At 28.8% G+C, this 60,948-nt stretch overlaps 1 protein-coding gene and 3 long non-coding RNA genes across 5 annotated transcripts; 2 read left to right on the top strand and 2 right to left on the bottom strand.

Moving 5' to 3' along the window:
- The first annotated feature begins 9,119 nt into the window (after positions 1-9,119).
- On the top strand, positions 9,120-51,974 carry LOC139425462 (uncharacterized). The gene is made up of 2 exons (XM_087152332.1): positions 9,120-12,161; positions 50,725-51,974. Exons 1-2 carry the CDS (start codon positions 10,745-10,747, stop codon positions 51,357-51,359), a joined length of 2,052 nt encoding a protein of 683 aa, XP_087008458.1. The 5' UTR covers positions 9,120-10,744; the 3' UTR covers positions 51,360-51,974.
- LOC147816372 (uncharacterized) lies at positions 16,903-17,763 on the bottom strand. The gene is made up of 2 exons (XR_015433171.1): positions 17,195-17,763; positions 16,903-17,114 (listed from the first exon to the last, which is right to left on the bottom strand). It is a non-coding gene; the product is annotated as an uncharacterized LOC147816372 (long non-coding RNA).
- On the bottom strand, positions 31,940-38,961 carry LOC147816371 (uncharacterized). 2 transcript variants are annotated; one of them, XR_015433168.1, is made up of 3 exons: positions 38,857-38,961; positions 37,800-37,944; positions 31,940-34,097 (listed from the first exon to the last, which is right to left on the bottom strand). It is a non-coding gene; the product is annotated as an uncharacterized LOC147816371 (long non-coding RNA). The 2 variants fall into 2 exon arrangements; XR_015433169.1 differs by having other exon boundaries at positions 31,940-33,642.
- On the top strand, positions 39,083-42,656 carry LOC147816370 (uncharacterized). Its single transcript, XR_015433170.1, has 4 exons — positions 39,083-39,221; positions 39,946-40,184; positions 40,326-40,338; positions 42,343-42,656. It is a non-coding gene; the product is annotated as an uncharacterized LOC147816370 (long non-coding RNA).
- Positions 51,975-60,948: the final 8,974 nt, after the last annotated feature.

Below are 60,948 nucleotides of genomic sequence, written 5' to 3'. Positions count from 1 at the left end.
CGTGGTAACGAAATGTGTGGTTTTTCAAATTTTAATTTTAACTTTATAATTACGACACTAATGCTACAGCTTTCTTAATTTATTAAGGACAATATAAATCCTGTTAAAATATTAAGATACAGACTACTACAAGCATAAAAACTTAATTTTCCTAAATGAAATTTCAAATTTAAGAAAATAAATAAAAAGAGTTTAAATTCTTTGAAAAAATTAAAATTCGCCAAAAATTGACGTCTACGTCCTGAAGGTTCTAGTAAATTGCAGAGTAAATTTTACTTAGAGTTTTTCGTTAAATTTTGCCGTTGTAGATTATTTAGAGATTTGCAAGTTTTTATTGGAGTTTTACTAATTTTAATTGAATTTAATTTTAGTAGAGAAAATAATGTTCCACTGCTCATACATTCTAAAAGAAAAAATAGTGGCACTATATATAAAAATGGAAAATCCATCACAGAAATTAGTTGGGTATTGAATATGTCGTATTATACAGCTAGAACATGGCATTTGAGGAAAATAAATTGTATTTTTAAGTTGAAAATTCGTAATTTAAAGGTATATATTTCGAAATAAATTCCTTATTACTTAAGTGTATTAAATTGTATTCAGCATCAGATTTTATTTTTAAATTTTTCATGTATTGTTGTAGAAAAAAATTAGTTTCTCAAAACTATTTGCATTATTAACTCTTTAAACGAACCCTCTATTTTTTTGTAAATTTATGTTAAACTACATTTCAGATTTTTTTGTAAAATAAAAGTTCATGGAGCCTATCATTTTTTATAGTTTGCCTAAAAGTAATTTGGTTTTTAAGACCTTTGATGAGTTGTAAAATTTTACCTATAGTAAAGTATTGACCATTCAGTACTTATAAAAAAACCGGATTAAAATTATGAATAATTTATAAACAAACGGATAAATATCCAAATATGCAAAAAAAAAATTTTTTTACTCAGAGAAAGTACGTTTCTGTGTCCGATTTCGAAACTTAATAGTTAGCACTAAATAATTTTCATATATGAAGTCACCCTCAGGAACCATTAAGATTGACACTTAGTATGTGAAAATCAAATCATTAGAACGAAAGTTATTGAGGATGGTTATGAGGGAAAGTTATTATTATTATAATTATTATTATTATTTTTTTGGTCCACTGTACAATGCTAACATGAATTCGCAGATATACAATTGTTAATAGTTTTAGTAGTTCCTGTACTTAAGTGAAAAAAGAAATATTTCTTAAAAATGTGTTTTCTTTCTCACAAAAGAGAGAATAAAATTGTCTAAATATAGAAAATCGTTAGAGCCGTTTTTAAGGATGGGCCCAGTGGGCCCTGGCCCAGGGCCCCGAGTTCTAATGGGGCCCCCGAAATGTCTAAAATCTAATTGCAGGAATTATTTTTTTTAATTCTAACTCATTTGTTACTTAGCTTAAGAGGGCCCCCAAACCCCACTTTTTTCTTCTTTTTTTAAAGTTTTACTCAGAGCTGAGGCCCTTTGAAGCCCATAATATATATATTATTTTTCTTTCTTACAATGTCGGATGCTTTTCAAATTCTAATCGAAGTGTTTGCAAATATAAAATAACTGTTACTCTTCACTTTTCTAACCAAAAGAGCAATAAAACGCTCTTTCCACAGATGAAAATATCCCCACTTTCGTAGCTACCACCCACAGAGTTGTCAAATAGCCTACTCACCTTACACTATGAGAAAACGTTTTTAGCTTCTTTATATTGCCTTGGGGCTCTTTTTTCCGAACTTCGGAAATATTAGATATCCACAGAAACATCCTTTTGTCTGATTTCCGGTCATAAATTTCTAGGAAGAAAAAATTTATAGGTCTGTAAATAGGGGGAGGGTCGTGTTAGAATTCCTTTGGGTCACTCTGTCTTGAGATTTCCATAGTGCCCGTTTAATTGGACCTCATTCAATTCTAAATTTTCTTTCTTAGAAAATTTAGACATTTTTTCTAATTTTTTATAAAAGCTTTTTTTTCCTTTAATCATCCTAAATGTTTCAACTAGCCTAATTGTTTAATTTACTTAATTTTTGTAGTTGATTAAATTTTGTTATTTTTCAAATTAATCGTAAGAGAATCCGTGAAGTGGATTTCTAAATCAAATTTTCGTAGGATATAAGACATAAATCTTTCACGTTGGAGGTAAGCAAATGTTTTTATTATATCAATTTTGGTTGTGGTTAGGGAAAATGTGAAAGGTTTGCGCAGTTTTTTACATATTCATTGTGATTTTTGATTTATTTATTTATTTAAATGGCGGGTCGCTCTTCAATTCCCTCTTTGACTGGCCTGTCTGCCAAAACTCTTGATTTGATCTGTTCTGGATGAAATCTAGATAGCAAATGTAATTTTATTTTAATTTTACTTACTGCTGGTAGACAGAAACAACATATGATTTTGCTTAATAGAGCATTGAAATCAAATGATCACCAGCTAAACAAATGTTTAAACATGAGAAAAAAGATTTTTATAACTCCTGTATGACCAAATTTTCCATATTTCCTCTAAATATGAAATATGTTTAATTTGTTATATCATATTTCGTACACAAAATTAATTTATTTAGTTAGCTTAAGATTTTATTGTTTATCGATTTTATTATTTCTATTTTTAACTCCTTAATTTTTGTTGTTATTTTGAGTTTAAAGTTAATGAGGTTTCTCAATTTTTTAAATAATAAGGCTTTTAAATTTCCAAATCAAAGTCGAAACAATTTCTTAAAATTTAAATTGAAAATATATATGAAATTTTGACAGCTTTGTTTTTATTTTAAACGGGTGCATTTAATTCAGTAAAATAAAAATGAAAAATAAAAATAAGTGACTGAATAAAATAAAAAAACTTCGTTATCATATCATCTTTTAAACAATTTAAGTATTAATAAATTATTTAAAAATAAGCAAATTTTTAGTTTAAAAGGTTAAAAAAAATTGATTTATTTAAAAGGTAATATGCTCCATCATTCGATCATGAGACTATTTAATATCTATTCCTAAGGATCAGAATTCATTTTTATTTTACTTTATTGTAAAAATGATATATTTAATACTTTCATGTGATATGCTGCAGTTTTAAATACCTAAAAGATGACTGAAATTGTCAATTCAAAAAACAATTAATACTTTCGAACATGAATTTAAATAACTCCATACGTTTTGTTTGGCTATCTCATTTTATATTATTGCAGTATTTAGAGCAGACAGTTGCTTGTTGGTATGGATGATATAGGTAAAAGAAGCATACAAAAAAAATATACATAAATTTCAGTTAATGCCCTTAATATTATATTTTTAAACTTCTCGCAAAAATGTAGTAAAAAAATAATTGTCGCAAACAAATTAATATTAAGTAAGAACGAAACAAAAATGATATCAAAATATGCTGAATCACTAGCGAGACAGGTGGGATGAAATCCATCGAAACCAATTTGACTGAACAGTAAAACTAGAAGGTGTTTCTAAAATCCGGAAATCAATCAGGTTTCAGTTTTTTTTGTCACAAAATTTATCAGGGGCTATTCGTCAGATTTCAATGTGGGTTATGTTCTTTCTTTGATTGAATATTAAGCATTAACAAATATTTGTCTTTTAAAACCTTTCTTTCTATAATGAAAATAATTATTCTATAATTATAATTTTAAAACTAATTGCTAATTGATATAAAGCTTTAGTGTGTTCCATTGATATATTAAATGTCTTCTATCGGCGGAACCCCGACATTACGATTAAAGTTTATTAAGTTAATTACGAACATTATAACCTAAGAACAGACTATTTTTAAAATATTTAATTAGAGGAATGTAGATTTTTCATCGTTTTATCATTATCAATCTGAAATAAGGTTTTGTATCCGACAGTTAAATTTGCAGTCCTTGTGTTATATCCAGTCTAGTTTTGAATTTATTTTTGGTGTATATACATAAGCTGAAAATGAAGGCCGAATTATGGTTTACTTCTAAATGAACTGAAGATACTTGTTATAAATGTTAAAAATGGTAATTTGGAAAGCATTTTTCAAGAATGTCAAGTATCCAAATGACTTCATTTATTAAATTTGAAAAAAAAATTCAAAAAATATCCGCAAGGCAGGTGTGTATATTTGGGGCTGATGATTATGAAATCTAACACAAAACTGTGAGATCGTGGGTTCTATTCCAGCTGATGACAGTCTTTAATTATTATTTATTAATAATGAAAAATGTTTTTCTTGTTTTTTTTTTAAGTATGCATGTTAAAAACTAATAATTTAGCAATTATTTAAAAAACTAGAAGGCTCCACTTCCTGTTCATTTTGCTCACTAACCCTCGTAGTTGCTTCTGCATTCATTGCAGATTAAGAAGAAAAACGGTTTCCATTTTTTTTTCTACAAAAATTATGATTGAATTACCATTTACATTTTGAAGATGACTAAATTTAGGCAAATCAATAGAATTGGTACCAATCAATAAAATTGGAAAATTGGCACCTGCCACAGAGTTATTACTCAATGAAGATGGACTCAAGGGATAGAGCATTCTCTTCTGAATGAGGTGCACCGAGTTCAAATCCCAGTGATGGCTGGTCGATATGAAATTCACACCCGGCTTTTACCGACCACAGTTCTGACGTGAAATATCTTCGGTGGTAGGCGGATCATGGGTTAGAGTCCCTTTGCCAGGCTAACCGTGGGAGGTACTCGTGTTCTTCTTCTCTATGCAACGCAAATGCGGGTTAGTTCCAACAAAACGTCCTCCATGAAGGCAAGCATTTCTTCCAATACTTGATCCAGGAGTTCTCTTGTATGATGGTTTGGGCTTAAAATTACAAGGCTACGGAGTTGAACATTAGTAGTCGTAAACTCGAAATTGGGTGGGCTGTTCAATGACTGTTATAAAATAAACTAATAATTTGGTCACAATAGCTTGGTTGGGTAGGACTATGGACCAATTTAGCCTGCCGAATAATACCCATGCATAAAATGGGGACTGGTGCATGTTAAATCTGTTGGGATCATAAACTCCTCCAAGTTCTCATAAAAATTCAATACCTCTGGGAATTGATCCAGGAGTTTCCTTGTCTTCTGGATTAGTTTTAAAATTTTTTGGCTACGTAGTTAAACATTGGCTCAAAATTAAGTCCGTTTTTCAACTATTATAAAAAATAAAAAAAAACAATATTTAAACTGTATTTTCTTGTATTCTTTCTAACTCCTTGCATATTTTCTACACACCTTCATAATTTGATGTTTCTAAGTCTTACAGATTTTGAGCTGCAAATCAGACTGTATGTCTTACAGGAAATTGATTTTGATGATGTGATAGAAAATTCGTCTCTCAAAAAGCGCGAAAAGTATTATTACCTTAAAATTTTCGATAAAAATAATGTATAGAAGCTTTTATAATTAATTTACATGTTTCTTACTCTTAAAATAAAATAATTTTTAAAAATTATTCAAAATTAAATTTTTTCTCTAAATTTACTCATAAAGGGCCCCCAGATTATGACAGGCCCAGGGCCCCTATAAACACAAAAACGGCTCTGGTTGTAGCAAAATACGAGGATTTTCTTTTGAGAAACAGTAGAGTATGATGGGAGTAGTGAGGTAAGAGATTTTTCTATATTCCTCTCACACATCGAATATGCTATCAAATTAAGAGTAATTGTCTCTAATACTGGAAGTAGATTAATATCGTACTTGAGAGCTATGAAGACTTCGTAGTTCATTTTGTTATTTAATTTGTTTCATGAAATTTCTTCAATATTTTTTTAGATAAATAATAATTTTTCTCCCTATTAATTTCAACAAAATTTTAAAATCACAAAAATTTCGGGACATCTATTGAAATGTTTAATAATTAAGAATACTTTCTTTATTTTATTTTTTTTAAAGGAAATTAAGGATTACTTTGAGCCCTGATTATGTACTACTATAAAGCAGTTACATGTTTTGGTGCATGAAATGTTCTGTTATAATTTAATTTTCATAGTGTATTTCAATTATGATTACTTTTATAAAACTTAATTTAATTAGTTATGAAGTTAAGCTTTTAAGTATATTTAGAAAATTCAATTTATGTTTAAAAGTAGTATTCCTCTTCATTTTATAAAATTTTTTTTTAGTAAACACAAAGAGAAAATAAAAGGAAGAGAGAGAGAGAGAGACTAAGTCAGTAGAAAAATTATTTATTTATTATAAAATGAAAACAATTTAGACATACATTTTGATCAAAAATACCACAGCTACCTACATTATAAGAAAAATCCAGTACATTTTACAAATTAAATAAATAAAATTCTTAGTCTATGAACAAAATGTAAAATTCTTCTTTTACAGGAGCTCTTTAAAAGCAGTTAAGATAAATAAAATACCAAAAGTAATACTTTTCGATGTGAGTGACAGTCATACATTTCATTCATAATTCTAAATATTTATTAGGCACCTATTTAACTTTTGAAAGTTTTAGATTACAAGATATAAATATGATAGGCATGCTACAAAAATTTGAAAACAAAATGACAAAAGTTTACAGTTTAGAACAATCATGTTTGAAATTACAAAAGTGCTGGTATTTCTTCTTAATGTTAAGACACTTTAGTAAATAAAATGAAACAAAACATTCTAAAATACTATTTATATTGCAATACCAGAGCCATTATAGGGGTAGAGGAAAACAGAGCCATATGACTAGATCTCAATGATTTTACACTGAGATCAGGGTTGTTCAATAATTATCAGGGTAAACCCGAAAAAAAAAATTTTTTTTTCATTGCTTTTTATAACAAATCAACTCTAGTTATTAAGTTTATAATAGAATAATATTTATATTTCCATCACTTCTATATTCTGCACTTTAAAATTTTTTAATTAACTTTTTTAAAAACATTTATTATTAGAAGAGAGAGATAATGTACTAAGGTGTTGAGTTAATCAATCACAATATAAAAAAAGGGATGATATAAAAAAATGCTACTATATACTTTATTAACTCAAATTTACCCAAGTACTATTAACTATATCATTAAAACAAATTAAAATGTTCAAAACATTATTTTAATCAACATCACTTTCAAGTAGTCAAAATGTATACTAATCCAATCACCTTTCTTCATAACATTCCTTTGGGTCACCTAGAAATATCTATTTCTGTACTGAGGGACCAAAACTGGATTTTCAACAAGACTGACCTGGCAGTCGTAACAATACTCAGGTCAGAACTGTGAAAAATTCAGTCAATGCAGGAGCCTTATTTCCACATGTAACTGATGATGATAACAACCTAGAACAAAACTAAAAGCATTGCAACTGAATATACAAAACACGAAGCACAATTTGTGTTGCCATACAACTTGTGCTTTTCAATATTATTCTAAATTTTAAAAATATCACTTATAGTAGTAATGTTATCATAGCAGCATCAAACAAATAATAAAATATGTAAACAGAGAACTTTAACACATGTAAACTAATTTTTAAAACCAACAATATAATAAAATGGGAATCAATATTTTTATTTTAATACCATTTAAGCATATTCATACAAAAAAAGTTGATAATTTTAATGGGTATTTTAAAATCACGGTGCAAAATATTATTAATTTAACCTTTTCCTCATACGAAATTTAAAAGTGGTTTCCTTCCAACCTTGTATTATTAAAGTTATAACTCATTTGTCACTCCTTTTTCCTTTCAAATAACATTCAAGAAAATTCAATACACAGAAGTAATTTAACAAATTACACATAACTCCCACTTCAGACATACAGGCACACTGAGGTTGTTGAAGGAGCTTTAAAATAATGCGTTTTATGAGTTGATGATAAGAAAGGCAACCTATAACAAAACAACACATCATTACATTACAATTGTTACATATTTGTGCTTCCTATCAACCATCAAAATTTTATTCTAGTCCTTTCGTATTATTCCAAACTATAATATCAATTTTCAAAATGTCACTTATAGTAATGTTTAATAAGCAGAATCTCACAAATAAAAAGAAATGTAAACTATATATAATATATTAACTCTAATTTACCCTAGTAACATTAACTACATCATTAAAACAAATTAAAATGTATACTAATCCAATCAGCTTTCATCATAACATTCATTTGGTTCACATATATTTCTATTTCTGTAGGTACTGAAGGATCAAAACTGGATTTTCAACAAGACTGACCTGGTAGTCGTGACAATACTCAGGTCAGAACTGTGAGAAATTCAGTAAATGCAGGAGCCTTATTTCCACATGTAACTGATGATGATAACAACCTAGAACTAAACTAGAAGCATTGCAACTGAATATACAAATCACGAAGCACAATTTGTGTTACAATACAACTTGTGCCTTTCAATATTATTCTAAATTTTAAAAAAATAATTTATAGTAGTAATGTAATCATAGAAGCATCAAACAAATAATAAAATATGTAAACAGAGAACTTTAACACATGTAAACTAATTTTTAAAACCAACAATGTAATAAAATGTGAATCAATATTTTTATTTTAATACCACTAAAGCATATTCATACAAGAAAAGTTGATAATTTTAATGCGTACCTTAAAATCACGGTGCAAAATATTATTAATTTAACCTTTTACTCATAAGAAACAAAAAAGTGGCTTCCATCCAACCTTGTTTTATTACAGTTATAACTTATTTGTCATTCATATTTCCATTCAAATAATATTCAATACACACACACACACAAAATTAATCTTTATAATTAACAACAAAAATTCTTGCTTTAAATAAAAACACAGATCCGACAATAATGCTAAGAAAAGTGATGAAAATGATACCTGAAATTTTACTTATTTCAAGTAGTGAGGTAGCTGCGATATGCAATGCTAGCCTGTAAAAATGTCGACACCAAGAGCTATTTTATATTAATTCAGCAAGCGCTGCAATACTAATGTCCAGTATCTAGAAATCACTTTGCATGAATAAAAATATTGTAGTAAAAAATATGTATTTCCTAGCGTATTCGTTACATCTTTCCAACTCAAACGCTTCCGCCATTTTCTCACGCTCAAAAGTCGGGCATCCAAGCTCTTGGCGATAGAATTCGTTTGGCAATCACCCATTTCATCTGATCGCCAAAGTTTAGGGTTATGAAAGGGCTGGCATTCAAGACAGTGCGTGTGGGGCTAGTTCTTATTTTCCCGGTTTGAAGTATTCACTTAACTGCAACTGTGTAAGTTAACTCTACCGCTTCAAGAAAACTGAATTTAAAGGCTCTTACGGATGTCTTAAAGTATTCTTTATGATATATAAATATGTAGAAAATTCTATTTTGCATACAAATATGTTCTAGTTTAAGGAGTGTTGACACAGAATATGATAAACGCACTTTCAATCATCGTCGAGAGAAAAGGATCTTCAATTTAGGCTCTCTCTCTCTCATTCACAATCAGAAGTGTGTTAAATGTAAACTGTGATAATGGTCCTTAAAGACACAAAAATAGTGCATGCTAGAAACTCATGTGTGTGAATTCTGAATTGCAAACGAGAATTCATTAGTGAAATACTTAACTCGCAAAAAATCTCCCAATCATTTTCTCAATGTCATCTTTGGAATTGCATTTGTGGTTTTCTACAATGCAATATAAATGCTCTCTTAAGAAAAGGATAAGCTGATGTTCTGTTGTAGCTTCCTCTACTTTTTAAAAACTGTCCTAAGATTCTGGACATCTGGTGTGTTGAAGTAGGCAACCGATAACATAACCAACTCTCACCGCAAATCTTATTTGTTGATAAATTCTTTGCTGAGGTAAACTATATTAAAACTTACCATCTTACTTATACCGAAGACGACTTTAATTTACCCTATTTGTGGGAAGAAAAGTTTTAAAAAATTGTTTTTGATTTATCCCTACTTGGTTTAAATTTATTAGCCAGTGTTTCCATATTCTTACAAATATAAAGTGAATTACCATTGTAGTAATGGAAAAAATATAGAAAGAGCTTTAAAAGGGTTAATATCATGCAGATCTGATTTATATATTATGTTCTTTATATTGGAAAAAAATTGATGTGAATGATAAAATATCTTGCTGACAGTAAATAAAATTCATATTAAGCTTGTATAAATCTTTTTTTTTTTTTAAAGATTGTGTTTTCTGTATGAGTTATATAATCAATAAACTAGTAATTAAGTGTGTGTAATTTCTTTCTGCCAGAAGGATTCATTATTATTAAAGGCAATCTCATTCTATTTTGTGATACTAACAGCAAATACTATCTGTGTAATGTGTGTCACAGTTGCAATGATGTTTTGACAGAAAAATATTTACACATATGGAAATTTAATGTAGTTTGTGTTGTAAATTCAATGTAGAATGTTTATAGTTTGTGTGTTTTAAAGTTTCCAGGTGTAGTTATTAATTATACTTTTTTATTGTAAAACATTTTACTTCTGTTCTAAAAAGTGTACATAAGGAAGTAGTTTCATTCAATTGTTTTGAGTTAATAATATGGAAATAATTTTGTTTAAGTAGCACTTAAAACGAGCTTTTCATGCAGTGCATTATTAAACAGTTATAAATAGATTCAAATTGCAGATTACTTATTGCAGATGCTGATAATTAAGCTGTCTGACACTTTCATAAAACACATATGATTTGATATTTATATAAAAGAAATTTAAATTGTGATTTACCTGTTCACACTGAGAAAATATTTTCTGTTTTCAGTTCAAAACACAATCGTGTTCATACTGGTGAGAAGCCTTATTCTTGTAGTATGTGTAATAATAGTTTTTCTCAAAGTGTGCATCTGAATAAACACTGTCTTGTTCATGCTCGGGAGAAACCTTATTCTTGTAGTATATGTAATAAAAGTTTTTCACTAAAATCTAGTCTGAAAAGACACAGTCGTGTTCATACTGGTGAGAAGCCTCATTCTTGTAGTATATGTAGTAAAACATTTTCACGAAAAAATCATCTCACTACACACAGACTTGTTCATACTGATGAGAAGCCTTATTCTTGTAGTATATGTAATAAAAGTTTTTCACTAAAATCTAGTCTGAAAAGACACAGTCGTGTTCATACTGGTGAGAAGCCTCATTCTTGTAGTATATGTAGTAAAACATTTTCACGAAAAAATCATCTCACTACACACAGACTTGTTCATACTGGTGAGAAGCCTTATTCTTGTAGTATATGTAATATAAGTTTTTCCCTAAAATATAGTCTGAAAATACACAGCCGTGTTCATACTGGTGAGAAGCCTTATTCTTGTAGTATATGTAATAAAAGTTTTTCACTAAAATGTAGACTTAAGAGACACAGCCGTGTTCATACTGGTGAGAAGCCTTATTCTTGTAGTATATGTAATAAGAGTTTTTCTCAAAGTGTGCATCTGAATAAGCACTGTCTTCTTCATACTGGGGAGAAACCTTATTCTTGTAGTATATGTAATAAAAGTTTTTCACTAAAATGTAGACTTAAGAGACACAGCCGTGTTCATACTGGTGAGAAGCCTTATTCTTGTAGTATATGTAATAAGAGTTTTTCTCAAAGTGTGCATCTGAATAAGCACTGTCTTGTTCATACTGGGGAGAAACCTTATTCTTGTAGTATATGTAATAAAAGTTTTTCACTAAAAGGTAGTCTGAAAATACACAGTTGTGTTCATACTGGTGAGAAGCCTCATTCTTGTAGTATATGTAATAAAACATTTTCACGAAAAAGTCATCTCAACACGCACAGACTTGTTCATACTGGTGAGAAGCCTTATTCTTGCTGTATATGTAATAAAAGTTTTTCACTAGAATGTAGTCTGAAAAGACACAGTTGTGTTCATACTGGTGAGAAGCCTCATTCTTGTAGTATATGTAATAAAACATTTTCACGAAAAAGTCATCTCACTACACACAGACTTGTTCATACTGGTGAGAAGCTTTATTCTTGTAGTATATGTAATAAAAGTTTTTCCCTAAAAGATAGTCTGGAAATACACAGTCGTGTTCATACTGGGGAGAAACCTTATTCTTGTAGTATATGTAATAAAAGTTTTTCACAAAAATGTAGTCTGAAAAGACACAGCCGTGTTCATACTGGTGAGGAGCCTTATTCTTGTAGTATATGTAATAAAAGTTTTTCACAAAAATGTAGTCTGATAAAACACAGTTGTATTCATACTGGTGAGAAGCCATAATCTTGTATTTTATGTAATTAGAGTTTTTCTCAAAGTGATTATCTGAATAAACACAATTGTATTCATTCTGGTGAGAAGCCTTATTCTTGTAGTACATGTAACAAGAGTTTTTCATTAAGAGGTAGTTTGACTCATAGCGGTGAGAAACCTTAGTTTCCTTGAGTAGTTTATGTAATAAAGCAGGGTTGGGGTTTTGGACAGGACACGTGGGTTTTACTGTCTTAAACTGGGTAAAACTGTCCTAAACTGGGTAAAACTGTCTTAAAGTGTCCAAAACCTTGAACTTTGGTAAAAGGTTAAAATTCTATAGGTGTAACCATTGTACACATAATAATTACATGCATCAATAAATATCTCATATTTTTTATACAATTTACTATAACTTATTAAAAGAAAATAATATAATATAATAGGAAAAGGTTTATAATTTTTGAAGCTCCACAATTCATTGAACAACAAAAGTGAATACCTAATCCTTTAAATATAAATATGCTTTTAATACTGATAAATAATATTTTTGCATACGGATAAATATGGCAATATTAAAAAATAATTTTTCTTAAAAAAAAATACTAAATTTTTTCAAAAATTACCTTTATTTTTTACCTTTATTTTAAACCTTTAATTTTTCACAATATTTTTTTAAAAGAATTTTATAATTTCTGCATTACAGTATGATAAAAAAAGACATCCATTTTTAATAAAAATTGTTTTTAAATATAAATATATTAGTTTAAATTGAAAATACAAAATAACTGAAAAATGTATTAACAGTTTTGAAGGGCATAACATCAGTTACTGACACTGGTGATGTATCACCACTATGCTAAACGAATTGAACATGAATGAAATAAAAGTATTCTTGAATAGTACTATAGATAAATAGATCTGTTTATGACGAACCAAGCACTTAGTCTCTTTTAACCTGTATGACAAGGCCAAACTTCAGTTATGTACTATTGAATGAAAGGACCCATTGAACTTGAATACTGATTAATCTTCCTTTGTTTAAATTGAAGAGTCAAACAATATTAATAAAACATTATACTTTTAAAAACAAATATTCTCTAGTATATTTAATTATCAATATGTTATTAGTTCTATGTTTATTTCATCTCTTACATATTGTTCAGATAAAATTTTAACATAATTTGAGAAAAAGGGTTTTGGACAGGACGGTTTAAACCGTGGATTAATCCATTCTGTCCTAAACCTTACCAACCCTGTAATAAAGGTTTTTCAAGAAAGAATTATCTAACTAATCACAGTCATGTTATGCTATTTAAAAGCCATATTCTTGTTTATGTTAAAAGTTTCCTTTTTTTTCACTTAAGCTCCATCTAATTTATTGTAGTGTGTCTAGTCTAATTTATTATAGTGACTGGTGACTAATTTATTATAGTGACATACTGGTGAAACACCCATTATTTTAATATATAAAAGAGTTTTTAATTTTTCAAAAGTTGACTTTACTGCAAAATTCTAGCAACTTTTAATTAGAATTATTTGTAACATCTTTTAAATAATAAATCTTTTCTAACACATGTACAGTTACTTTTATAACAATGGCTCTTGTAATTTTATTACTAAATGTTTTCTTTTTAAAAAAAAAAGACAAGTAGTGAAAAATCCAAATAAATATCTAAAATTACATTTGGTATTAATATTTGTAATGAAAATTTCACTTACTGAGAAAAAATAGAAGTTGTCTGTCTTTAGTTGTTAGGTAAATCTTAATAATGAATTGAAATTTATAATTTTTTAAAGTTTTCAATTTTTGCAGATTAGAAGAAGTGTTAATAAATATGATTTTTAAGTCAATTGGTATAGATACATAAAGTAACTTGCATACAGGAGTATAGAAAAGTTAGAAATTTCTCAAAGACAGTATATTATGTTAAGGAAAAGTAACAAAACTGCATTTTGTTTTTCCAAAAAAAAAATTTTTTTTCTTTCAATTTTCTATTTATTTTTATAGTTATTTTCATATAATCTTGTCATGCTGTTTAAAAGCTATATTCTTGTTTTTGTTAAAAGTTTTCTTTCTTTTTATTTTCACTTAAGGTCCATCTAATTTATTTTAGTTTTATACTGGAGGAAAACCTCATTCTTTTAATATATATATATATATATAAAGAGTTTTTAATTTTTCTAAAGCTGACTTTACTGTTTGTGTTTTCACTGGTGAGAAACCTTTCTGTTGTAGTATAATGGAATAAGAGTTTTTCTCAGAAATGTCATCTGACTATATACAGTATTGTTGATACTATTGACGCACCATATTTTTGATGTAGGTGATAAAATAGTTTTTTAAATAATAGGGATCTAAATGTTTGCACTCATGTTCATATTGGTTTTAATTTACCTTGATTACTGGATTATATTACTTTATTTACAACCAGTTATGTTTGACTAAAATATAAATTGTTATTTATTTTCTTAGCATTAGAATCCTGAATTTAAGTTAATGTTTTTTTCAATGAAAACAGAAAAGACTTCTAGCAAATTTTAATTAAAATTATTTGTAACATCTTTTATTTGATAAATCTTTTCTAACACATGTTGTACAATTACTTTTATAAAAGTAGCTCTTGTAATTTTATTACTTAATGTTTTCTTTTATTTTAAAAGGAGACAAATGTTGAAAAACCCAAATAAATATCTAATATTACTTTTGGTATTAATATTTGTAATGAAAATTTCCCTTATTGAGAAAAAGTGGAAGTTATATTAGGTAAATAAGATTCAGAAGTTGATAATCGGAAGTGGAAAATCAATTGAAATTTATAATTTTTTAAAGTTTTCAACTTTTGCAGATTAGAAGAAAGTAATTAATAAATATGATTTGTAAGTGTTTAGATACATAAAGTAACTTGTATACAGGAGTATAGAACAGTTAGAAATTTCTAAAAGACTATATTATGTTATGGAAAAGTAACAAAACTGCATTTTGTTTTTCCAAAAGAAAAAGTTTTTTTTCTTTAAATTTTATATTTACTTTTATAGTTATTTTCAATTTATTATCTAAAAAATAAAGTGGTCTAAGGTCTGTTTATTATTTGTAAAAACCAAAAGAACTGGTAGCAGCTTTGAGGAATCAACTATAATGTGGAAGTATATATTCATTAAATTCAGTTGGAGCTTTTTTGTTCTATTTATAATAGTATTCATTTGAAAATAAAGTGCTTTGAATCATGTTAAAGGATAATTTAGAGTTTTTTTTTCTTCCATAAAATTACTTCTCTTAAAGTTTATTTATACTGAAAGAGGGACAGTTTAACTTAATGTGCAAAAACAGCTATATGATGTGCACAAGATAAATTAAAACATACTCATGAATATCATTCTTAAGAGTAAGAGTTTGTTAATTGAACAATTTCACATTCAAATAACATATATCTCATATTTACTTTTGGCTAATGTTAAGATTTAATTCAGTGTAAGATTTAATCTCATTAAAAGTGTCATACGATAATGCATGCATTTTATTAAAATATTAATTGTGATTAGCTTCATTGCTTTTCTTTTTTTAAATGATTAGTCAAAGACACTACAACTAACAGCACCACATAGATAATTAAATCAATGTTATTTGCAATTTTGTTATTAAAAAATATTTCTTTTTATACATATAAAATGTGCTATAGGAAATGATTATTATGTCTAACAAAATAGTTACATATTTAATAAAGTCTTTCTACCTTAGAAGAAGCATCAGTAATTTTTAAAGTTAAAATATTGAAATTTCCAATTATATGAAATATGTTACATTTCATTTTTAAGACTATGCATTAACCAATATGAAACTAAAATAAATTGAACTCACAAAATAAGGTTTTTTTTAAATTTATTTTATAAATAAATGTTATTTCTTTCTCTTTTACTATCATCATTAAATTTGTTTATGAATATTTTTAAACACCTTAGAACTAAAATTGTATTAATTATGAAAATATATTTCATAGACATAACAAATGTTATTAGATAATTGTATGATTTTGTTTAAATCTTAATTGTTTTTTCTTTTGTTGGATCACATTGAAAAATTCCACAATTGCTATTGTTTTCGTAAATATTTTTCTAACTTATATTTTTATTTTATTATTCAAACAATAATTATATTTCCAAATAAATTTGAAACAATGAGTATAGCAAAGTGCGGCGAGTTACCTACCTTTTGTGGACCATCGTCCCCTTCTTGAGGTTGGTTGACACGCATCGCCCCTTTCTCTTTTTGCTCAAAAACCATTCATTGCTGCTTGTGAGCAACCAAACGCTAAGTTATATTTGATTTTAATTTAAATTGTAATGCAAATAAGGAGGCAATTTTATCCTGCCATTTTTATTACCGTCATTCGGGTCACTTTGTGCAGGATTTCGCAGTTTTTGGACTTCGACATGTAAAAAAACCATGTTAATTCAAACTTTAGTAAAATTTATCGATATTATATTCATAACTGGACTCAGACGAGTGAATTTGATCAATATTGGCATTATTTGTATGTAATATTTATGAATAATAAGTCAAAACATACCTTGCACAAAGTAGCCCCCAAATGGGGCTACTTTGTGCAGCAATAGCAATTCAGTTTAATAATCATGTTTTTAGTAAAATATTGATAGAAATTGTTAAAAAAGTTAATTGTTGATATTTTTGAAGACAAAAACATCAAGATATGTAAAGATATTAGTTTGAAAATAATTTTCAGCGTTAAAAAACCTTTTTTTTTTTTTAAGAATTTTTTCTTAAAAAGAATGTTTATTTCAAAACATTTGAGTTTGAACAAAAGGAAACCATATACTTTTTTTAATATTGAAATGGATGATATTTCAAAAATAATAATTATTACATAATCATTAACATTTATAATATTGATACATTTGAACATAACATGCTTGAATGAACATGTCAGAACTTGCTCTTCAGTTTCTGTCAAAATCACCTGATGTCCTATAAAATATATTTTTATGTGTTAAATTGTTTGATTAATTCATTAGAAAACTCTTTGTAGAAGAAAAATAATAGTTTACCAGCACGTTTCTTGTGAATTTTATTAGAGATAGTATTTCTGTGGATTTTGTACTTCCGAGAAGCTTCTGCAATCGACATACCACCAGCAACTGCTTGCAAACATTGTTGCAGCTTTTCTTAAGTGTAATCACGGTAGTTTCTCGTTCCAGGTATTTTTTTTATAACGTCTGACCATTTTTCTGTCGAAAAAAAAAAACGAATGAAACTTTGCACAAAGTAGCCCCAAAGTGCATTTTTTTTTTCATTTCCCGTTTATTTGTTATTAATTTTCAAATTTTTTTAACGCTAACATGATATAATTGTTTATTAATATATAAATAAAAAATTTTGCACTTATGACAATTGTTTTATCAACGTCTTTGCATTTCACAGCTAAAGTTTCCACGCACACTTTTCGACATCCGTCGTCCTCGGAAAGTTGTTGACATTGGATGAACGAAACACACTCTGAGATTGTTTTAAAATTCGAAAAAATGTTTGTAGTAATAGAAGAGACTTCTATCTTCAAATTCCACACATTTTTAATATGAACTAAACATAATACTGAATAGCAGCACTTGAAAAATGCCAAATTCGAATTTGCGCAAAGTAGCCCCGAATGACGGTAATTTAAAAAAAAAATTTTTTTTTGCACCTTTTTTTTCCAAAAAGAAGTGATGTTTTGATTATTCCGTTTTAAATATAAGTACATTTTTTAAAATTCATATTCTAATGTAATCAAGAAAAAGTTAAAACGTTGGCAACTAAAATTTGAGAAAAAAATGAAGAGTGAGAAAGTACATTTTTACCTCTTCATTGACTGCCCTGTGCTTGGTGTATTTCAGTTAAAGCTTGAATGCCAGGTTTTATGTTCGTCAGACTTAAACTCAGGTCTCCTTTTAAGCAAATGTCCAACCTATTTCTTTGCTTTGTGAGGAGCTGGACGACAAAACTGAATCCTCTATCCACTAAATATGTTGACGGTAACAAGATGAGGAGCGGCTCAGTTTGCTTCCGCAATTGTGGATAAATGTTCATAAGCTTTACTCTAGCTAACTCGTAACCGTATTTTCTAAAGACGACTTTAGCATACTTCAAGTCTAAAAACTCAGTCTGCAAAGAGGAAGTGAGCTTATCCACAACTTCAAAAGAGAAAGGATCGAAAATCCAATCCGGAATTTCTAATTTCATCAAATCTTAAAATCTTGATTCCATATCAGTTTTTAACTGATCAAGGTGATCAGTAAAAATTAAGATTTTTTTCGAGAATCTCGATATCTGCCATTGAACTCTTTCTAAGAGTTGGAAATTGCATTAGCTCTTTGCGGCTGATATTTGACTTGTAGATATCAAACTTGGCGATGAATGAAGATATTATTCCCTTAGCCTTGATAATGTTCACTTTATTTTCTTGAAGTTTTACGCTGATTTTGTACATTTTTTCAAAAATATCCGTGAGGTACGCAGTTTCCAACTTGCGTTGCTTCAAACTCTCACTTAAAACAGGATCAGTGGTGTCGAGAAACTCAGTAACCGAATCAAACAATTCGAAAAAACGATGCAAACAGTTTCCTTTTGAAAGCCATCTCACATCTATATGTAGGAGCAAGCATTCAAAATCTTTTTCTTTTTTTCACGGCAAAGTTCTCGGAACAAACAGTCATTGAGAGAATTAGCTTTGATTTTATTGATGGCAGAAATAACAAATTGTAAAGTGTCATGCAGGGCACCACTCAACTTTTTTGCAGCCAAATGTTGACAATGAATGACACAATCAATGGTGATGACCTGTGGTACTTCTTTTTTAAGGTGCGCCAGAAGCCCAGTATGACGACCAGACAAGGCAGGAGCACCATCTGTTGCACAAGCACTTACATTTGTAAGGGGAATTTCTTTTTCCGCAAAATAGTCTTTGACCAATTTAAAAATTTGCGATCATTTTGTATCAGTGATCAAAGTTCTTGTAAACAACATTTCCTCGTTCATCCAATCTCCTTACTCTCATTTATGAATCTCATGTAAGCTAATACAATAGCTTTGTTATCTATCACAGTTGAGTCATCAATCTGCAACGCAAATTTACCTTCTCTCATAAATTTGATGAGTTTTGATTCAACGTCTGCGGCCATCTCATCAATAAGTCTGGAAACAGTATTACTTCTCAGAGGTTTTATCTTATTGCTCGATCCCTCATCCAACATGATTTCAACAGTTTTTTTAGTAGCTGGTAAAATAAGAGTTTACCAATTGTGGGAGGTTTAGAGTTCCATAAATGTTTCGTCTATCAATCCGTTTCTCTTATTACATGCCTTTTAAAATCGGAGGGATGGGAATGAGACGAGAAAGGAACATTTGAGGAGAGGAAGGTATATAAAAGACCATGACTTTCAATAAAAGAGAATTCTTGAAGGTCAGATTTCCGCCAGCGATACCAAAACGTATGACGAAAACGATCCTGAACTTGAAATGTTTTAATTTTTAACTATCGTAATTCTTAGTTTACACCAAAACCATAAGCTTCATATATGTTTTCAATTTCGATCTCAAATAACTTTTGTCATTAATATTATTAGCATATTAGCAATTTTTATCTTTTGAATACTCGTCGCCCCCCTAAGGAATATCGCCAAGATGAGGAGCTCTGGGGCGATTGCCCCCAGGTTGGGAACCACTGATTTAGCCTATCAAGATTTATATGAGTTCTGAGACTCTTTTTCAAATTCAACATGCTTCCACTGAGTCCAACAGGAAAAAGCATTTGAAACATCGATGATTTGAAGTAAACGGAAAAATGATCATCGCTCTCTTAAATAAGCTTTTTTACGCGATATGTGCTTGTAGCTTTCTTTTCTTGTTTATTCACTGTGCAAGAAAGTCTGATTGGATAAAAATATTTTGATGTCATTGCTGATTGTTGGGAGAAACAATCAGCAATGTTTCAGCAATCCCCGCAAGTTCTTGAATCCGAGAAATTCCTCGATCGCAATCAGAGGTGTGTTCAATGTAAACTGTGAAAATGGTCCTTAAAGACACAAAAATAGCGCATGTTAAAAACTCCTGTGTGTGAATTCTGAGTTCCAAACGAGACTTCATTAGTGAAATACTTTACTCGCAAAAAATATCCCAATCATTTTCTCAATGGCATATTTGGAATCGCATTTGCGGATTTGACAATGCAGTATGAATGCTCTCTTAAGAAAAGGATAAGCTGATATTGGGTCTCTATCTTTTAAGGAATTGGTAACTAATTTTAAACCATAGTTTCTACTACAGAATGGCAACAAGGAAATGATAACGTCGGATCAATGGGCTTTTCGCATTGTGATTGGCTGTTGACTATCACTCATGGTTGCAAGAATTTGGGAAGTTATCGCGTTTATTGTGAATTAAAATAAAAATTTCAATAATTTTGTGCACGCCTGTCTGTGTTCTCGCGTAATCTCGTATTTGGTGTGATGAAACAATTGGTTCATTGATGGATTGTGTTTACATTTATTTCGTAAACAGACACTGGAAAAGAGGAGATTTGTGTTTAAAAAAGATATTAGGCGAAAATGTTTTCGAATTTTTAGATATTTATAAATGTAACAATAAAAATGAATGTTTTCTTTGCTATGTTTATTATTTGTTTTTAAATAAAAGTATGTCATTTTGATATTAAGAGTATGTTCTTAATACTTTGCTCTTAATACTTTTAAATTAAGTATTCTCTTATAAAAGCTTAGCTGCAATATTTATATAATTTTCTTACATTCTGATGTAAGGAAAAGAAAATTCGGATCTAAATTAAAAGAATAATTATGCCATGTAATGTCTAATCATCCTATGCATATTTCCTAACATTTGTACTTAATTATTAAGCATTATAATTGTAACATAAAAAATAATTCTGGAGTAAAGTTCAAATTGATGTTTAAGTGTTTATATATTATGTTTATTCGACATTAAAAGTGTTTCTACTTCTAACATTTTATAAATGAATTTGTAACCCGCAGTTTTAATAAAATAAAATTATCGCTAGTTAATAAAACTATGGCAAGAGAAAAATTATCGGTAAAATTTTTATGTGGTTATCAATTATTATATATTTATTTGGAAGTAATGAAAAGTAATAATATATTTGTGAATCTAAGCACATCATGATAAGCAATAATATTGAAATGATAAAAATTCTGTGGAAATAACAATAATATTGGAAATGAAAAAAATTCATGTTACATGAAATATATTTTCGAATAGTTGACTACTTACTTTCATGATGATAGATTAGATTTTTGATTACATATTATTTACTGCTGTGTATTAAGAGTTAGGTCAAATGTGCATCAAGTGGCAGTATAAAAATGTTGCTTTTTTTAAACTTACCACTGCTTTATTAGAAAAACAATTTTGTAACAATCAAATAATAAATATATAAAAATCTATATTTGAAGCATATAAGAGTAAAATTTTTTATTTTTTGATTTAGAAACTATCAATCAAAAAGATCCTTTAAAATTTGAATTATATTTATATAATAAGTAGAAAGAAATATTAGCAAAGGAAAAATTTCATAATGAGTCATTGAACAATATATCAATCACTTTTGAACTGACCCCCCTACTATTTTAATGAAATTTGGTGGAACATGCACACATGATAAAGTAAACAATTCGAACAGTTTTTAATTTGAAATTTGTCCAAGTTATAAACACTTGAAAAAATACCATTTTCACTGAAAAAACCACTAACTTGCATACATATAAATAACTGTATTTTTTTTTTTTACTTAAAAAAAGTTACTTTAAGAACTTTTATTTTATAAGTTACTTTTTTTTTACTTTAGAAGAAAGTAAATGGTGTTTAAAAAAAGATTTGAAACACCATTGCAATAAACCTTTCATTTGATACCTTATATGACTTTCTGAGGCTAGGTCAACTTTCAAAGCAACCTGATTTGACCTGTGATATGTGGTCTCAAAGAATTATGAAAGAAATATTTTTTTTTAACTACAACATTCTTCTATACCTTTCAAATTTGTAGCATAGAAATTAAAAAAAAAAAAAAAAAAACATTAATTATTGCAAACCAAAATTTTTATTAATTGAAAGTGGTATGCTGTACAACTTTTTTCCCCTTTAAGACATTTCATACAATATACATGGAAAACTGAGAAAAAAGCCTAAAATTCTTAAACCAATATATAAATCAATGATCATTCATACCAAAAGTAGTATTTATCCCATACTTTTGTCTCCTAAAATGTATCGAAAATAACATTACGAGTGTATTATATTTTTCTTATTAAAAAATGGTTTACCTTTTGATATGCAAAAAATATGTGAAATAGTTACAAGATATGAATAACATTTATTTCATAGAAAATATTTTTTTAAATTATGATTATTAACTCTGTTACAATATGTTATGAACAGAATTAGTAATTTTTTAAACATATAAGCATTATAAAATTTTATGAAATAGTTAGGAATGATGTAGTGCTATTTTTTAGTTAATTATTTTTATCTCATTAGACGGTATGAAAAAATCTTAACCAGTTGTTGTTAGTACTTCAACCTTCTAAATGATCTGTGATTTATTTACTTTCAATATCAAAGGCTTCTGTGGGTACGAGTATGACAGTGAGGGTCCATGAGGCTGTAGAAAACGTATCTTAACTTCTTCGTAGTTTATATTTACATCTAAAATACATCGTATCCACCATTGGCTGTACTGCAAAATTACAACATACCCTCTAATATCTTCTAAGAGCAGTTCTAAAGGATGTAACACCACTGACTGGATCTTACTTTCAGATGAATTTTAATACATTTTCGTTTTAATTGATGTGTGGCTTTCGTGTCTGTTTTCATATATTTTTTTGTGTACCGGAGATTGTGTGGCTTTTCAAAAAAGTGTCTCTATTTCTCACAATCATAATATGATTTTATAATACACAAAATTTGTTTATTGAACACAATATTAAAAAGTGTAAATAATTTACTCTAATTTTTATTTCATCAAAGTTTTTTTTAAAATTTTTTATAGGATTGTTTTGTGTTGAATGAATATCTAATTTAAATTGGTCTAAATGTTGCTAGCATATATATATATATATATATATATATATATATATATATATATATAGATTTTTTTTTTCTGAAAAAGTTATGTATGAATGCTGAAACATGAAGGAAGAAATTTTTTTTACAGTACAACTATCGTTTTATGTTAAAAGGGCATTTATTTTTTATGCTTTGTTTAGAAACATAAGGAGACCAAAGAACATCTTAAGGGATTGTGGATCTCATTTCAAATCAGCTTAAGTAAATAGAATTAGATTGTTTTTTATTATTTGAATTAACAGTATTTGTTTATGCTTACATGGTTACTGCTACTTTATAGCCTAAAATAATAATTTCTTGTTTTGTAATCAAATGGAGAAGTGTATTATTTCTTCTTAGTCTAAATCAACTACAGTTTAAATGGTCATAAAAAGTATATTTAATTCTTAATTTATTTACCATTTGTATCAATGTTAATGTACTCAAAGTTTGGTATGAAATAAAACCTAATATAAAAAAGAAGCTGCTTTTGTACATAGTCTTAAAAAAAGCTACAAGTAAAGTAAAGTTTCATTTTTTCATAACATGTTACACATATATAATTTTTTTTTTTTTTTTTTTCATTTTTTTATCATGGCTAAAATAAATTTTCATAAATTTAATACAGAAAATGAGATTTGTTAAATATTTAGTTAATTTTTTACTCATGAAAAAAATATATATATATAATTTTTATTTTATTTGCATGTATAGAATTGGCCTTTTATGTATAATCTGCACTAAGGCTCTTTCTCATACTGTTTAGCAGTTTTGGAATTTTGACATTTTTTTCAAAAAAATTATTGAATATAGCTTTTTTTATTTTATTTATTTTTGTCATTTCTTAGATGACCCTTTGACTATCCTTGGGCTGCAACCCGCAAACAGTAAGCCTATACTTATCCCCATGATTCATGCATAGAATAAAAAGGCATACCCCATTAATTTAACAGTACTTTTTATTATTTATTTTTAATTGTTTATTTGTAAAATCGCTGTTTGAACTCTAATGCACCATTGAAAAAGATTTTCCTTAGAGCATGAGTGGTGAGTTTTCATTGCTTATTACTAAGGAAAATAGTGAGGTTAACTGGTAATCAATAAATAATGTTTCAATTTTGATTTGCTACGTTTTATATATGGATTAATTGTATTTGAAGAGAAGTGTGCTTAGGATAAAGCTCAAACTGGACTGACTCTTTCTAGATGAAATTTCAGTTATAGTTTAATGACAGCATTACCAGAATCGACTACACTGTTCCAAACATCAATGATATTAAAGAAAGCTCATCAATATTTGCAACATGCCTGATAAACCTAGTATGAAACACAAGGATAAAAGCAGCAGAATTTTATTTATTTTTTTTTTTTTCCAGAGTGCCTTCGACATTCTAAATGCTCCTCAATATCGTTTGAACACTAAGTTGTTCTTTTTTTCGTAAAATCTATGCAACTTTTTACAATAGCTCATTCTAAAGAGCGGTCGAAAATATGAGCACAAATGCTATGGCAATTCGCATTTCCGTCGTATCTATGAAGTTAAATTCAAGAATTTAAAAATATTTTCACATTACAGTAAAATTTATTTGTCCAAAACTAATGTTGAAGTTCCTTTAAGAATTAAAGATTATTTGTATTTTATTCATTAATGATTATAAAAAGAAGTGTATTTTAAAAGGTATGAAACATTTTATATCATTCTTAACATCATAATTTTTCAACATAATTTTGAAGAGACGTAGTAATTACAAGAAGTTAAAAAATGATATTTTTAAATTTTAGGTATTAGAAAAGCTATTTATCTTATTAAAATTTAAATTTGATTGTGAAAATTACCTAATTAATAATCACGTAAAATACTGTATATCATACAGGGTGTTCTGTAATTACATCTAACACGTTGTGAAAGCTGCAAATTGATATTTCATAGAGGAGAAAAAATGACAACTTCATCGTATCAGTTAAATTAATTGGTAAATAGGCGGTATGAAAAATAGAAAACCAGTTTGAATGGCCGATGACACACGAACGTGTTAAGTTTTAATCGCCTTCTAAGTTTTGTTTTCTCTAGTAATCACAAGTTTTTAGTCAATCCCACCTTCATCAGTCGTGATTCATTAAATTTTGATTTTTTTTTCCTTACCTAAATATTAATTTATGACCCTTAATGTGTGTACTCGTTTTTTTACTTAAATTTCATCAAGGATTTTAAAAATATACATTAAGGTTGAACTTTATGAAATGCCCTGTTTAAGTTGAAACCTTTTATTGTTTTTAAATGAAATTATTACGACAACCAGTTTCGACAACAATGATTGTAATAGGATGATTTGAATGCAGTCATCCAACTCCATCCAAACTCAAATATGTTATGCAGTTTAAGTAATGATATTTAAAAGCTTTAAATCTGACTCTCAAAAAAAAAAAAAAAAAAAAAAAAAAATCGGGATATTACTGAAAAATATTGTGATTGGAGCGCGTGGTTTTTATTTTATTTCATAATCGTTGTTCAACAGCCGACCCAATTTTGGGTTTACTGTTACCAATGTTCAACAACGTCGCCTTGTAATTTTGTACCCAATCCAGAAGACAAGGGAACTCTTGGATCAAGTGTTGGGAAATTTTTTTATTGAAACTAACCCGCGTTTGCGTTACACGAAGAAAAAAACCACGAAATCCTATAATCCGTCTACCGTGGAGGATATTTTGCATCAGCACTGTAGTAGGTGCAAGCCGGGTGCGGAATTCGTATCGACCAGCCATTATTGGGATTCGAATCTGGTTCACCTCATTCGGAGGCGAATACTCTTTCCCTTGGTTCCATCTTCACTGAGTATTAACTCTACAGGATGTTCCAATTTTATTGATTGGTACCAATTTTATTGTTTTGTCTAAATTTAGTCATCTTCAAAATGTAAATAGCAATTCGATTGTAATTTAAGGAAATAAACGGTTTTTTTCTCTTAATCCGCAATGATTAATGAGAAGCAACCATGAGGGTTGATCAGCAACGTAAACAAGGGGCGGAACTTTCCAGTTTTTAATTATAAAATTACAAAACTACGGAGTTGAACATTACTGGTCGTAAACCCAAAAATTGGATCAGCTGTTCTACGACGGATATAAAATAAAATAAAATCTATCTATTATAGGCCTGGATAGTAGGGCACTGAACCCATGCCCAAGAGTTCGTGGGTTCATCCACAGCCGGCCGAAGACTGCCCGTGTAGTAAATGGTGACTGATGCAAGTTAAATCTATCGAGTTGCAAAGTCGTCCATGTTCCTATAACAAATCAATACCTCTGAGGGTACTGAAACAAAAATTTCCTTGTCTTCTGAATTTGTTCAAAATTACAAGGTTACAGAGTTGAACATTAGGAGTCGTAAACCTAAAATTGGGTCGGCTGTTCAACGATGGTTATAAAACAAAATCTATATTTTAAATAAGGCGAGTTAAAAAGTCTTTCTCACAGTTCAAATAAGGGGAAAAATCAAAACTGTTACTCGAGTAACCAAAAGTAGATTACAAGACAGGATGTGAATATTAAAGTGCAAGAGCGTTTAGTTTAGAATAGTAAATTAAGAAAAAGACTTCGACAAAGGAATAACATAAAAAGATTAGTTGAAGCGCTTTATGTTACACACACACATATATATATAGGGAGGGGGGAGGGACTCCCCCCACTCTATAGGTACTGCCGCGGTCATAATTTTACTTCTTATAATCTTAGCTTAACTAAATTACGCCGAAGGAAAAAAATGTAGCTTTAACTTAAACTAAACTCAGTGGCGCGACAGCCCCTAGGGGGCCAAGGCCTACTGGGCCCATCTCAGTTTTCTTGACATTGGGCTCTGGGGTACAGGAGCAGATGTTCCAGTTAGGAGGTCAGCCGAACGCGGAACCCCAAGTGTTTAGTTCCCAAGCATGCTTGGTACTCATTTGTCTCCCCACTTAAGGGATGAAAGGCTGAGTCAACCTTGCCCGGCCTGAGGATCGAACCCAGGACCGGTGGCACGGGAGCGCAAAGCACTACCACTCAGCCACCGGGCGTCTAGCTTTAACTTAAGATAATTTAAAATCTGTTCTCCTATTTATATCCAATTATGTTAGAGGCTATGTGTCCTTTTCGCTCGCACTCACTTGTTTTTTCCTATATTTTAAAAACATGAATGTAATTATAAATGGATGCAGAATTTAACAGAGTATTTATAGTTTGTCTAAGCTAAGAACTCCCCCCTCCACATGGTCTGAGGCCGTCTGCTGCTATGGATACAAGAATAGCGTATTCCAGGGAAGGTAGCTAGCCGACCGGCCTGTGGAGGGGTTAGGGAACTGCCTTTGCACCAGAAAGGTTCTGGGATCGAATCCCGGGCAAGGCATGGATGTTCTTTTCTTCTCTGTACTATCTGTCCTTACTGTGGGATCAACGTTGGCCCACCTAATATGGTGCCCTTGTAAGAGAGGCCAACAAATCTGCCCTGTTAATGTCCGAATTGACGAACAATGTTAACACAGGAGGGCATTGGGGGGGAGGGAAGGTAGCTTCTCTTCACTCTAGGGCTAACACAATAGACTGGAAAAAAAGTCCTCTTACTCTCGCTGAATCTTAGCCAAAATCTGTCCAAAGCAATGACCCCACATCCCTTGAAATAGTTAGACCTCGTTACCATAGTCACCGCCAAGGGTCTTGACAAATGGCTAGGCGAGTTTTTACTTTAGACAAACTATACATTAATTAGTTCATTAAACATTTTTTTAGAAAAAATTGCACGTTGAGACATAAAGGTTTGCCACCCCTGGACTAAACCATCCGACAGAGAGCAATGAAATTTGGCATACTAATAGTTCGTCGCACGAAGGTTACTGTTCACATTAAAACATTATATTACAAACCGTTCGAGCGAAAAACGGATTGGAACTTTCTTGCGTCATGTCCACTTAATTACATGTCGGATAATCGAATAACAAGCTTACACGAATGGAACCAAATCATTTTGTATGCAACTAATGTTAAACTTCCCCGTTTAAACTGACATTCTTTGTTTTTTGTCCCCGCCTAATTGCATGAAGAAGAGGTACTGAAATGAAAAAAATTTGTTTATTTTGGAGAAATGCTTCACTAACTAAAATGAAATTTTCGTTTTTCAGTTAAGATAAGGATACAATAGGTGGTCACTTCAAAAGGGTCCTGTTCATTAGTTGGTCTAAACAGGTGTTAGGGGTAAAATTGAAAAAAAAAAAAATCTAATCTTGCTGCTAGTTATACATTGAAGTGAGCGACGAGTGTTTTACCCCTCTTTGAATTATAGTTTGTTTACGGTAAGAACTCCCCCCGCCACTAAATCTGAGGCCGTCTGCTGCTAAGGAAACAAGAATAGCGAATTTCAGGGAGGGTAGCTTCTCTTTACTTTAGGGGAGTTTTTCCCAAACTTATGACTTTTGTGTACCCTTTCTAAATTTTTCGTAATGCTGTGTACCACTAATAAAAAAATGAGTGTATTTTTTACTATAAAAAAAATTGCACAAAAGTTAAAAATCACAACTGGCTGTTGACACCACTAATTATTAACTGCAAACTCCGCAAAAAATAGCAAATAGAAAAATACGTAATCTTAAATTTTCATGTCTAGCTTTGTTTTTAAATAAGTTTGTTTGAAATTTTCGTTTATTGCAAGATATTTCGCATAAGGACGCGTACCCTCGCTAAACTGTTCCCGTACCCCTGGGGGTACGCGTACCACACTTTGGGAAACACTGCTTTAGGGCAATATGAAGAAAAATGATTCCCTTTCTCTCCCCCACCCGAGACAAAATATATCCTAAATAGTGACCCACACCCCTATTTGAAATAGTTATACCTTGTTACCATAGTCACCCCCACAGGTCCAGACGAATAGGGGAGTTCTTACTTTAGACAAATTGTACTTACTTACACATCATTTAGAATTTTAAAAAGGTACAGAGTGATTTGTTTTGTAGTCAAGATTTGTGGTCCCCTCCTGGTGCGCTCTTAGCTTTCATAAGAAAAAATTTCAAAAACGTAACAAATCAGTATACAGTGTGTCTTTCTCTTAAGTAAGAATAATTATTGCTTAATCCAGAGAATAACTCTGAGAATGATTGCAAGTTCAGCAAGAAAAGGATGGATTTGAATTAATAGAGGGGGGGGGGGGGCAATGAATCTGGGAAACGATATATTAAAAAAAATTCCAAACTAAAACAGCTCATTAATTTGGAAATTCTCAAGACGAGGTTAGAAAAAAAAATTTAAAATAAATAATTTGACTATACGTTTGAGAGGAATACGCAATTATTCATGAAAGTCTTAATAGAAACTGAAAGGGAAAATCTAATTTTGATAAATTGACGAATTAAACGGGTATAAAAATAGTCTTCAATTATAGATTTTTTCGGAAGGGATCAAATAATATTTTAGTACCTAACCTATATATTATACTATTCACTAATATTGATTTATTTTTATATAACTTTAAATGACATTTATATTTTATGATACTAACACAGATACTATTAATCAAAATTGTTTATTGATCATAAAACTAAGTTTATTTAATCAAAACACTATAATTTGCATTAAATACCATTAAAAATAAAATTTCGCAGAAATTTAGGATAGAATATTGCACTATCCTTTTAATCGAATAACCCGCTCAATTGCATAGATTTGGCTGGAACTGATGATATTCCTTTAAGCGGGGTTGACTGGTTAAGCCTTAGCCGTTGTTTCCTCAAAAATCTTAAAGATAACATCATTGATACTTTATAGCTCTATTTAATAACAATAAAAAAGAGTTATTGCTTGTACTTTATTTAGTTTTTTTTTCTCGCTACGTCATAATTTCAATCAACAACAGTTCCGCAATTGACTGATTGTTGACACGTTCTCAGCAGATCACCGAAGTCGAGCATAACTGGCTGCTGTCAGCGTGCGGGTGAAAAACTACTTGGATCAATCTGTGAAGGGACCGAGGGTGTGAGGTATTGTTTCTCGTTAAAATGTTATACGTAAGTACTTGACTTCACGCGCATGTCGTCGGTCTATCGAAGCGAAGGGAGCCTCACCTCGGCAGAGTTCAAAATTGTGATGGCATGTCTTCAGATGATTGTCAGGAATGTTTACCAAACCGTTACCAATAGCCCATTGAGCAGCTTTAGTGCGACGTAAACAACAATGAAAAAAAAATTTACGTGGTAGCACTATGTCACCAAATTATCTCTGAAGTTATCTGAAATCACGTATTTAATTTGTCACGTCTGTCAAAATGTGTTTCGGTATAAGTAAATAATTTAAAAACAGCGGTAATTAAAATTAAAAAAAAATTCTTTTGCAATGAAAGGCAAAATTAATGGGAAAGTGGTACTAATTTGCTTAGGAAAAACGTAGAAAATTACTTCAGTTTTATTAACAGCTGTCCCTCTTTTCTTTTTCTCTGGCCTTTTAATTCCTAGTAAGAATATATATATTTTTTTGGTATTCTCTCTTTAAAAATAAAAAGTCAAACAGCTGATAAAAAATATTTGTTAGATTACGGAATTATATATTTTACTGAAATATAAAATTCAAAATAATTAGTTTGGAAAAATCTTTTTTTGATTCATATTCAAAAATGTATTAATGATTTCGTAAATTAAAGAAGTTTCAATTATAAATAACTGTTTCGCTAAGATTTAAATAACTGCATATTAGTTAAATTGTTTGGAAGTGAACCGCGTTTGAAATATTTGACTTTTTATGCAGGAAAAGACATGGTGTTTCACGTTATATTTCATCTCACCAAATATTATTAAACTTCTAAATTTATTTCTCACCTATCCTGACATGAATAAATACAAAGAAATAATGAAAAAAAATATATTTAATGAAAATTCTGAGTCAAAGTGTTAATGCTGACGCTCAGTTCATTTAAGTAATGTAATAGATGCATATTGAAATACTAAAAAGTAAGCCATTATGTTACAAAAAGCAACATTTATGGAGTTCAGGTACTTATTCGTATAGATTAATCGTAAACAAGCGCCATACTATTATTGTCGCCAATGATGCTTAATTAATATGGGTAATTCCTATTATATAAATTAAAAAAATTACTTATTTACAAAAATTCCAAGTTAATGGTTAATTTCGATATTATGCCTCGTAATGTTGAATACAGTTAATCTCAATTTTAATGGGCTGAACAACAAAAAACAGTTTTTGTTATGTTTTTGCTTATTAATTTTGTCAGTATATACCGTTCAGTTTTGTCCACGATTTCATTGGGTTGTTCAGTACCGAGTTATTGTTTTTTTGATTTTATTAATCCTGTTCGAAGAGTGGATATTTAGCTAGTTGAAAATAAAAAAAAGTTGAATTACAGTTCGTTAAAAATAAGTTAACTAACGCTTTTCGTCTCCCGAAACTCTTGTTTTTTTCTCAGGTCAAGAGCTAGCCCTTGTACAATACTTATCAATATTTTAGTCAAATAACTTCTAAACGTACTATTGGACGTATTTTCAAAATTTTAATTAAATATAGTAGCATTAAATTCTAACTTGAGATTCATTTAAACTGAAATAGTTGCAGTGTTATAGTAGTAGCACCTTGGATACATATGTACTATAAAATAGTATCTTTCTCTTGATATACATCTTCAAGAAAGAATAAATAAATGAGATAAATTTTCTTTTGAATATATTTATTTTTAGTGGTAAGAGTACAGCATATGTTAAAAGTATAAAAAAGGAAGAAAAAAAAATTATTCAAGTTGGATCTGAGAATTTGAAGCACGTATATTTGTTTTTGTTCTTACACAATAGACAGAGTATGGTAGCTAGCTTGACTCTATGAAGGTGCTTGCAGATGCAATCATATAAGGTCTATGACCACTATCAGTGGCATCATCCTGAGAAAAAGAGCAGCTAAGTCTTTCTTTATAACTATTGCATAGCTGCCAACCTTATGAATCAAAAATGAGGAACACTATATGCGACAAAATTATACGCACTAATTACGAGAGTAAGATAAAAATTTAATTATTAAATCATAACATTAATAGACATACATTTAAATATGTAAATTAGTAAAACAAAACTATAAACACTATCTTTTGTGGGAAACTTATAATATTAATGTTTTATAATTAGGAATACCGGTATAATATATTAAAAACAAACATTACCTATTAATATATAATTATTTATCTCCAAATTATAAAACACTGGTAAATAATAATCTACATCATAAACAAATATTTCTGATGCAAGTGTTTAAATACTACAAAAAAAAAATTTCCAAAAATAATAATTTAGTGAAATAATCAGCAACAGACAGCTATTGGAATAATATTTTCCAATAAAAAGCTACTAAAAATTACTTTAGCACAATAATCACAGGATGCATGCTTGTGGCGATCAGAAAAAAGGATTGGTTTAAAATCAAAAATTTTATGAAAATTCAGAATTTTTATAAAAATATCAGATTGGATTTAAAAATTAGGAACAAATCCGAAAAATTCTGAACAGTTGGCAGCTATGCTATTGTCTGCTTAGTCAGCTGTAAAATAAAAGCATTTTTCTAGATAAAAAAATAGAAATCATGTTACTTTAAAATTCTACAGTGGATCAGAATCCAATCAAAGACTTCAGTTATATTAATAACTGACAACCGTGCCCGAAAATAAAGAGCTTAATTATTTTTATGAATTTAAAAGATATACAATTATATTTAATACATATAGCAAAATCAATGACTGAAATGTTATCTTGTTACGGTACAGAGATATTCTTCAAACTAAATGAGACTCTGCATAAACCATTGTAGAAAATCAAGCCCTGGTAAATATATCTCACAGAAAAGCTTTAAGCAGACAATGCTGTGAGACCATTCCCCGGGACAAACATGAATCATCAGCAGAATCCAGGCAAAAGCTAGAAGAGAACAAGTTGCTTCAAATTAATATTGTAATCAAGATACCTTGTTAAGATTTCAACCAATGGTTAAGTATATAGATAAAAGCACAACTCTTCAAATTGTGAATCTAATAAAGGATTGCATACATTAGTTTGAATCAATTTGAATTACAGAGTGAAAGAACTTTTAGCACAGAAGTATAAGTTTTAAGTTATAAGCACAGAAATTTTTTTATTATTATTAAATCTGGCATATCCATCTTTTCCCACGCATATGGCATACTTGCGACACTTTCAGAGTGGTCTCACAACTCTTTTGGGAGGAAGCATCACTCAAACTCATACTCGGGGATTTGACACATCTGTCACTTTAAAATCAAGACATAAAAAAGGAGTGTAAATTATTGCAACATTAGCTTTGTTGCTCGATTTTTTCTTTTTGCAGATCCCCAATTTAGTCAGGTTACTTACATCTGAAAGAGAGGGAAAGTGTCTGATTAATATTATTTAATATTTCTATTGCAGCATCAATCAGGGTTTACATATAAAGACTAATGGCTTTAAGAACAAGACAATCACAGGACATTACATCACAGCATTTAATAGTTAGTCACAGCACAGATTTTATTATATTTTCTTTACACAACATAAATGACCCCACAGCCAATTGTTCAGTTGGTGTGTGCACTGTTGAGTCACCGTTTACCCTAGAGACAGCCACGTAGGCTTCTTAAAGGCACGAGTCCATGATGGATCATGGAATGTGCATGTTGTGTTATCCCCACGCTGACTTTTAATGATGAGCCAGTACATGTTGATGTGTTTGTCCATTGTTCAGGTTTGATTGCACTGTTCCCAGTTTTATAGTATCTAATCATCTAAATTCTGTCGACATCACCAGTTCCTTAATGAATATTATTTTCTAAACCTTTTACAAGAATAAAAAATAAAATCATAAATTAATTTTCTAAACTTATTAGTATCTAGATCAAACATTAAATTAGTTTTTATTTAGAATGCAATAAATGCCACTGATAAAAACAAAAGTAATAAATATTTTTGAAATAATCAAAGTAAAAGAATATATATTATTAATAAAAGAGGAATATACTAACTGGTAGGGCACTGTCTTTTCCTTAACCATGGTGTGATTAAAGACAAATACTGATAAACATTAAAAGATCATTTAATTCATTCTGACTTTAATTATTTTATTAATACTGTAATAATTTATAAACAGTGCTGTACTAACAGCAGGGTTGGGTTTTTGACGTCAAAAAGTGGTTTTTGACATGACAAGGGTATAATACTGGTTTAAACCGTCAAAAACCCGTCAAAAATGTCAAAAACTGAAGTTTGCCAAGAAAATATATAAACTTCAAAACTACCAACAGTTGCCATGCATTATATTGAAACTTAATTATACTATAGGTAATCAGCAGGTTTTAAAATATTTTTTAATTAAAATTAAGGTAAAATAACAGATTTAAAATCTCAGAAATTTATATTCAAATGCATGTGCAGAAAAATTTTGCACAAAAATTGTTTAAATATTTATATTTAAAAAAATTTTTTTTTTTCTTTTTGATACTTAAGAAAATTAAAAGTTTATTACTATGCATTTTTGACATATAAGGAACATATAACTAATATTTATAAGGAACTTACAAGTTATGTTGTATAAATAGAAACTTGATATAAGATACAAGTGTATAAAAAAAATTTTTTAATGTTATACCGAATATCTTTATTATCCAGTATGTTAATTTGAATTTAAAAGTAGTTATATTTATGAATAATGATAAATATAATTCATATTGTTTATTATATTTATTTATAATTATTACACTTATCATTTTAAAAAAATTTTTATCTCTTAATTTTTTTTTCTCCACTTGTATTAAGAATACAAATAATGCATATCTTGAAAGCAAGAAGTAATTATTCAACAGCTGAATATTTAGATATTCAACAAAACTATATCGTATTCAGCAAAATGAAATTCACAAGTATTTGGATAAACTAAATTTTCAGCATAGTAAATGAATAGGCTGAATATACTGTAAATCGACACTAACTACTCTGTGTATTTAACAGAAAGCACTTAAATTTGTATTGTCTTATGTTAAAAAGATTATTAAGAAGATTTAAAAGAATATTAAAAAGATTTTTCTTTAAAAGAAGATGTCTAATGTACAAAACTGCTAATGTTTATCTTTAAAAATGTCTAATTTTTAGTATAATCTATACTATACACTAAATTTGGTTATAAATAAATTTCTTAATAATATCACTGCAGATTTTCAATAACACATGAAAATGAATACATAATATTACAAAAGATGTGAGTTTTCAAAAGTACAAGATTTTGGTTACTATTTAAAATATAAGTGTTTCCTCAAAATTTTAAATTTATTTTTTCTAGAACATATTTAGAAACACTATCCTTTAAAAAATATATAAATTTTATGCATTAATTAAATTCATATGAATATAGGTTTTTGACATTTTCGACAGTGAGGTTTTTGACGTGACGGTTTAAACCATGGTTTAAACTGTCAAAAACTGTCACATGTCAAAAACCTGCCAACCCTGACTAACAGTAAACAATCCATACTATAACAATACAGTTGGGGAAAAAAAACTCACAACGATTAAGGTATAATGCCACTGTTAAAAATATACAATTCTCCGAATAATCAAAACATTATAGTAATAAAAGAGAAAGATACTAACTGAGACACTCATATTAGCTTCTGTTAAGTCTAGATCTCATTTAAGCTAACAAAGAATAGAATTAGATCAATCTCCGTGCAATCTAAAATTTTTTATAATCTCTTTTAGTGTTGAACATATACCCATTGCTATTTAGAAATAGCAATTGGCATTATTCATTAGCGTTATTAGCATTATTCATTTAGTATATTTTACCAAAGGCATTTAAAGTGGAAGAGTATTTATAATTCAGGTACAATGCTCTAAACAATCTTCCCTCTGTCCTTTAAGGGTAGAACCAGAATCATTGAGAGAGAGAACTAGTCATAAAATATTCTATTGCATCTAAAAAAATTTCTGCATTGTGTAAAGTAGCACAGATAAGAATATTAGAAAAAAACACTCTCTACTGAATATTTTTCTTTACAGCATCATAGTACTAAATCTGTTCAAGTACTGTCAGGGATCTGTCCAGACATTCTGTAAAAGGTCCGTATTTGTAAAATTGGAAAAAAATTACTTGTAATTTGTGAATATAAAATAAACGTTAAGTCACATTCTTTCAACCAGGGTCCTGCTTTTGTGAATTTGTGCAAATAGGGTCTGTTATTGCAAAAAAAAAAAAAAAAAAACTTTTTCAAGGAGTTTTTAAATTGTAAAGACTTACAAGATTATGTCCAACACTGTAAAATTATAATTAAAAAAATTAAAATTTAAAAAATAAACAGCAATTGCTGCTACTAAATTAGAGATGCAACATACAAATATTTGGTATTTTGCCTATACTGCTGAACGCAGAATATTCATTTCGGACGAATAAAGGAAGAAGTGTCTGCCGAAGACAAAATTTATTTAGATTACGTCTGTCGTTCTCCCCCCCCCCCGGGAAGGGCTTATTCGATTAACAAAACAATAATGAAGATAAACGAATTTGTGAAGGGTCTGAGTAAAGGATAAATTATTTTGTGAAATGTCCGTTTTTATGAAAAGATATTTTGTGAATAGTTCGTTAACGGACCCAAATCTCTTCTAAACAGATATCTGACTGTGACTACTCTTTCTTATTTGTATGGGATGAGTTCTGGTTATCTGGCTAAATGTCAAGACAAGATTACAATATTTTTATATTATTAGTATATAAAGTTGTGTATAAATACACTTCTTTTTTTAGCAACTTTGCTATGCATTCTTCAAAGATGTTTGCCAGTTGAATATGGCCCTGGCAGTTTAAATGCATGTGATCTTAACCAATACATTCATCCACAGATAAAGCTGATTCACAGAACATTAGCCCAAGTAAAATTCACAAAGTTTTAATTACTTCATTGAATCGCTTTATAGTGACGTTTTCAAGATTAACAAAATGTTGATGCATACGCTGATCTTTCAGCAAGAGAAATTTCTAAACAAACTCTTCGTTCGAGAAAAACAACTCAGAAATATTTCTGTATTGTGATCTGCCGTGCCAACTACAATCGCCAAGGTGCTAAACAGATTTTAAACTTGCAAATTTAATAACAAAAAAAAAAAAAAAAACACATGTAGATAGTTGTCCGGGGGTGGTTACGAGTTATACCGTCTGAGTTCCCTTCTCTTTTTATTAGTTCCTGGCGGCTGGCTACCCAGAATTATTCTTCCACAGATAACCAAACAAAATCTCCCCAATAACCCCACAAATTTTATTAACCACACAAGCCAGTTTTTTAAAGTTGGGCATTGTACCCAATTGCACATCATTAGTTCCTTTATTTTTAAGAAAAGCAAAATAAATTATTATTTTATAGCACAACCATAAGTAATATTAATAAAAAAATAAATATCTGAATTAGAATAGTTACACAAGATACTAACAATGCCAACAAATGGTTTAGATACATAATCATTAAATATGTAAATAAATTACATTTCAACTTACCAACATGAATTAAGACAAAAACAGAATCGTCCCTTCACAACTGCACACTTAATTTGTCCACACCGATTCCAGGGTGTGCAAACATCGATATCCCATTTTCATTCAGCATTTAAGTAATTAGCCAAATACTTCTCCAAGGAATCACCTAGTAAAAAAGTATTTTATGAAGAGAAAGAAGAAATATGAAAAGTTTGCTTTACATTGTCCACGCAAACTGTCAAAAATCTTAGGGTAATGAAAAAAATACAATTATAGATATAGTTTGAGAAGTTAAATAATTGAAAAAATTCAATTTCATATTAATATCCAATAAAGATAACTTAAATTTAAGATAACTTGCTAATCTGAATTATCTTCTAATTTATTATAGTATTTGTATTATGTATTTTAAATAAAACAAATTATTGAGTACAAATTGTTTTGCACATAATTGTGATACACCTATAGAATAAAAATTTTTTTTGAAAGTATGCATGCTCATAATTTATTTAATAGTTAAGACAACCTAAAAGAATAATAATGAATGCAGTAACTGTGAATGAAAATGATAAATATTATCTAAATTTGTTCCATTTCTCTCAGAATTTTTTTTTAGATTAGTTTACAATAAAATTGAAACAAATTATTTTAGACATGATCAAAACCCTCTTCACTATTTTTAAGAAAATTCAATATTAATCTTTCTATATATAATAAATTTTAATTAGCAATATATTTCATAGAAAAAAAAAAGATACCTCTATATTATGTCACTAAAATAAACATAAATCAAGTAATTCAACTAAATGAAATTTCATTACTAAACTGCTTCACACAATTTCGGCAGATCAAACAAAGGATTTCTAAGGAAGCAGAGAAAAACTTTGATAAATGAATTTTTATAACGATTTTCTTAAAATACATACATTTTACAAACTATTTACTTTAAAATCTAACGCGTGGTATTCACAGATATTTAATAAAATTCATTAATCTTTTTAAAAATTTCATGTAATTTTTTTATATACTGCTATGAAACGTACACTAATATTATAAATCTTTAATTAATAAGAATTACCTGTAATTAAAACTTTCATGATGATAAAATATGAAATCCCGCGCAGCCAAATACAGAAAATGGCTTCATCTAACAATAGCTTTTGTTTAAACAACGCCAATTGCTTTGGCGAAAAAGTTTGGTAGAAAGTTTGGCGAAAAAGTTTCATAGATAAGAGGAACCCGCAAGAGGAAGTGAAGGTCCTATCTTTCCGGTGGCAACAAAAAATGGGTTACTTTTTTCAATCAGTGTGGCGACTTTTTCTATCTGTTAAATCGCCACATCGCCAGTGTTCGTGTGCATGTTTGTTGTTAATTTCACGTGCCGAAATTTTACTGCATGGAGTAGAAATCTAATCTGTTGTGGAAAGTAAAAATTATTAATATGTTAGTTTTATACATTTATTTTTAACTAATTAAATTTTAAAACATTGCATGAATGTTAATATATTACGTTCTATAAAACGTAAACATCTTTCACGTGTTATTTTCCATTGAGAATGAATTTTATAATTCAACTTTACTAGAAATTTATTTTTATATGCATTAATTGATTGAGCGGTTATTGTTTAAAACATTTGTTGGATAATTTTTGCAGAGGAAAATTTTTGATAACCTAAAAATGTTTTCATATTGGAATATTTTTTCTGTTTAAAATATAAATGTTTTGATCATTAAGAATGTTTTAGTTAAATCAGCGGTAATATAGCAAAAATGAGCTTGCATAAATTTTTGGAAATTATATAGTCTGTTATTTATGTATAATAATAAATGAACTTATATAGAGAGAAATGCTTGTGTGTTGTACTGTTTGTCATTAAAATTAAGGTACGATGCTAAAATTTATATAATGTCTAGTTTATAATAAGGAATGTTGAAATATGAAGGTTGCATTTTTTAGGATAGCTGTATTAAGAAGATGTGGTGATTAAAGTTACAAGTATTTTAGATCTTCAAATTATCTTTATATATTTCAAAATTGATAGATGAGATTTATGTATTCAAAATAAATTAGTTAACTCTGTAAATTTTGTCTGTGTGAGAAATTTATCCCTTTTGACATTGTAATTCTTTAATGCATAGTATTTTTAATGATACTTTTTTTCTCTAGTGGTTCATGATTCATGTACAGGAAAGACTGGAAGCATCTCTATGTACCAAATACAGTTAGCTGATTGTGGAGAAGATAAACTTGGTGAAACAGTAGCAAGAGAACTGCCTATTTAGATAGTTTATTAAACTTTCTATATAGATGTTTTTAAAATGGTTATCTTTTTATTGTTTTTCCAAGCTCGGTATAACAACTAAAGCTTATTTGCAAACTTAACTAGATGTTAATTACTTTCTAGGGTAAGTCGTTCATTAGATTGTAATTCCAGATTTAAGATTGTTCTAAAAAAACTTATTATTACATTAGCTGTATTTTTTACCTCTTACTGCAATTAATTTTGCATTGATGACAACAAAAAAAGTTACGTGCCATTTTTACAGACTCCCGAAACTGGTAAGTTCCCTTTTTCGAGTAAAACATTGCAGTTTTATCAAAATATTTTTAGTTTAATTTTGATCTTTAAAGATATGAAAGTTTTCTGTAATGCATATAAAATCAGCTTATCTTCTAGAAATTTTATATTTATATTGTCAATTATTTATAATTTCACATTTATGTGGATATATTTGTAAGCATTTTTGGAGTTTTCATTATTCTCCTTTTGTTAGTTGTGTACATATAATCATATCATGAAATGTAATCCAAAGTTCTGATTTTTCGTAATTATACAAAATTTAATCGGCAGTTTGGGAGTAAGGTTATTGTTTCTAATTTATAAAAATTTAAGTATTGTTTTTGAAATTGCACATGATTAAATGATCAAGTCATTGATGATAATTTAAGTTCTTTATTGTAGGGTAAAAGTACAGTTTGTTAAAAGTAAAATTAATTTTGTGTATGAAATGAAAAAAGCAGGTATAATGTATCAAACATATGCATGATCTTATTGTCTGCTGTTTAAGTTATGTATTAATTTCACAGCCTGTGTATAAACTCTTATATAGCCTTTTTGTGTTATGGGATGAAAGTTATAACAATTGTGTTTTATGAATGTTTTTAATTGTGTAAAAGCTAGTTATTGGGACATCTATCAGAACAGATGTCAGTAAGCACATTTGCATAAGTATTAGTAATTCATAATGAAGCAAACCTCATTGTCAGAAATCGGGTCAAAACTTTTTTTTCTTCTAAAATGTTCAATTTATTCAGAATTTTCTTTTTAAATATATTATATTAGTAGAATCTTTTAAATATATTTGATTAATTAAATGCCTATTAATATTCAAAATTATGAGTAAACGTAACACATAAAATTTCAAGTATGACATCAATTTTAACTGGAAAATATTGCAATTTTTCTATTTTGATAACTAGAAAAATCTTTAAAATTCCCTTTTGTGTCAATTATTTAGTACATTCTGCAAATGAAATTTATATTATTTCGTGAAATCTACTGGATTTTTTTCCTATCCGTGTTGTCAGCTATGATTTCACAATTTTTCAGAGGAGAGTTTCGTCAATTTCAAATATAGTTATTAAGGTTCATACTTGCTTATGTCTGTGAAACTTTTTTTTTCATATGCTGGTAATTTATTTAAAGTTGAAAATCTATGCAATGAAATTCTATAAACCACATTAACTTTCACTGATGTAAACAATAAAAATTTCAGTTAAGAATTTCTGCAATAACGCAAGAGCAATGAACTATTTTCATAATTTGTCTAATTATTTAGGCAATTAAGTTCAGAACAATATTTAGGTAAATGTATTTCCTTAAATGTCTTTCTATTTTTAAGTCTACTCTACTTGATTAAGCAAACTAAAGTTGATAAATTTATTGTGTTATATTAGTTGTTATGCTTCTGGAAATTTAAGTTTTTTTTTTTTTCTTTCTGTAAATGCTTAACCATATATTTATGTGTCTAAATATTTGAATCTAAAAATTATATTAAGCATTTATAGCTTGTCTTTCTCAAACTAATATTACTGCCATGCTTAGTAGGTAAGTTTAAAGATAAATATGTCCAATGTTCTGTTTGAAACAAAATGCTAAGACACATGTTTCAAGTTTTTTTTTTTTTCAAATATATTGTTTTAATAAAGTTTGAAAAAATTACTATTAAACCTATAAGTAATATTTTAGAGTTGTGAATACCTAATTAAAATTATGAGTAGGCTTTAAATGAATGGCAAATATTATTCTGAATTTTTGTTTTATTTTCAATGGCACTTCATTTGTGAATTTTTTTTCTTTTGAAGACCCAAACGAAATTTAATATTTTTTTCTTCTAAACTAGTTTCTTTAAGCATGTAAAATATAACATTAAAAGTTAATAAAATAGATTTTCATATAGAATTATTGAGTGAATTATATTAAACTTCCATTTTTAAATTAGATGTTTCTTGTAAATGACAGTTTCTTGTATTGGGTAGATTTACATAATCAGTTTTTTCTAGCCTGACAAGAGTTTACCATTCCTGGTATGTATTTGAATATAATTCCCATGTTTGAAGAAGCTACCACTAATTAATAATTTTTAAAACCGTTCTATGAAGGAAAGAATCCTTTTGTGCAAAATTCTTATTTATATTTGTATCTAAAACTATTGTTTGTATGCTTATTAATACATTTATTTGAGATTATTAATTTAGGTGAAGTGTATTTAAGTTGAAGTCTTATCGAAAGTGTGATGTCTGTCTGCTGAAATTTCAGAAAAATGGAAAACTGTGACAACTATTTTATTAAATAAAGTTTAAAATTGTTCATATGACCAGTAGTAATTTTGACTTCTTTCATTCATTATAGCTTCATACTTAAAAAATTTTTTATTTAAGTGTGAAATTATTTATTAAGTAAAAATTCATACCCAATGCAGCTACAAGAAGTTGATTACAGTATCTTTGTACAATAAATAAATAAAATTAGTAAAGATATTTTTATAATGCTTAAAATATTTCATTAAAAAAATCTACTGGAATATGTTTTGAGTTATCAATTTGAAATATGAAAACAGTGTGTAAATATCAATTTGCGATATCTTCCTTCCTTCCTCACTGACTCGACAGCCCAGGATGGGCCTTGGCCTTCTCCAGTAGTTTTTTCCAAGCTGTCCTTCTTTTGGCAATGGACTTCCAATTCTTTATTTTTAATATAGATAAATCTTTCTCCAGGGTATCTAGCCATCTGAGATTTGGCCTGCCCCTTCTACGTGTTCCTGTCGGCCGGGCGTCAAAAATCTTTTTCACAATACGGTCTTCTTCCATTCTTACTAAGTGGCCTGCCCATTTTATCTTTTGGACCTTAAAGAATCTTATGATGTCTGGTTCATTATATGATCGATAGAGTTCTAAATTTGATCTTCTTAACCACTGACCGTTTTTATTAATTCCTCCAAAAATGCACCGTAATATCTTTCTCTCAAATATGCTCAGCATTTCTTCATCTGCACGAGTCAATGTCCATGTTTCACAAGCATATGTTAAAACTGACCTAATGAGGCCTTTAAATAATAACAGCTTTGTTTTTCTCTTGATTACATTTGATCTTAAAAACTTTCTTAATCCATGAAGGCACCTATTTGCTGCTGTGATTCTCTTTCGTATTTCTGCAGTTACATCGTTCCTGTTATTTATTTCAGAGCCTAAATACGTGAAGCTGTCCACTACCTCGAATGAATGTCCCCCAATTTTTAGATGGGTACTCCTGTGGGCTGTTTTAGTACAAGGCATATATTTAGTTTTATTTTCATTTATTTTTAGACCCATCTTCAGGGCCTCTTCAAGTGCTTTTGGTGTTCGAGCAATAATTCCTATATCGTCAGCAAAAGCCAACAATTGTATTGACTTATTAAATATAGTTCCTCTGTTATTGATTTTTGAATCTCTTATTACCTTTTCTAATGCTAGATTAAAGAGGAGACAATTTGCGATATCTACCAACTTAAAATTCTACACTTTTAAATTCTATTAATTTTTATTGCAATTTTTCAGAAAAATTTTCTGTCCTATTTTTCTTATCAATATTAAGTACATTTTTTAAACGTTTGATCTTCAGGTAATGAAACAATTTGGGAAATTCCATACGAAATGCTATCAGATCCATTAAGATGGAACAATTCCTCAGCAATAACTCTACTTGGAACAATTTCTGGGCTATTAACACCTAGAACACAAAATACTTATAAAAAAAAAAAGCATAATATAGTCAGAAAATAAAGGTTATACTTTTTATGGTACATTTCAAAAAAAAAAAAATTATTTTTCTCTTGTAAAATAATGGATGTGGAATTTTTTAAAGTAACCCAGAAATAGGATGACAAGGAAGAAAATAAGCTTTTCGAAATCTTATGAATCATCATTGAGGAAGCGTGTAGATGATTCGCATCATAATTTATATTTGTACTTATTAAATTTAGGATATTAATAAAAACTAAGAAGATAAAATACTTAATTATGGTCATGGATTACATTTTTCTATCATCCTTTGTATTTGAAGCATTTTGCAATCTGATCCTCTCTAAATCCGCTGTTTTTCCAAATTATTTGACGGTCTAAAAAAGTATTTTGGAATCCATTCGATGCAAATATGTCAAAAAATTTCACGCGACGTATAAAATTAATTAGTAAATAAAAATAAAATAGATATTTCGTTTCATGCTAACTTTATTTCAACAATGGTTAAAAAATATAATATTAAAAGCAGCGGGAACAATTTTTCAAAGAGACATTTATTTTTATTTATTTATTTTAGAAACTAGTTAATTTTAGATTAAACAATAAGTCATGCATTTTATAGAAAATTGTATTACCCTAAATTTCCGGTGCATGTATTTTACCTCTACGAGAATGAGAGTCGAGAATGAGAATAATAAATTGAAAAAACCCTAAAATACTAATTAAGCGTCCCGAAAATTTATATGATTGGATGGGAAAGGGTAAGAAAAAAAAAATTTGGACTATTTAAGTCTTAATAGATAAATTATAATTGATATTAAATAGATAAATAATTTCACTGAGGCACCTTTTTTTTTATATTCCTTAATAATGTTTTATTTTTATACGAATACAAAAAGTTTCCAATCGTTGAGCCTAAGAAAATAATTGATATGAAAATTTATAACATCGTTTTTAAGTATGCTAAACTAAAAGGCATACACTCGCCGTTACTTACTTAATGATTTTTATAATCTTAATTTTTTCTTAATAAGAATGCTCTGAATTGATATATGTTTGTACAAATCATGTTAAAAATTTGAAATTTTTAGAGCCCAAAAAATAACAGAAATTTTGCCAGCATCGGCAATAGTTAATGCGAGTATAAGTAATAAGACATGTTGATGTAAGTATAAGTTAAGGCATTCAGGGCATGTTGAGAAGTCATAGCAAGCCTCAATTTTGATGTTTTGTTTAGTAAAAAAAATAGACTACACAAAGTTTCTCACTAATTAGTTTCAGTAAAAGCTTAAGATTCTTAAGAAAAGCTTGACGTCATTACCAATCCAAGTGTTGTATACACAAAAATGCCACTTTTAAATACTCTATTTCCTGTAAGAGTAAATATAACAAATAATACTTTATTTTAACTTAATTCAGTTTTGATAGAAAAATAGCGTGAATTATCATGAAATACAATAGAAAAACTGGGTATTTACATAAATTTGTCTAGGCTTGTATTTAGCGAAATAATCTCTTTGCCCAGAACAATCAGAATGTAAAAAAGCTAAATACAGTTTTTTTTCATTCGTAACTTATTTCCGTACAGTTTTGAGAAAGTAAGACATTATAACATACATTTATTATTTAACCTTGTAATTATTAGATATGGAATGTCCTTAAAAGCTAAAAGAATAAAATTGCATAATCTGCCACTTAATATTGTTATGCATTTGACTCAATCCGGTCTTATAAGGTCGAAATGAAATTTTTTAAAGTTATTTGATAATGAAATAAAATAGTTTTAAGCACCACCATTTGCTGAAATGTAAGAAAATCTTGCGCCATATTTCACATTAATTCATAGTAAAAAAAAGGATATATCGTATAAAATGGAACTTATTAGTTAAAAATTCTAAGAACATTCATCATAATCTATCACGTTTTATCAAGAAATTAATCCTTGAAAAATCAGAATTTAAATTTTGAATTCGATAATGCTGTAAGTTATTTCAAATTGTAAAAGAAAAAAAAAATCAAAATTGAACTTTTGATTTTAACAAAGGTGTCTTTAAAAACTATGTCACTGTATTAATGGAAAATAAAGGTAATTAAAAGAAAATTTATCTTTCGTAAATAGCAAATAACTATAATTATAACCTAAATAAATACAACAATTAACAATAATGCTTAAATTTTGTTGCATTGTTAAATTTTTACTTTGCTAAATTACATATAAATTATATAACTTTTTAATTCATAAAAAGTATTATTTTATGGATTTAAAGAAAGAATTTTTTTTAAAAAATCAAAAGTTTTGGGTTATGGCACGTACTTTCTTAGGTTAAAGATATTAAAATAGAGAATAAATAAAATAACATCGACGAATAAAGTAATATCTAATCGGATACAATAAGTATTTCGGACATTCACCAAAAGCGACTATGTGATTGTTGACATTCACCGGTGAAAATCGACATTCTCTTGATTTCAGTCATTCACGGTAACAATTATGCTGAAAAATATTTGTCAGAAAGAAAAAGTAGTTATATATATAGCATACTAAATAAATAAAAAAAAAAACACGAAGAAAATTAAGAAAAACTATAAGTTTTATTTATTGAGCTTAAGCTGCAAGTAAATAGAACTCATAAAATAAATTCAAAATGTAGAGAAAACAAGGGGAAAATTACAGAACAATGATGAAAAAAGAGAAGAAGAAAAAAATAACAAAAACCGGAGAGAAAAAAAAAATTATTACAGTTAAAACATTTTCACCCTGCACGAACGAATCTAATTGCCAAAGTTGCATAGTTTTTGCGTGGTTCCCCCGAACTTTCAAATGTAGTTAAAAATTACCAATAATACTTAGATTTTGTTTTGTTTCACTAAAAATTTTTATTTGAATTATTATGTATTTTTAAAAAAAAAATCCTTAAATGATATTTACAGTAACACTTACATGAATGTGATAATCGTGAAATGATTTATATTAAAAACCATCTAAAATTTTTAAATTGTTCATAAAAAGTTATCTTTTAGGGTGTTAAAAAAGGACTTTGAAAAATTATATGCTTACTACGCCTATGCTTAAACGAAAAAAAAAAAAAATTATTTCAGTCACAGATAGCATGTATGAAGACCAGTTTGTATGCCATAGACTAAATGGGGATGTAAAGTGATTATTGCTAGATTTATTAGTTAGTTTGGATTGCTAGATTTATTAGTTTGATTATTTGGATTGGTATAATTTATTAGTTTGATAAATTGGATTATTGCTATTTTTCTAATTAATTTTAAATCCATTTATATGCTCAACAGTGATTCCTTAGATTTTGATAAAATTCTGACTGAAACATTTATTTGCGTCACCAAACATGAAGTTTTTAATCAAATTGCGACTTCAAGTGCCACAAGCATTCTTAAAATATGTGAACAGAGTGTTCCGTTTTCTCATTCTTAATATAAATTGTTTATATAAATGTATATTAATAATTTAATCTAAATATTATACTCAATTATAGGTCGCAAACTGATATGCGAGGAGTAACAAAAAGATAGTTGGAAATTATCGAATTCCTAGTTAAGAAGAAAAGATGAAAAAACGTCAAAACCAATTTGATTGCCTAATGATTCTTAGATATAGTTCTACCGATCTCCTTTCAATTTCTTTCTGTTCCACCCGAAAATCGTTATAATGTTTCGTTATTTACCCCAAAACTGGGATTTGCTGGTTTTCACAGATATTTTTTTTTTTTGTTTGAATTTTATTGACTATAATTTATTTTCCTTCTTTAGACGAAGTTAAAAAGCTGAAGCGTCAAGACAACGAATTTTCGAAGAATCATTCTTTCTCAGAAAAGGCTAACATTAACTTTAGATAATTTTACACACACACAAGATAATTTTTAAAGCTATTGATTAAGAATAATGTGCTCCCTCCTTTTGCTTAAATTTAAATATCTAAATTCAAAAACCAATTCATGTATATGCGACTAATCTGTTTTTTTATTTTCACAGAAATGCAATTGCATGTCAATAATGCTTCTCCTAAGAAGGTTTAAGGCATTTTCTGCGTGGGCAGAAAATCTCTGATTTCAAGCTTATTGTGCTCTTGAAATAATATTCAAGTATAGTAAAATCCCGCAGTGGACTGATCGTTAAGACACGGTTCCCAGCAGATCACCGAAGTCAAGCATGACTGCGGTCAGTGTGCTGGTGGGTGACCACTTAGATCAGTCTGCGTAGGGACCGAGGGTGTGCGGTATTGGTCCTCGTTAAACTGTGCTACCGTAAAGTGCTCGACTTCGCGCGCAGATCGTTGGGCTACCAAAGCGGGGGTGCCATCCCCACCGCAGAGGATCAAAATTGCGATGGCATGTCTTCGGATCACCCTCCGGGATGTTTCCCAGACCGTCGCCAATAGCCCATTGTGCAGCTCTAGTGCGACGTAAATTAACAATAACAATAATAATAACTTTCTATTTTCATTTCATTTCTGTAGGGATTTACTAATTCCAACACTAGATGGCAGCTCTGCATTAAAATACACTCCACTAAAGGCTCTGTCAGTAGTTTAGAATTGTGAAATTAAATTATCAAATTAATTATTAATAAGTAATTAACTAAGTTAATACATATTTGTAAATCGAGTTGAAAATTTATTAACCTTAAAAAAAATATATAATTTATTATCCATTTTTTATATTTTATTTATTTATTTTATTGAAATTACATACATTTGCTGACTTGTGTGCTCAATATAGGCTTATAAGTCATTGTCAAGTAGAAAATACAGATAGAACAATTCAGAGAAAGACATCACAAAGAATACATCCAGGGTTACGGCGGGATTCGAACCCGCTACCTCCACGCTTAACAGAGCGTTTGGACCGGCGATACCGCTCGGCCAGGGAGGCCCCTTTTATATTTTAGTATATTGTTATATTCTAAATCAGACCTAGTACAACTAAACACTCACCAAAAAAAGATGGTAGTAAATTTTTTTTAAACGCCAATAATAAGATAAACCACAAAAATAAGGCAAACCTGAAAACCGGTTTTTCGTTGCCATCGGAAAGATAGGACCTTCACTTCCTCTTGCGGGTTCCTCCTATCTACGGCACTACACAATCAATATAGGGTTATAAGAAGATTGATGGATAAAAGCTAGCGTCAAGCTCACTCCGCCCAGTTACCAATTCCTAAATTGACCAAATATCAGCTGATATTCTATTTTTTAAAACTGTCTTAAGTTTCTGGACATCAGGTGTGTTGAAGTAGGCAACCGATAACGTAAACAACTACTTATTTGTTGAAAAATTCTTTGCTGAGATAAACTATATTAAAACTTACTTTCTTACTTATACCGAAGACGATTTTAATTTACCCTTTTTGTGTAAGGAAAAGCTTTAACAAAAATTGTTTTTGATTTGCTCCTGCTTGGATTAAATTTATAAGCCTGCTTCATTATAAGCTTTATCCATATTCTTGCAGTTTCCATATTCTTACAAATATAAAGTGACTTTCCATCGTAGTAATGGAAACAATATAGAAAGAGCTTTAAAAAAAATGTTTCCATGCAGATCTAATTCATATATTATCTTCTTTATCGATGTGAATGGAAAAAAAAAATCGAAATGAAAAAAGATCGGTGTGAATGATAAAATATCTTCTTGCTGACAATAAATATCATTCATATTGTGCGTGTATAAATTTTTTCTTTAAAGATTGTGTTTTCTGTACGATTTATTTACCCAATAAACTATTCATTACTTCTGTGTAATTTCTTTCTGGCAAAAGGATTCATTATTATTAAAGGCAATCTCATTCTATACTGGCAGTAACATTCTATGTTGAGGTACTAACAGCAAATACTATCTGTGCAATGTGTGTCACAGTTGCAATGATTTTCTGATAGAAAAATATTTACATATATGGAAATTTAATGTCTGTAGTTTGTGTATTTATAAGTTTCCAAATGTAGTTAATAATTATACTTTTTTATTGTATAAAGCATTTTACTTCTATTCTAAAAAGTGCACAAAAAGAATAAGTTTCATTTAATTGTTTTGAGTTAATGATATGGAAATAATTTATTTAAGTATTCTTTGTGATAAATTAATCAAGGAAAAAAAAATAATAATTTGGTTTAAGTAACGCTTTAGATTAGTTTTTCATGCAGTGCATTATTAAACAGTTATAAATATATTAAAATTGCAGTTGCAGATATTTAAGCTGTCACTTTCATAAAACACAAATGATTTGATATTTATATACCAGAAATATAAACTGTGATTTTCCTGTTCACATTGAGGAAATATTTTCTCTATTCTCTTAAGGCAATTAATAGAATTAGACTTTTTTGACCTTCTCATATTTATGGTAATGAATAAGAGCTTGCTTTTCTTGTGCATGATAGAACATTAATATTAAAATTGGCAATTAAAGTATTTTTATATTTTAATGGATAATGTTAAACCTTTTAAGTTTGTGAAAGTTTAAAAAAAAAATATATATATATATTTTTTTGCTTTTCTTAATTTATATTGAACTATATTTCTACACTGTTTAAGTGAATAAATTACTAATGAAATCAAATTTTATAATTTCATGTTCAAAACAGTTAATATCATTATCGTTTGTTCATTTTAATAATATGTCTTCCTAATAACAAATAACCTTAATTATACACTATGTCTAAAACTGCATTCATTCATGGTGAGAAGCCTTATTCTTGTAGTACATGTAATATAAGTTTTTCACTGAAATGTAGTCTGAAAAGACACAGTCGTGTTCATACTGGTGAGAAGCCTTATTCTTGTAGTATATGTAATAAAAAATTTGCGCGAAAATGTCATCTCACTACACACAGTCGTGTTCATACTGGTGATAAGCCTTATTCTTGCAGTGTATGTAATAAGAATTTTTCTCAAAATGTGCATCTGTATAAACACAGACGTGTTCATACTGGTGAGAAGCCCTACTCTTGTAGTATATGTAATGAAAAATTTTCACGAAAAAGTACTCTCACTTTACACACTCGTGTTCATACTGGTGAGAAGCCTTATTCTTGTAGTATATGTAATAAAAAATTTTCACGAAGAAGTCATCTCACTACACACAGTCTTGTTCATACTGGTGAGAAGCCTTATTCTTGTAGTATATGTAATAAAAGTTTTTCACAAAAATGTAGTCTGATACAACACAGTCGTGTTCATACTGGTGAGAAGCCTTATTCTTGTAGTATATGTAATAAAAGTTTTTCACAAAAATGTAGTCTAATAGAACACAGTCGTGTTCATACTAGTGAGAAGCCATAATTCTTGTAGTTTATGTGATTAGAGTTTTTCTCAAAATGAGCATCTGAATAAACACAGTCATATTCATACTGGTGAGAAGCCTTATTCTTGTAGTGCATGTAACGAGTTTATTAAGAGTTAACTTTATTCGCTTCAAAAATATATCTATCGCTTAAAACAGTCGATATGTTTTAAGCGTTACAAATATATATATATATATATATATATATATAAAGAGTTTTTAATTTTTCAAAAGCTGACTTTACTGTTTGTGTTTTCACTGGTGAGAAACCTTTCTGTTGTAGTATAATGGAATAAGAGTTTTTCTCAGAAATGTCATCTGACTATATACAGTATTGTTGATACTATTGACGCACCATATTTTTGATGTAGGTGATAAAATAGTTTTTTAAATAATAGGGATCTAAATGTTTGCACTCATGTTCATATTGGTTTTAATTTACCTTGATTACTGGATTATATTACTTTATTTACAACCAGTTATGTTTGACTAAAATATAAATTGTTATTTATTTTCTTAGCATTAGAATGCTGGATTTAAGTTTATGTTTTTTTCACAACTTTTAATTAAAATTATTTGTAACATCTTTTATTTAATAAATCTTTTCTAACACATGTTGTACAATTACTTTTATAAAAGTAGCTCTTGTAATTTTATTACTAATTGTTTTCTTTTATTTTAAAATAAGACAAGTGTTGAAAAACCCAAATAAATATCTAATATTACTTTTGATATTAATATTTGTAATTAAAATTTCACTTATTGCGAAAGAATAGAAGTTATATTAACTAAATAAGATTCAGAAGTTGTCAGTCTTTTATTGTTAGGTAAATGTTAATAATCAATTGAAATTTATAGTTTTTTAAAGTATTAAATTTTTGCAGATTGGAAAAAGTAGTTAATAAATATGATTTTTAAGACAATTGGTATAGTTACATAAAATAACTTGTATATAACACTTAGGCTGCCAGGATACATATTTCTCATAAAAAAGATCAATTATATTTAACCAATTTTAAAATCTATTGAGTACTGACCTACCGATTTAAAGTCTCTCATAATATGATTACATCTTAAGTTTGATTAACGTCAAGATAACTGTTAAATGCAATTTTATTCAAAACCAAAAAAGTCTCAAAAATAAATTTAGTCAAAGATTTAATTAGTTAAAATTTTACTTTTTTGAATAATGATTAGTAATGATTTGAATAATGATTAGTAGTATTGAATTATAGTCTTTGCATAAATAAGAGTAATTCATAGAGTTTAAATGTTATAACATAGCATTGAGAATTTACTTTAAAGAAATAGTTTGAAAAATATAACCTTGATTTATATTTTAAATATACATAGTATAGAAAAGTTAGAAATTTCTGAAAGCCAGTAAATCATGTTACGGTAACTGCATTTTGTTTTTCCAAATTTTATTATTATTTTTTTCAATTCTGTTTTCATATTTATTTTCATATTTTTTTCATAGTTATTTTCAATTCATTGTCTAAAAAATAAAGTGGTCTAATGTCTGTTTATTATTTGTAAAAACCAGAAGCACTGATAGTATCTTTGAGGAATAAACTATAATGTGGAAGCATATATTTATTAAATTAAGTTGGAGCTTTTTTGTTCTATTTATAATAGTATTCATTTGAAAATGGAATGCTCTGAATCATGTTAAAGGATAATTTAGTTTTTTTTCTTCCAAAAAATTACTTCTCTTGAATTTTATTTATACTGAAAGAGGGACAGGTTAACTTAATGTGCAAAAACAGCTATATGATGATAAGATAAATTAAAGCATACTGATAAGCTTATACTCATGAATATCACTCTTAAGAGTAAGAGTTTGTTAATTGAACAATTTCACATTCAAATAACATATATCTCATATTTACTTTTGGCTAATGTTAAGATTTAATTCAGTGTAAGCTTTAATCTCATTAAAAGTGCCATACGACAATGCATGCAATTTATTCAAATATTACTTGTGATTAGATTCATTGTTTTTCTTTTAAAAATGCTGAATTTAAAAAAAAAAACACAACAAACCACATAGATAATTAAAATCAATGTTATTTGCAATTTTGTTATTAAAAAAAATATTTCTTTTTACTCAGATAAAATGTGCTATAGGAAATGATTATTATCATGTCTAGCAAAATAGATACATATTTAATAAAGTCTTTCTACCTTAGAAGTATCAGTAATTTTTAAAGTTAAAATATTGAAATTGCCAATTATTAGAAATATGTTACATTTCATTTTTAAGACTATGCATTAACCAATATGAAACTAAAAATAAATTCAACTCACAAAATAAGGTTTTTTTAAAAATTATTTTATAAATAAATGTTATTTCTTTCTCTGTTAATATCATCATTAAAATTGTTTATGAATATTTTTAAACACCTTAGAACTAAAATTGCATTAATTATGAAAATATATTTCATAGACATAACAAATGTTATTAGATAATTGTATGATTTTGTTTAAATCAATTGTTTTTTCTTTTGTTGGATCGCATTGAAAAATTTCCTCAATTACTATTGTTTTCGTAAATATTTTTCTAACTTATAATTTTATTTTATTATTCAAACAATAGTTATATTTCCAAATAAGTAAAATGAAGATAAAAATTTAATTTCATTTAATTAATGAGTCATTTAATAATTAATTTAATAAATGAATTCTATTCTAGGTTTATTTTTGTTACAAAAAATTTACAAGTAAAGCTTTTAGCTTTAATTAAGCTTTCATTGTAGGTTTGCTAAAATTTTTGGACTTGGGGGGGGGGGGAAATCTGTCCCAATCAATTGAAGAAAAATATTCATTTCTAAACTTGTATTGACTATAGGAATTTCAATTATTTTGCTAAGTTTTAACTACTCTTCAAGTTAAAAATTTAGTTATAAAAATTGAAACTGTTTCAGTTCTTTATGTTTAAAATTATTTTAATTTAAGAAATAAAGTGTGTTTATATATATTTATATTAAACTAGAAATGATTTTTATTTAGAAACACACATATGTGAATTAAATCTTTATTTTTCCATCGTTTATTTTGCTTAGCATTGATTTGCTTAACATAGCAATAAAGGTAACATGTATTTTAGAATTTATTATTTTAAATAAATACAAAATTTTATCATATTGAAAATAAAGTATTTTCCTTACTCTATACAAATAATACTTCGGAAAAAATATTTAGTAATATAAGTACTGCAATGATTTAAGTTAGTAAATTATTCTCTTTAAATTTTAACAGTAACTTCTGTTTGGTTATCATAAAGGATTAGTGAACAATTTTAAGTAAGTAAAAAATTCTATTCTATTTATACACACTGAGTCTTCTAATAAAAAGATTGAAAAATTTAGCATTCTAGTCGCATTAAAAGCAGTTTTTCATGCAAAAATTTCTCCAAATTTATTTTATATATAATCATTACTAGATGGCAGCACCAGCATTAATATTGAAAGATTCATATAGTACTTATAAATTTTAATTGAAGAGGTCAGGTTAGATATTATAATTCTATTTTGTAATATGCTTTTATTTTAATGTTAAGAGAATAATATAGGAAAAAAGAATCACTGTTGAAGGCTGTTAGGTTACAAAATATCATAACTCATTTAGATCTTTGAGGAAACTTCAATTATTAATTAAATAAAATAATTTATTTAAAATAATGTTTATTATATAATTATTTATATTATAATTATTTATATTATAATTATTCATGTAATAAATAGTAATTATAGTTTAAAATGTTATAATGAAGTTTTTAAGTACTTAAATTTTTTAGTTTGAATATTTAATAACAGAGAATAATTTCTTTTCTTTTCAATCAAAAAAGATTTATTTTCCTATTTATAATTTCAAATTTTTTTTTTTATGTTGATAATTTAATTCGTTTCTCTTAAAGAAGAAAAAATAAAAATATTTTAACGACGTGTGAGTCACGTAAAAAGGAAATTTTATTTACGCCACTCTTTAAAGGAAAAACGGGTATCTCTTATGTGTCATATATCTCACGATATAGCAGCATCATTAGATGTAGTCCTTATCATTTGAAACCAAAATTGGTGCATCTTTTTGTATTCCTTTTGTTTAAACTCAAAGTAGCTTAATTTTCACTACTATATCTAATTACACTTGTTTAAAAACGTAAAAGTGTTTTCCTCGCATATTCTTAGTAACGATTGGTTTATTGAAAATAATTTGCAGGATTGTGTGCTCAATTTAGGCTTATAAACCTTTGTCGAATAGAAGGACAGATATTTTATTTTTTATATCCGTCGTTAAACGGCCGATCCAATTTTGAGTTAACGACTACTAATGTTCAACTACGTATCCTTGTAATTTTGAACCAATCCAGAAGACAAGGAAACTCCTGGATCAGTACCCCCAGAGGTTCCGAGATGTTGTAGGAACATCGAGGACTTTGCGACTCGACAGATTTAACGTATATCAGTCACCATTTACGGCCCATCAGTCACACTGGGAGTTTTCGGCCGGCCTGGGAACAAACCCACGAACTCTTGAACATGGGCCCAGTGCCCTATCAACCAGGCTATCCCGGCCCTAGAAGGACGGATTTTTATATTTCATAACCGTCGTTAAACAGCCGACCAGTATACTAATGTTCAACTCCGCAGTCTTGTCATTTTGAACCCAATCCAGAAGACAAAGGAACTCCTGGATCGAGTATTGGGAGAAATTTGCCTTCGTGGAGGACTTTTTTTTGATGGAGCTAACCCACATTTGTGTTATATGGAGAGGAAGACCACGAGAACTTCCCTCGGTTAGCCTGACGGCAAGGGGATTCTAACCCATGATCCGTTTACCACTGAGGATATTTCACGGATAAAGCACTGTGGTCGGTGCATGTTGGATGCGGATTTCGGATTCGGACCCGGTTCGCCGCATTGGGAGGCGAATGCTCTATCCCCTGAGCCATCGCGGCTCAAAAAGTACACATAGCAAAATACAAAGATAGAAGCGGGATTCGAACCCGCTACCTCCACGCTTTTTACAGTGCTTGGAGGGCGATACCGCTCTGCCAGGGAGACCACTTAGTTACGTACTGACTCCTTGACTGAAACATATCCATAAATCACACAATCCAACAATAAATCCCAAACTCAATCGGAATTGACCGAATGCGCTACCTGGTGAAAAATTATTTCCATGTTAATGACATGGATGTTGAAGCGATACTCTAGTCTCCATGGTTAATAAACTTAATTGCACGTGAAAGTCTTTTTACTCGAATTTTTTTTTCCATGTGAATTTTTTTTCTAGTTCTGAATTTTTTTTATTTTAATAGATCTCATTGGAAAAGATAGGATTCCGTGAATTTATGTTCGTGTTGTGAAATTTTTTCATACTGTGCATTTGTGCAGAAAAATAAAATGTTTTAATAAATCCAAAATCATGTTTTTGTTCTGTAATTCAATATTTCTGTCAAATTTATATTTACACCCATTTATTTCCTTCGATCATATTCTGCCGATATACTTAAAAAAAAAAAAAAAAAAAAAAAAAAAAAAAAAACTAATTTTCATTTTAATTGCATTTTTAAAATTTTTTTCCCCTTCATAATACATAACATAACTTGAACAACTTTTTAAGAATTTATGTTTTAAGCATTTCTATAAAAATATATAAGACGAACTTCACAACTTAAATTTGTATAATTCAATGTGTTGGTATTATCCTGGGAAAGTTATAAATGCCTCTTATTGTGCTGCTATATGCCTATAATAGGAAGAACCACAGCCAAGAAAGAACTATAAACAGAACAAAGGAAAAAATTTACATTAATAACGTTTTTCCGTATTTATTCCTCGATTCGTTTAAAAAGATAAATGGCGCATTTCATTCAGGTAAATATGTATTTTATTCGGTATTGAAATAAATGAAAGAAAAATGAGAAAAATTTAATTATTTAAAGTAAATTGCAATTTATTTCACGAAATGCACTTTTGTTTTTTAGAAACACATGGCTTGGAAAAATGAAATAAAACAAAATCCCAAGTGATTACAACGAACTCCTTAAATGAAATTAAAAATAATTGGTGATCGGAATGGGATGTAAATGGAACACTCTACTTATGGCAACACTTCGCATGCATTCACCATTAGCGTGTGGAGAGTCATAGAAGAAAGAATTACGTTAGTAACTGTCTTGCTTTTCAAATAGATTAAAAATTTTTAAGTTAGGAAACTATATGGAACTGCAAACTACATTGAACATATAGTTTATCTAAAGTAAGAACTCTTTTATCCATTTGTCTGGACCTATGGCGGTGACTATGGCAACGAGGTACAACTATTTCAAGTAGGGGTGTGGGGTCATTGTGTAGGGCAGGTTTTGGATCGGGTCGGCGGCGAGAGAAGGGGAATCTTTTTCTTCGGTATATCGTGTTAGCCCTAGAGTGAAGAAGCTACCCTCCTTGAAATACGCTATTCTTGCTTCCATAGCAGCAGACGGCTTCAGACCTTGTGGCGGGAGGAGTTCTTACTGTAGACAAACTATAGTTCCAAAAGAAAGCACCGTGAAAATCGTCAGAAATATTTGTGACAATTAAATTCGAAAAATGTTAAGAAAGGGGAAAATATAGTAGTACATTCCTATACAACTGAGAAGAAGAAGAGAGGGAAGGGGGAAGGGTCATGCCATGGCAGTGGCGTACGCAAGGGAGGGGTTTAGGGGTTTGAACACCCCCCTTGAGCTCAGACAAAATGGCAAAAATAAACATTTTAGTAGAAATTATGCGGATATTATTTTTTAAGACTATATATTTTTATTTGCCTTATGGTTACCTTTTTTTTCTCACGGTATTTCTCAGAATACTGAAAAAAACATTTCCTGTAATAGGGTTGCACTTTTGAAACCAAATTCACGTGATGCTGTTATGGACTGGTTCCTTTCTGTTCTGCCAGTCGCGATAGTTTTCGAGAGTGGCTGTCATTCGCGAGGTCTTTACGCGATGATTCTGGAATCTTAGACGTTCTGTCGTCTTTGAGACAGTTCGAGAATTTTGGAGATGCGGTGAAAAATTATATAAAAGGGGGAACGGAGTACAATGTAAGTTTTTCTGTTGTACAGAAATGTGATACTTCCGTTGAAGAAAACGTTTCTAGCATAACAAAATCTGATGAATGAGAAAGTGGCCCTCAAAGTGTTACTTCTCATCCATATGACATTGGACTTTTTTCAGGAGATATTACATGCGAGAAAATATTACATTATGTTCTTAAACTTAGAAAATCAAATCAAAATTTAACTAAACAATGCTGTCTAAATAAAAAGTCAAAACTGTCTAGCTGTCTAAATTAGGGAAATAATAGTGCTTCATTACATACTCGAATTTCTTTTAGTAGCTTCAGAAAATTATGAACACCCCCGTTGAAAAAATTTTGCGTACGCCACTGTGCCATGGAACCGGTCTTCTCCCCAGATGGCGCATTCCGGCGTTGCGATCGCGAATAAAAGAAAATGGTAATATCATCTATTTAGCTAATAGTTAAACTCTTTACCGTAACATGGCGTTAAAACCATTTGTTCCCATTTTAATTTTTTAACGCTTTTTTTTAGAAAAAAAACAAACCTAGACTTGTTAATGGGTTCTAGCATTAAAATAAAAACTCTGTAGAAGAAACGAAATGATCTTGTATTATAAGCATTTCGTCTGGGAAGACGAACAGGGAAACGAGTCAATAATTTTTCAAAAGTTTATAAATTTCGTTGTCACTAGTTGTCTAAAAATCTTCATAAAAATTTTGTTAAAACAAATTTTTTAAGGAGATACATTTATTTTAAACATAAATAAATAACATCTGAAATATAAAAAGGGAAAATTTTAATTTAGATTTAAAAAATATTTAATAGTAAGTTTTTCTTTCCAGCATTCTTCATCATTAAGCTCACTCGCTAAAATATATAAAAACAAAACAGAGAATAAGATGTACAGTGTTCAAAATAAAAAACGGACCACACCCTAAATAACTTTTGATCTAATGATCGGATATTCACTTTCTAGGACTCAATCTTAATGGTTCGAAGGGTTATTTAATCACGTATCAGAATATGTTAAATTATCACTGCAGACAATATTTTTAACTACGAAATCAGACTTGAAAGCGTGCTTTCTCTGAATGAACATATCTTTTTTTTCAATCGATTCAGATTTTTGACCCCAAAAATATAGGGGTTAGCCGCTTTCTTATAAATAAAGTTAATACATTAAAAAAAACAAAACAATATGCAGAATAATATTATTCTACATGTTAAAAAAAGAAAAAAACTAACATAAGCTGAAGAAATATGGAATCCGTAACTATTTAGAGGATTTGAGCTTGAAAGTTTTCTGTTTGTGAATATAAACCCTCGCCAAATAACTAAGTAAATAAATAAATAAATAAATATAATAGAACAATATATAAATATAATAGATTATAATAACTATTTTAAAATTAAGATAATTTAGGCAAATAAAAGTTCCAGTTCAAATACACGGGCAGCTAGTTCAAAACAGAGAGGCCCCGCAACTGCACTCGACTTATTATTATTTCATTTCTAGTACAGATTGCAAAACTGAAAAATTTTGAAATTTTAAGACATTTCAATATTATATAGTGTTTACTATATCTTCCGAGAAGCCATGACAATGAATATATCCTAAGGTTTAGAATCTCCATTAATTAAAGTTTCTTCTTTTGTTTAAAATAAAAAAATCCATCTTAATAATTTGATTAATTATCATAAAATAGTAACACATCTTTTCTTAACCTTTAGTCCAAAGTAATTCCGGCTTTTGTTCCTGCTCTAAAAAGAAGAAAATAATTTATGAGTTTTAGTATAATTTGTAGGAAGTTTTATCTAATTAACTTCGACGTTTACTTTGTTTAATTAAAATAAATTGCAGATCTTGAAAAAATTTATCGGTATACTTATTTTTCAAAGAATACAGTTTTCTGAAAGTAAACATAATCAATTATCGAGATGACTCTGTACAAAAACATTCGAAAAAGCTTTGCATTTAGCCAAATAGATAGATAATGATTCCAGAAAGCAGGCTTTTAAGGTTCCTACCTTAAACAAAATAAATAAATTTTTTTTATTCCCCATAATCAATGTAAACATTTTACTTAGTTGAAATAAACAATGATCAAGGAAAAAATCTATAATATTCCGTAGATACGTTGCATAAAATTCGATATTCGACACAGTTTTATTCAGTGTTTTGTCGAAGACTAATCGTACGGCATTGTTTTGTCATAGCAACGGTCCGAAAATGCCCTACTTTTAGCCTAAATTCACCATTTAGTAATCCTTGAATTTAAATAACAGCGAAATTTGTAAGCCATTAAAGCCCATTGTATTGTAAGTGTAATTTAAGAATTGAAAGTACCCATTCCTATGTGTAATTACGAACGGAACGAAATTCTTAATCGAATCTTTAATGACAGAAGGACATGGAATAGACATTATCATAATGCAACAGTCTTTTCAATTTTTTTTAACAAGCTGTTTTAAATACAAAATGTAGTCCGTGGATCGAGATTCAGACAGAAAGTAAAAGTTTA

This window comes from Parasteatoda tepidariorum, chromosome 1 (assembly GCF_982258835.1).
Source record: "Parasteatoda tepidariorum strain Cologne lab strain chromosome 1, Ptep-v5.0, whole genome shotgun sequence".
NCBI classification, from domain to species: Eukaryota; Metazoa; Arthropoda; class Arachnida; order Araneae; family Theridiidae; genus Parasteatoda; species Parasteatoda tepidariorum.
This window is presented reverse-complemented; position numbering and strand designations above follow the sequence as displayed.

Excerpts from the sequence above, each read along its gene's own strand:
- LOC139425462 (XM_087152332.1), top strand. The coding sequence starts at position 10,745 with ATGTGTAATAATAGTTTTTCTCAAAGTGTGCATCTGAATAAACACTGT. Across the intron at positions 12,162-50,724 it reads TCATACTGGTGAGAAGCCAT|TATACACTATGTCTAAAACT; the intron begins AATCTTGTATTT and ends AATAACCTTAAT.